This window comes from Lissotriton helveticus, chromosome 7 (genome assembly GCF_964261635.1).
Source record: "Lissotriton helveticus chromosome 7, aLisHel1.1, whole genome shotgun sequence".
Classification (NCBI taxonomy): domain Eukaryota; kingdom Metazoa; phylum Chordata; class Amphibia; order Caudata; family Salamandridae; genus Lissotriton; species Lissotriton helveticus.
In genome coordinates this window covers 1,886,696,387-1,886,768,475 of record NC_136068.1, presented here as the reverse complement: position 1 = coordinate 1,886,768,475, position 72,089 = coordinate 1,886,696,387, and positions in this window count along the sequence as shown.

Below are 72,089 nucleotides of genomic sequence, written 5' to 3'. Positions count from 1 at the left end.
GGCCCCGCCCAAAAATGGCGCTGGTATCAATCGGAACTTACGAACACCTCGTGGTGTTCCGTCGCACTAATATAAACTTGATGTTCTGAGATTTTTGTGATCCTTTGTACACTTGGCTAGAAAAGACAAGGAGAGCTCACTCGACGAACAGTATGAAAGAATCCCCATTACAAATGTTGATTACAAATATACACTGTATTATATTTTTATAACCGATGTAAACCCCATTTACGACGCACACGTACGGTATGCATATAGGAAATCTGATTACTACTATTGTGATTATGCTTCTGAATTATGAAATATATGCCCCCGAACCCCCAGCCAATTAGTAGACGTTTTAGTCTCTTACAAATGAATGAGTAAAACTTTCCGATGTTTTTACTGTTGCAAACGACCCCCCCCCACTGTACGCACTTTAGCCATTGCCACGACCGACCAAATACGACCACACCCTCCTAATCCATATGCTGAAATGAATTTGCAAAATAAAGTCTTTGAAACTATGGACGGGTATTGCATGCTTTATTTTAAAACAATATGGGATGGGTAGGAAAGTTCTTTTTCTGTGCACCCTACTCTGCTCTCTCTTTAAGGTTAAAGGAAGATGGTTGCCCAGCCCTGGAGGACGGATCGGATCGACAACACGACACTCCGTCTTAAAAGTACGCGACTGACTCATGAACTCTCGCGTAGAGGAAGACCGTGACTTCCAAGGATGGGTAAAACGAATGGTGTAAATGAGGGAATGTAAAAGGAGGGTGAAATGAAATAATGTAAATATTGTAAAGTACAACGTTCCAAAGTAGCAGGGACCCAAGAACCGAAGAACTTTAGAACGCCACGGCGTTGAAAGAGGTTTAAGGATCCCGATAGTGAGATATATCCTTTGACTAGATACCTCGCACTAGGCCCCTCTGGTTTCCTTTTTATGTTTCCCCGCACACGCCCTACATGAACACGCTACCCCCCCGACTCCGAAAACCATATCCCCGGGGACCCTGCCCCAAGGAGGAAAGACGAGTAAAAGGTAAGTAAAGGACTTATGAATCCATGTATTTGAATGCGCGCGAATGCTGTCTCCCCCACCCCCCCCTTTTTTTCCTCCCTCTGCAGGTTACATCAGAGATTACAGCCAAGGTGTGGCGAAGATCTGAGACCTTGCCATGTCTAAATACACGAAACGGACTAGCGCCGCAGGGTGGTGTCTAAGCACGCCTGCAAACTACTCACGTATCGAACAAACCCGAAAAATTAGCACAACCTGATAAAAAGTGATCACCCTTAAACCAGACCGGACGAATGAACCCACGTTACGTATGATGCGAAACTGTGAGGGAATGTGTGTGTGTGTGACTGAGGCGTTGACCCAACTGGTCAAAGGACCGAGAATGCGAGAAAGTGCGACAAAATGGTACCTCCTTTTTCTTCTTTCCTTTTCTCAAAGCACGTCCCCTCTACCCTGTCTAATGCTCAAACTGCATGATTACAAGATTCTAACGCGGACTCGTGAATACCCTTTACTGTATAATGCACTAAATAGCCTTTCTTGAATGCACTGCCGCCCTCTCTGTTGCACGTGTACTATTTAGCCTGCCGTTGCACTCTCTCTCTCTCTCTCTCTCTCTCTCTTTCTCTCTCTCTCTCTCTCTCTCTCTCCCTCTCTCTCTCTCTCCCTCTCTCCTCTCTCTCTCTCTCTCTCTCTCTCTCTCTCTCTCTCTCTCTCTCTCTCTCTCTCTCACTCTCTCTCTCTATTTTTTGCACTACCACTCTTCCGAGTGGTTAGCCCCGAAATTGGCAGATTGCCACCCCTAGCACACCACCTAATTGGCTTCAAATACCGTCAGTATTTGCACAAACATTTGTCTTTAATACAATCACCCTGAGGCCGCGTCATTACCTCTCCTTTTCCGCTAGAAGTCAATGAACCCAGGTTGGGCCGTAAGGGAAAGGACAGGTAAGACGACAGAGGTTCCCTAATCTGGCCCGAAATAAGGGAACTACATGTCAACGGCTCCTATAGTATAAAACAAGGACCTCAGAATACGCGACCCTCCCCTCCCCGAATCGTCGCAATACCCAAACCAGAAAAACGAGCACCCCTGTTACCTCCCCTGTCTATGTCCCTGGTTGTTTCCCATAAAACCCCTGTCCTTCCTAGTTAAGTAACCGGGCTGTAAAAGGTTACGTAGGACCCAGAATGATGTTTTACAAGGTTAACAGACTAGACCAAGGTAAAGAAATCGTCAAAATGAACCCCGCAGTAGTTGAAAAACAGGATGCACCGATAGAAAGGAAATGTTTAGCCATGTTCGTCTCTCAGCAAAATACCTGTGTAGTACCATGTTGACGACTCACTGTACCCTTTTGTAAATGTGAAACTCTAGAGAACGGCATATCTTTGCCAGATTTGTCTCCCGAAGGTGGGTTACCATCAGATGAACTGTCATGCCTGTAATAAATGATTATGAAGGAAAGTCATAGTAAATCCAACAGGTCCGCCACCGGTCATTCATATGCCAGTTGTGAACGTTAAATATAACGGACATTTTTCATTCTTTGCCTGGAGCTGGGAGAGAAATAGACTTTTTTGATTATCTTCATCCGCAAATTTTCTAAAAGACTGTCTTTTCAAACTTGTTTAAGGGTACTGCCGTTGGAGGAGAGAAGGACCGGATGTGGGAGCACGAGGCCCGACTGCAGACTAAGGAACACCTGCGACATTAGCCAAGGCGAGACCACGACTGAAAAGAGCTGCAGGACGAGGCACTGTTTTCGACAGCATGAAAAGAAAGGGTCGACCTGATGCCCCTGCTCGACGTCCAGTGCCTGTCGACAAGTCCCCGCTCTCTGAATTCCGTCACACGCCCGCCTATTTGAAGTCTCTCGTTCCCCTAGTTTGTTCCTAATTTGGCCTTGCTCCATCCCCCTTTTTCCTCTGACCTACCCTATGGACTGTTTTGAACGCTCTTCTTCCATCGGAACTTTCTGACAATCACCTCAAAGGACACAGGGCGAAAAGGACCTTTCCGACCAGAAACGTGAGGAAAGGGTCGTGCCCTGCAACGCAGAACTTAGAACAGAGCTGGACTTGTAGCTCCACCGCCGGTGCTCAACAGCGCCAACGAAAGACCACAAAGAACAATGAGAACTCGTAAACTTCGAACATTTGACATCCTCAATCACCGTTTTTTTTGCCTCATTTCTCTCCCAGCCGCCATTGTATTGATCCTGCTCCAAACCGAATCTGAAATATGTATTAACCTGCCAGTTCACGTTATGATATGTACTTGCTGCTCGCCGTTTTTTTGTATTTCATTCCTATGACTTTCCTGCTGAACAAATTTATCAAAGTTTATCAAATAGGTGCACCTCCTAAAAACTAGAAACCTCAAAATGTATTGTTTACAACTCTTTTTCTAGGGTTCCTACCGGTTTCTTTCTCATGCCCACCACAATAGACCCGAGTAGAAAATGAACCAGCAAGATGTCTTGAATATGTTAAAGGGAGGACTGTGGAAAATTAGTGCGTTTTGGTGAACATTATCTGCGCCATCTTGCCTCTTCCCCTGATGCCACACTTTTGTCGTGCGCGCCCGCCATTTTAAGATGTCCCGATCAGAACAAACCCTTTTGCATGCCGCTGGCCCCTGACATAGCCCTTTGCCTTCACTAAGCCTGCACGCTGACCACCCCCTGCTTGCACCTGCCTTGAGTCATAAACCCCTCTTCGGCGCTGCTCTGCCCCCCGGCCCTCATCCTGTTCCCAGCGCGACACCTCCCTGCTTTCCTTTCATGATCTCCGGCCCTTAGATGCAAACCCCCTTTTTCCCCGTGTGCCCGTTTTGTCCTCCCCGTTCCCAAGCCGACACCCAGCTCTGCCGATACCATCCTTGCCCCTCCCCGTACAATAGAAAGCTTCCCCCATCAAAGAATCCCCGGGTTGATCAAAGCCCCCCCCCACCCCATGAGATCCGATCAGACTCCCCACATTCCGTGAATCGGCGGATTATCCAGCTGCGCGATGCTCATCACCTGTTGTGACTAGGGTGGGGACTTTAACTGTAAATGTGTGTGGGAACGGGCCCAAAGGGGAGTTCCGAGAATGTCTTTTCCGCACATCAAAGCTTTAAACATGTATGTGTAATCTGCAATAAAGTCATAAATGTGGATATAAGAGGCCAGGCCTCAGAAATACAGTTAGAGCACCTCAGAACGATACCTTCTGTCCGTTTCGTTGTGTTCTCCTCCGGAGAGAATAAAAAAACCTTGTTTCCTGCTTTCCAGTCTCCAGCGCCTGCCTCTTCATTGATTTAAATAACTAGAGGGTCACAGAGGCAATACCGCCGGGCAAATATCGATTGTCCCCGACCCGATTGAACTTTTTTTTACAACATGTTATACATCCTGAGATGTCACAGCAGACACTGTGTGACAGGCTGTACATATGTTGTTGTGCAACTGAGTCCTTGGTAATGTATTGTGTGTGTAGCATCACTTAGCAATTGCCTGCAATGGTGTTCGATGCATGTGAGTTTTCAGAAGACGCGTCGTCCAGCTAGGGACCAATCCGTGTGCACGCCTATGCTATTGCCTGCAATGGTGTCCAATCGGTGTGACTTTCCAGAAGACACGATGTTCACCTAGGAACCATTCTGTGCGCATGCCTATGCTCTTGCCTGCAATGGTGTCGGATAGGTGTGAGTTTCTAGAAGACGTGTCATCTACCTAAGGACCAATCCGTGCCCATGCCTATTCCATTGCCTCCAATGGTGTCCGATAGGTGTGAGTTTCCAGAAGACGCATCGTACACTGACTGAGCGAGACGTGCGCGTGCATTGGCTATTGGATGTAATGGAGACGGAGGTGGATTGGATCGTTGCACGAATAGTGTCCTAATAAAAGTCAGTTGCCTGCCTACAACAATGTATCAACACCAATTGGGTGATGTAGTAGAATTTTTGAACGATGCAGTAGGCGTGTACGGAAAATACAATTCAATTGATTGGCCATTTTCATAACATGCAAACGTGTCTGACCTATCACATGGGTCGCCTGGGACAGATTCAGCTCTGCAGCACAGACATAAGACTGTCTGCACCAATTGCTACAGCATTACATCTCTGCTAACACTGCGCTGTCTCTGCATCCTCTGGTTCAAAGAATGGCACATACTGTGGAGAGAGCCCCAGCCTTCAGCGAAGATGAGAACAAGGCCCTGCTGGACAGCCCCCTTCCACAGTACAGTCCACTGTCTGCCTAATTGTGCATGGAGTATGACTAGTGATAGAGTGCGCGAGGTCACCCAGCCAATAATTTCGCCGTTTCCGGCTTCGGGCCCATATACTTTCAATTCACAATATACATTGACCGGGCGACTTCACGGGCTGCTACCAATTTGTGTGAATTCCCTACTGTTATTACTCAGTGTACCCGACTTACCATCCACCGACACGGGTACCTATGACCACAACGGATCAGGGAGCTAGCTGTAAAAGGAAAGGCAGCAAAATATACCAACTCAAAATGACATTCAAATACTGTTGTAAAATGACCACGGACAACTGGAAGGTTTAAAATGTTTATCTAAAGTTCGTTTTCTTCTAACATAAGATTTACAAGAATAAGGCAATCAATAACCAAGATAACGAAAAGTACATAACTATAGAGGAACAAAGTCAGGGTAATCATTTAAATGCTAATATGAGATGCAAAGGGAAATACTATGCATTTAGGGCAAAAATTCTTTAGACAATTTAAGCAAGGCCGTTCTAGACCATATCAGGAAATGACAAACCGCAATGCAAAATATGATTTCTAAAAGGTAGGGTAACATGGGAACATATTAAGAAAAATTATGCAATTGACTTTACGTTTCAATAGTTGCGGAAAGCATGGAAAATAACATATGCAAAGGTGTCTCTTTATTGAAGCAAAAGTCAGAAAATTAGAAAGGTGCGAGTTTAAAGAGTTTAGAGCGATATTTACCTAGACTGGTGTGGAAACCAAACCCTGGCCAAGGGTCAGTTAAGGACAGGAAACCCTCAAGGAAGGATACCCCTCAAAGGACAGCAGGTGCAGAATGGACACCCAGGACAGGACAGGATACCCTCGGATTAGGAATCAGGATAGGACCCTCAGGACAGGACAGCAAACCCTCAGGACAGGACCGCTCAGGACAGGACCGCACCCGCAGTTTGGAAGCAACGCCTGCGCTCCACCCTCGCTGCAGCTATCGATCAAGACCCCGATTGGGTCAGCGAACTCCCAGCAAAGTGCTCCGCCAGCACTTTAAGGTTCAGTAAAACCTTAGTCTATGGTCAAATTCGGACAGAGTGCTCCGCAGCGCTCTGTATCTTCAGTCACCTATTGAGTACGATGGGTCAGTGACAGGTCAGCTAAACCAGACAAGTCGGACAATTCCCTAGGTGAACCCAGGGTAGATATACAGTTTGGGGTTGGTGTACCAACCCCCCAATGTTGCAAAGTGTCAGAATCCCTCAATTTGGATTGGTCCTAAGATAGGATTTGGGTAACACACCAATCATAACACACTATTTGGATACCTAATTTACATCTCTGGGTACCGCCTAGCGAGATTGGGGTTCCCATGAGAAACTGCGCAGAATACAGGCAAAGAATACATTTTTGCAACATAATGGAACAATATAGTGATGCCGCGGGGCGAAGGTGCTGTTCCCAGGCTTGCTTCTGGTATCAACCTTCTTTGGCAGCCATTCAAATGCCAAGATGACTTTTGTCGAGTCTGCGCACAAGTACCCTCCAAGATGGCTTTCGGCTCAGTCAGACCCCCATTCCCCGCGGTACATGAAAAGTAAGCGAGAACAAATTAATACATAGAAATAACAGTATGAAAACACAGCATTGGTCTTGTACTTTCAACTTATCACTAAGAATTATACTTATGCAGTCTAAATGTTAGCTACATATATACGAACACGTGAGCAGTGGCACGAGCAGTACCACGTTACTGGCAAAGCTATGTATTACGCATGCGCATAAATTTCCCTCCAAACCTGCAGACACGTCAGGACACGTGAGTGTGGCTGACGCATGCGCAGTAACTAAATACAAGCAGCGGCCATATTTTAAGGACACGGGTTAAGTGCATTAGAAATACACATAGGCAAGCTTCATAGACCTTGTTTAAACACAATATAAACGTTAGTAAGACGTACAAATTATTACTTTGTTACACATAAACGAGGTTCTTGACTGAAGCACGTCGCGATGCGAAGCGTTGCTTCATCAATCCCCTCTTTGATGATATTTACTATCATCACAAAATTTAATGGAACCAGATGCCAACTTTCTTTCACACTTTATACAACTCTATCTCTTCCAGCAATCGCTCCAGCTTCTCTCTTTCAGTTTTGGTAAGGTGAGAATTCTTCACCCTTTTATAAATCTGATTATTCATTTCCTCTAATTCGAGCTCATCCACACTTCGTTTCACTCCTCTGGCATTCACTTGATGCTTTCTGGTGTGCTTACGACATTTGCAACAGACAAATATGAAAAATAGGATAAGACCTATAATTCCAATTGGCATCAGTACCTTGAACAATAAGCCTTTACCTACGCTAGCAAGCCAATGACCTACATTTGAGAGACCATCTACCAGTCTCTTCCAGGCACTATCAACCTCGAGTGGTTTGAGTTCCTTTTCCAAATTAGTAATGTTTTTCACTTATCTTTTAGGCTGCACACTTTTGTCCGGAATATAAGTGCAACAATGTTGCGCCTTCAACATCCGGCAGACTCCGCCCTCTTTCGCTAATAAGGTGTCAAGAGCAAGTCTGTTCTGCAAAACCATTGATCTGATCGCAACCATTTCGGTATTGACCAGCAGAAATCCATGAGCTGTATCAGTAGACAACACATCCACTATAGTGGACAATTTGCAAATTCTGTGAGTGTTCAGAACCACTCCCACTCCAGGTAACAGTGCACTGAAAATACTACCCATAATTTCATCTACACTTTCTCTTTTACTACGCACTAAGCCATTAGTATTTTCATTGCTTCCAGCAACTCCATTCACATGGTATATTTTCGGGAAGACAATGCCAAAATAGCAGCTTCCATACCAGTGATCCGGCAATTTGAAATAAGCCTTGTCCCCACAAATATAATAAATTCCAGGAAACACAGGCTCTGACCCATTTTTGAAACCCCAACCTCCAATTACCTTGTAATTATGTTCGCATTCACTGGAACCAATGAAACTGTTATTATAATAGCTAGTCTTCTCGCGGTGAAGACATAGCTTGCCTTTCTTTTCAAAATACAGCAACAGAGCAGGACCCGCCCCACCAGTTGAGGTGCCTTCCATGTTCTCTGCCCACCTTGGTCTTTTCTGACTTTCGTCATTTGCCTTCTTTTGTATTTTAATTCTCCTTTTCTCTGCCATGTTCAGGAACATCTTTTCCTTCTCACGCAAAGAACAAGTCAAGTTATCTCTGTGTGCGTCACCTATGTCGATATTACCTATAGTCAGAAAGTATTCGCCCATATAGCGAGTAACGTCACTTTTGGTATGTACAGGATTCAAGTTCCCACGTATAGGAAGTTCAGAAAAGATCACGTCATTGTTAGAGTAATAGTACTGTAACGGTCCTCTTTTGTAAAATAAACTAGCTAAAATGCTACAGGAGATTCCATATGTCAAGGGCAGGTGATGGTATGTCACGCCTTCAGCTACAGAGGTAGGTAGCTTCATGCAGACATAGCAATCTTCAATTTCCATAGTCTCTACATAGTGTATTAACAAGTTTGCGAAAACATTTAAGTGTGTCTTGTTCTTAACTCCGTGATAATGTAGTCCTCCTTCATCTGATGCTTCTAAGTCTTGTTTTGTTTGTCTCAGTGCTCTCTCATGTCTTGCTACACTCTGTGTTGTCAGCTCCTCACTGTCAGTATTTACAATTTCAGTAGGGACAATATTAGTATTTTTGCTCACAGCAAAGGGAATAAAAATTGTTAGTCCTATCCAAACTAATATCAGGACAACTATACTACATACACATACCTTGCAGCAAGTTTTACAACAGCTGCGACTAGGTCTACCACTCACGCTTGAATCAGACATTTTGGCTTCAGAAGAAGTTTCTCGACCCCTCTTTGTGACTTTACACGAGTATCTTACTTTGTGCAAATTCACGGTGGCTCGTCTTCTTCTTCAGCAGAGTACTCAGGGACGGGCTCTCCGTCGCTTTCGTCAGTGATATCAAGATCTTCAAAATCTTCCAACACAAGTGTCCATTCAGGTGACTTGTACTTTTTGTTTTGTCTCTTTATTCGATCACTCCTTCGGTTGGAGATACCCTCTTGTTGTTTAGCTATGCGAGCACTTCTCCTTTCTTCTGCACGTTTTTCTTCTACCGTTTTATCCTTAGCCTCAATTTCTTGACAAATCCAGGGTCAATGTGCTTTCTTTTCTTAAGTCTTTTAGTTGGCACTTGGATTTCGTTTTCTTCTCTTGCCCTCTTATTTTCATTAGTTTGTGGCAATTCTGCTTCAGTTTCTTCTTCTTCTATCTGACTAATTCCAGGGCTAGCATCTATTTCTTCTGCCTTGTCACTAATCTGGCCTTGTTCAGGACAGTTTTGTGTTTGGGTTTCAAATGTCTCTGTTTCTGTTTCCTGAACACGTTCTTCTAATCCTATCTGATCCTGTTCAAGCACTTCGATCTCTGGACTTTCTTCTGCTCGAACTATCACGCTATGTCTAGTCTGTCCCTTCCCGACATCAGGAGTCAGTGGAGGAGTATCAAACACTTGCTCTGTATCCTTCACTTGTTTTGTCCCTGTCTGCTCTTCTCCTTCCTCAGTTTTGATGTGAATCTCAAGATCCTGAGGTTCTTCGCCTGTGCCTTTCTTTTCCTCTCTAGTCCACTCTCTACCTTCCCAAAGTCTCTCACTTGTTCGAATGGGGTCTTCAGTGAGATCAATCAATGGAATCCACTCCTCTGGCCATATGCTCGGCAGCTCGTCTTCAGCTACTTCTGGCTCAGCTTCTTGGACCCCTTCAGCAGGCTGGGCTCTTGGTAGTTCGTTATCAACTATTCTTGGGCCAACGTCTGCTGATTCTGCAGCTCGACTGGTACTGGGCTGTACGTCGTCAGCTACTTCCGGTCTGGCTCCTGCAGAGTCCTCTGCTGGACGCCCTTCTGCTTCAGGCTCCTCGTCTGGTAATACCTTCTGGGTGTGGGTGGTGTGTATCCAGCGTGGAACCCCTGCATACTTTACTGCTGTGGTAGTTACCAGGATCACCTGACGTTTCTCTCCCCACCTTGGCTCCAGGCAGCTCTTCCGAGTATGCTTCTTTATCTTGACCCAGTCCCCCGGGACCAGTTTGTGGAGAGGAGTCGTTGGATTGAGGATGGCGTCTTCTCCGATCTGGCGAGAGATAGAACGCACTTGGTCACCCAATCTCTTGCAGTATTCAAGCACCAAATCATCAGTAATACTCAACAGTTTGCTTCCTGGCACCCATGCTTGTCTCATCACTCTTCCCATAATGATTTCATGGGGACTTAGGCCTGTCTTGCGGTCTGGAACACTTCTGAGTCCCATCAGGACCAAGGGCAGGGCCTTCACCCAGGTCATGCCAGATGCATCACACAGTTTTGCTAGTCTGTTTTTGATAGTTCCATTTATTTGTTCCACTATTCCAGAAGCTTCGGGACGGTATGCACAGTGAAGCTTTTGTGAAATTCCAAAGGCCTTACAGAGTTCGGCGATCACCTCATTCTGAAAATGTGAGCCTTGATCTGATTCAATAGTGACTGGAACCCCAAACCTAGGTATTAGTTCTTTCAGTAAACACTTAGCTACTGTTTTTGCGTCATTTTGGGGAGTAGGGAAAGCTTCCACCCACTTTGAAAATAAACAGACCATGACAAGGACATATCGCTTCCCTTCACAACGGGGCATGGTGATGAAATCAACCTGTATTCTCACAAAGGGACCCCCGGACCTCCCAATTTTTCCCAGTTCCACCACAGTTTTCTTGCCTGGGTTCATCTTTTGACATGATAGGCACCTCTGGCAGAGGGACTCTGCTACTTTCCTGAACTTTTTACTGTACCAAGTCTGTTGGAACACTAGAATCATGGCGTCCCTACCAATGTGTGATCCTTCATGTATCAATCTCGCCATTGTGCTAAGTAAGTGTCTAGGTAACACAGGCATACCAGTTGGGCCCAAAATGACACCATCCACACGCATTGGTCGACACCCATCTTCCTTCCACTTCTCTCTCTCTTGCCAAGGTGCCGCCTGCTGCCACTCTTTCACTTCATCCCATGTAGGCACTTCTTCAAACACTTGAAGTTGGCAGCTGGTTCCTGGCCCCCCTCGTTTTGGATTTATGATATACCGATCTCTGGCGCACCATTGGGCCACTCGATCAGCAAAATCATTTCCCAGTGATACAGTGTCAATGCCCTTCTTATGAGCAACACATTTTACCACTGCCAGTTCCTTTGGTAACTGGATTGCCTCTAGAAGGTCTTGAACAACTTTTCCATTTCGAATAGGGGTACCTGATGAAGTCAGGAACTCCCTCTGTAGCCATAATTGGCCAAAGTCATGCACAACTGCATAACAGTACTGACTGTCAGTATACACTGTTATGCGTATGTTTTTCCCAATTTTGCAAGCTTTTATCATAGCGATCAATTCGGCTACTTGTGCAGACTTTATGTTATATAAATAACCTGCTTCTTCAATTTTGTCTAAGGAGACTACCGCATAGGCAGCACTCAGGCCTCCTTGTTCATGCCTTAGACATGAACCATCCACAAATAATTCCTTGTCATGCACAGGCAATGGTGTTTCTTTAATGTCTGGGCGTGGCTTGGTGTTGAATTCTGTTAAGTCAATGCAATCATGCTCATCTTCCACCCCCCCTTCCATATCCATTGGGTCGGGGAGCAAAGTGGCGGGGTTCAGAATACTGCACCTAACAATGTTTACATTTGCAGCACCCACAAGAATCCTCTCGTATTTAGTCAGCCGACTAGGGGTGAGATACTGAGTCTTCGTCCTGGTGAGTAAAATTACCACTCCATGCGGAACATACACAGTTACAGGATGTCCCATGACAATGGACTCACTCTGCTCCAAACTTGCGCAGGTAGCAGCTACTGCTTTCAGACAACCTGGTAAACCAGCAGCCACTGGATCCAGGGTGGCAGAAAAATATGCCACAGGCCTTCTCGTTGTGCCATGATCTTGTGTCAGAACTGACAACGCGCAATTATCGCGAGTGTCACAGAATAGGGCAAATTCCTTGGAATAGTCTGGCATTCCCAATGCAGGGGCTGTACACAGACAATCTCGCAGCTTGGTGAAGGCTGTTAAGCTTTCATCATCCCATTCTACAATATCTGGTGTTCCTCTCTTGGTCATTTTTATCAAAGGCCTAGCCAGGACTGCAAATCCCAGAATCCACTGCCTGCAGTATCCTATCACTCCCAGGAACATTCTGATCTCTTTCTGAGTACGGGGTAACTGCATCTTTTGAATTATTCTCACTCTTTCTGATGTTACTTTCCTGACACCTTTCTCTATCTGGTGCCCCAGATATTTCACTGATTTTGCACAGAACTGTAATTTGTCAGGGGTCACTTTATGTCCCTTCTCGCTCAGGTGATTCAGTAGGGCAATGGTGTCAATCACGCAATCCCTATGACTTTTAGACGCCACCAAGAGGTCGTCTATGTATTGCACTAGGACAGAGTTCCCAGGTAAGACCAAAGTTTCCAAACATTTTTTCAAGATCTTGTGGTAAATAAATAATTAATTACCGGTACTATTTTTCAGGATACTCATACAAATAGATAGCTCAATAAATAAGAGTCAAGATACGAGGTAGCTAGAGTTGACAGGCTTTAATTAAGCATAAAGGACTGGAACAGGACAGCCTGTACGGGGATGGGATGGCAGCTGCCTGGGGCAGGGACAAAGGAATGGTAACTTTTAATAACAGTGCACAAGTATATATAGTTAAAACATTTACATGGCATTCAATACAATAGGCGTAGCAGTAGGCGGAGTTTGTAGCAGTCGCGAAAGATAAGGCATAAAGTGGGTGTAACAAGAGGTGTGTACAAGGCGGATACATAGACATGTGATGCAAACGTAACAGAATATGTCATAAAAGGGGCGGAAACATGGAGGGGGCTACCTAAGCAGCTGGGACCTTTAACCTAGTGGTGCGCGCAAACTGGCAATGACGTGTTACTAGGGAGAACTGGGGGGCTATGACTTCTGCGCTAGAAGAGGAGACTAAAGTCTGGAGTGTCAGAGCGACATGTACCTAAGCATATCTAGTATCTAGTGTTTAGAGAACATGTTGATAGAAACTAAAAGTTATCAGGGCAAAGGCTAACAGACACTAAGACTGGGGCATGCATTATTCTACATGTAGTGTGTGTGCGAGGAATATTCTATGAATATTAATACAGTATTTCTCTTACATGGAGACATAAAGGCTATTCCATGATGGAAACTATTGATGCGATTCAGTAGCTTAGGAATGCAGAGAAGGAGGGCTGGACTGATAACTAGAATCATAACATACTCTGGGCAGACTGAGAGGCAGAGCCAGGCCGAGCCGGGCACTGCGAGGCATGAAAGTAAGCTAAGGGTCAGGGATACAGGTGGGGGCTGTATCGCTCCTCGGAGAGGGTTCAGAAAACAGGAGCTGAATCTGAGTCCGGGCCCTTTTGAGGCCTAGAAACTGGGACAATTCAATGAATTAACGTGCACACTGTAAAACGTGGCAACGTAGCTTTACATAGGCCTGATATTCGTTGTATTCACGAAGACTGGAAACTGGCATACTAGAGATGGACACAACTATAATTGCGTCTTTAATCGATCAGAAAGGGAATACATGTATATCGATCATGCACATATGGCATAACATGGGGAACACGTAGGCACATATAACATGGCAAAATGTACTTTTCCACAATCTGATTAAAGATAGAGGGGCTCTCTGTGTACCCTTGAGGGACCCGATTCCAGACATACACGTGACCATTGAAGGCAAATGAGAAAAGAAATTTGCTATCTGGATGCAAAGGAATGGAAAAGAACGCATGACATAGGTCTATCACAGTGAACCACTCAGCATCCCAGGGAATCTGATACAGAATCACGGCTGGGTTCGGGACAATAGGGCAGCAGGGGACCACTATCTTGTTGACTTTTCGTAGGTCCTGCACTACTCTGTACTTGCCACTAGGCTTCTTAATGCCCATAATCGGTGAGTTACATGGGCTACTCGTTACTTCCTGTATGATGTTTCCTTCTAGCAATTTCTGTATTTCCAGAGTGACACCTTCTCTCACTTCTGCATTCATCCTGTAGGGTTTAGTATTGGGGTATACTGCATTGTCCTTGATTGCTATCTGTATAGGGTCCACGTTTTTCATTAACCCTACATCTTTCCCAGTAAAGTCCCATACCTCTGGCTTCACTGCTTCTTGGAGTTCTTTGGGCAAATCCTGCATGGTCATTTGTTTAATGTCTGAGTCAGGCCTAATTAACATTAATTTATAAATGCCGTCTTCATCTGGGGTCTGAATTTCAACACCCTTTGGTGTGCAAAAGATGGTACAGTTCATTTTGCACAGCAAATCACGTCCCAGTAAGTTCACTGGACTGGTGTCGCAAACGACAAATCTATGCATTTCCTTAAAGTTTCCAATTGAGATCTCCATGGGCTTGGTAACAGGAGTACTAATCAATTGATTAGATACACCCACTACTTGGATGGCTTCTCCCGAGAGGGGTAGGTTTGGAACGTCCACTGTTCTCACAGTAGAACGGGTAGCGCCAGTGTCCAACAGAAAAGTGACATCATTTCCGTCAACCTTTCCTTCAATGTATGGTCCGGACTGGTCTACCGGCAAGGAGGTGCCAAGTACGCACTCCTCGTCCTCCCCTCTCAGGCCCCGTCAGTATTGGTCATCACAAAGGAAGGTATCATTTAACAAATACTGCGAAGTTGCTGCATTTCTGTTCTCATTGCTTTCCCAGACTTCTATCTCATCACCCTCTGTCGCTTTTCCCCTTTGTACTTGCTTTGGAGCTCGGGGCACCTGAACCGTTTTTACCTGTGGTGGAGTCTTTCTTGGTCTTTCTTTCTGCGTCTGTGGAGTTAAATCAGGTGTTTTGGGGTTATCATCTGGCAAATAAGGACACTCGTTTCGCCAGTGTCCAATTTCGCCGCACTGATGACAGGGAAATTTCTTCATAGCCTCTTCCCTGCTCATTTTGGGCCGGGGCTTACCTCCTCCCCCACCCCCAGGACCTTGGTTCTGAGTGTTTTTGACCATATTACTCAACTGTTTTTCCTGCTGTTCTGCGAGCTTCACTTGAGCCCACATAACCTTCTCCTTAAGGGCCTTTTTCGTTTCTGCCATTTCGTCCTCACAGTACTTTGCGTACCGCAGGACCTCGTCTATCTTTTTGGACTGCCAACAAATTTTGTTATCCTTTATCCACTGACAAATTTCAGGCCTTAAACCGTTTACAAACCTGTAAATGAAATGCGTCATATCCTTCATCTCGATGTTATCTATACCACTGTATGTTTTAAACACCTGCAACAGCCTTTCATAATAGGAGTGCACTGTCTCGTCTCTTTCCTGCGTTGTTCTATCTATCCTGGTCCAATCAGTTTCCTTTGCTGGCACCTTATTTTTCAAATGCTGAATTACTTGATCATATTTTTTCATCACTTCAATAGACGGTTCCCCTGTGTTAGAGTCTCTCGGGTACTCCTCACTAGGCCAGGCTATGGCTATTTTACACTCGGTCCATAGATCGACCGGGACCACAATGTCGAAAAACCCATCCAGGTCTTTCCACAGGCATTTTTGCACCTTTACGAACCTTTCCACCTGCCGGTACCAGTCAACTGGTTTTTCACGTAATTTCGGGAAATCGTTAGTAAAGGACACAATATCCTGTCTGGACCATGGAACATGCACATACCTCCCACCTGGTACTTCACGCATGGGACATAACGTTTCGGGCTTGTCTACTTCTCTCAAAGGGAACTCAGGGGTCGCTTGCCTGGATCGAGCCTCATCTTTCTTTCAAGCCCACCTTGTTTTCCACCTTTCTACGTCTCCCCATTTTTGCAAAATTGCGAGCAACTCTTTAATCTGCAACTTTTTCCCTGACACATTCAAGTTCTCTACATCTTTGTCTGAGAATTCAGCTCGGTATGGTTTCTGCAAGGGCTTGGATCTTGAAATATCTACCCCCATACTAGCTGCAGTGTCTGTCACTTTTTCGTGGAGCACTCTGGTACTTCTGGTAAGGCTTTTACACATAAACAGCAACTCTTCTTCAGAGTAGGTATTTAATCTGTCTAATCCCACATTTCCTGCCATTAATTCCTCTATTTCTACTCTCAGTTTGTAGAGGTCCAAAGGTTTCGTTTGCGGAGTCTGTTTTTCTAATTCACGACTCCAATTTTCAATTTCTTCCGGAGTTACCAGAGAGACACTCCTAGTACCTGACGTTGATTCTAATTTAATTTCTTTAGCATTAAAAGGATTATGCCTCTTCTGCACTCCCTTCCCTGTCTGTTTGTTGGGCAGGTCCAAGAACGCAACTTCAGACTCACACTCACTGGACTGATCATCTATTATTATGGGTTCCTGTCTGGGTGGTGCCATGATTGGGTTCATAACTGGAGGGTTTGAATTTCCCTGATTATTCCCATATAACGTAACCACTGGTCCTATAGTTACCGGGATAGTCAAGGCCTCAGGACTGGTGTTTAACTGGGAGATTTTCTGAATTATTTCTGTTCTCTGTCTAGCTAGAGCCTCTTGCTCCCTTTCCTCCAGTATCCTTCCTAATGTTCGGTCAGGTATTATCTGTGGGGTCAGGTGAGGAGTAAAATTTGGGGCAGTAGGATGCGTTTCACTCGGTCCTCCACCATAATTTGGTTTTGGGAACAAAGTTCCTGTGCCAAATGACCTGCGCTCTTCCCCATATGGAGGCTGTAAAAAGGGCATTCCTGAACTTGATGGTTTTTCTTCGTTTTCATAAAGGGGTCTGGGGAAAAACGTTCTTTCACGGGAATATTTCTCCTCCGGGCTCACGGGTACTCTGGGATATATATTCCTCACCTCCGCGGGTCCGGGATTCTCAAAATAGGGCAGTACCTGGCCCCCTCCCCCCCTACTTAGGGATCTGTCCTCCTCCTTAATAGATGGACGCTGGGGATTTTCTCCTGCACTGGAAGGTCGGGCTCCCTCATTATAAGGGGGCGGACTTCTCGTAAAGATATCATCTAACAATTCATCGTCTGATTCCCCAAGGGACCCCCAATGTTTACACTTTTCTGTCTTTTTCTCTCCCGCTGAAGGGTTACATGCCGGCATCATGGGAAACAGACCCTCAACAATCATGCTCTGCCTCCACTGTTTCATCTTTTTATCCCTGGTCTCTTGTTTCAGCTTTGGGTACCACTTGGTCAGACCTTTGTCCATTCGGGGTTTTTCTCTTTCGAAAGCCTCAATCGCCCATTCCTCTAATGCCTCATACTGAGTTAGTCTCGGTCTGGGATGCAATTCATTCATTCGGGTTCTTAAATTAAATAAGATCCTACCATTGAAAGTACCATCTAACGGAAAAGCCAATATTCCGTCATCTTTTGTGTACTTTACCCAATTCTCCAACCACACACAGGTATTGTACCCTCGATCAAACATCATGAACGAGGCGGGAGTATTCGGTGGCGGGACAATAACGCCCTCTCTAGATTTAATCGGTTTGTCTGTTTTGAAATAATTCTTTACCCTATTTACAAGGGACATCTTTCTCTTTGTTCCGTACATAATATCGTATCTATTAGCTTTCCACTGATCCCTTTCAAACCCTTGGTTTCTTGAATCAGGTCTAGTCTCTGGACAATACAAATGCCACATACGATTTCTACGCTTAACTTTGTTTACAAAATCACCTCCAATCAGAACGCGTCTTACAATTCCGTGCGACCAATGGGGTGCACGCGTTCAAATATTTTCAGCCAATGGGTGCGCGGCCCCTTCGTGAGACAGTCCTCATGCTCCGGCGCTTCACCCCTCCTTTACAATTCCAGCCCCGCTACCCGCCCGCTGCTTCTACCAATCCCAGCGCGGCACGGAGTGACGTCAGAGACGCTTCGCGGCTGACTCCCTCCCTTCACAAGGTAACGGAAACTTTCTTTCTTTCTAAAGTGCTCAGTGCTTGGTTATTTGACAACGAATACACATTCACCACAGTGCTCAAGTGTCTAGACAGGAAAGATTTATTTTACTGCAAGTAAACTACTTCCATTTACTTTTCACACGCTGCGGGTAGATCTCTTCCGCCTACCCTTCACTCTAGCATCGGTGAACCTGTTATTCCCCTAAACTCATCCACTTCTCCGGGATATATCCGAGTCTAAGGTTTCCCAGCGGACCCCTCTGCTTTCACCCTAGCTCCGAGGAACCTGCTACTCTTCCGATGTGACCCTTACTAGGTTACGCCACTATGGGAATTTTGCCAATGAACCTCGTTACTGACATTTATTCACAAACGTATTCAGAAGAACCCTAGTTAGTGCTTCCCGGTTATCCTAACCTGCACCTAACTTTCCTCAAGCCTGCGACCTCAAGGCAATGGATTCTATTCACCACTTGCCTTTTCAATTCCCCGGGGAGTTCGGACAACAATAAACAATACGGTTTACAAACGCATGGATTAATACATATAACAATATAAGAACAAGAATAATAATGAAAAAACAATTCATGAATTTCAAAGCAGCGTATTCACAAGAGATTGATCAGATCTCTCGGAACGGCCGCTCTTATAGCAGCATTAATATACTAGCAGCTACCGACTTGAATAGACTAACTAGTCCCTGCCTAACCTTTAGCTATTCCCTAACCATCCTCTGCTAGCCAGAAAAACTGATAGAGCGCGCGAGGTCACCCAGCCAATAATTTCGCGGTTTCCGGCTTCGGGCCCATATACTTTCAATTCACAATATACATTGACCGGGCGACTTCACGGGCTGCTACCAATTTGTGTGAATTCCCTACTGTTATTACTCAGTGTACCCGACTTACCATCCACCGACACGGGTACCTATGACCACAACGGATCAGGGAGCTAGCTGTAAAAGGAAAGGCAGCAAAATATACCAACTCAAAATGACATTCAAATACTGTTGTAAAATGACCACGGACAACTGGAAGGTTTAAAATGTTTATCTAAAGTTCGTTTTCTTCTAACATAAGATTTACAAGAATAAGGCAATCAATAACCAAGATAACGAAAAGTACATAACTATAGAGGAACAAAGTCAGGGTAATCATTTAAATGCTAATATGAGATGCAAAGGGAAATACTATGCATTTAGGGCAAAAATTCTTTAGACAATTTAAGCAAGGCCGTTCTAGACCATATCAGGAAATGACAAACCGCAATGCAAAATATGATTTCTAAAAGGTAGGGTAACATGGGAACATATTAAGAAAAATTATGCAATTGACTTTACGTTTCGATAGTTGCGGAAAGCATGGAAAATAACATATGCAAAGGTGTCTCTTTATTGAAGCAAAAGTCAGAAAATTAGAAAGGTGCGAGTTTAAAGAGTTTAGAGCGATATTTACCTAGACTGGTGTGGAAACCAAACCCTGGCCAAGGGTCAGTTAAGGACAGGAAACCCTCAAGGAAGGATACCCCTCAAAGGACAGCAGGTGCAGAATGGACACCCAGGACAGGACAGGATACCCTCGGATTAGGAATCAGGATAGGACCCTCAGGACAGGACAGCAAACCCTCAGGACAGGACCGCTCAGGACAGGACCGCACCCGCAGTTTGGAAGCAACGCCTGCGCTCCACCCTCGCTGCAGCTATCGATCAAGACCCCGATTGGGTCAGCGAACTCCCAGCAAAGTGCTCCGCCAGCACTTTAAGGTTCAGTAAAACCTTAGTCTATGGTCAAATTCGGACAGAGTGCTCCGCAGTGCTCTGTATCTTCAGTCACCTATTGAGTACGATGGGTCAGTGACAGGTCAGCTAAACCAGACAAGTCGGACAATTCCCTAGGTGAACCCAGGGTAGATATACAGTTTGGGGACGGTGTACCACCCCCCAATGTTGCAAAGTGTCAGAATCCCTCAATTTGGATTGGTCCTAAGATAGGATTTGGGTAACACACCAATCATAACACACTATTTGGATACCTAATTTACATCTCTGGGTACCGCCTAGCGAGATTGGGGTTCCCATGAGAAACTGCGCAGAATACAGGCAAAGAATACATTTTTGCAACATAATGGAACAATATAGTGATGCTGCGGGGCGAAGGTGCTGTTCCCAGGCTTGCTTCTGGTATCAACCTTCTTTGGCAGCCATTCAAATGCCAAGATGACTTTTGTCGAGTCTGCGCACAAGTACCCTCCAAGATGGCTTTCGGCTCAGTCAGACCCCCATTCCCCGCGGTACATGAAAAGTAAGCGAGAACAAATTAATACATAGAAATAACAGTATGAAAACACAGCATTGGTCTTGTACTTTCAACTTATCACTAAGAATTATACTTATGCAGTCTAAATGTTAGCTACATATATACGAACACGTGAGCAGTGGCACGAGCAGTACCACGTTACTGGCAAAGCTATGTATTACGCATGCGCATAAATTTCCCTCCAAACCTGCAGACACGTCAGGACACGTGAGTGTGGCTGACGCATGCGCAGTAACTAAATACAAGCAGCGGCCATATTTTAAGGACACGGGTTAAGTGCATTAGAAATACACATAAGCAAGCTTCATAGACCTTGTTTAAACACAATATAAACGTTAGTAAGACGTACAAATTATTACTTTGTTACACATAAACGAGGTTCTTGACTGAAGCACGTCGCGATGCGAAGCGTTGCTTCATCAATAGCACCACTAGCATTGTGTTCTGCAATGCCAAGCATGCTCACTGAGTAGTTGTAACTCTCAAACTTTGTGGATACAATTACTGTGCAGGTGCAGTGATGCCAACGTGTACATTTCATTTCTTGTCTGACTGTTCATGCTCAGTGTTTAGTTTGTTGATGCAGGCTTGCACACAGGACAAATGACCATGACCATTGATGCTCTAACTGTATAGATAATATTCCCTTGTAATGAAAACTTGTCTGGTCAAATGTGTGATGTAAAAACATGTTGGATGTGTAGTAATGGCGTCTTACATTGTCACCCTTACAGGTTGATGCCCATCACAAACATGAAATCTGGAAGTCCATTGTACAGGCAGTTCGATCAGTGGGGGTCAACAAAGGCCAAACCCACAACTGTAAGAAGAGGTGGCAGGACCTCCGTGGCTGGACCAGGAGGATCACAAGGGTACAGCTGAAGCAGTCACCTCCACGCCGACGGGGCGGAGGATGGACACTGACACCCCACAGGATCTTTACAGTGGTCTTCCCTGAACTGGATGTGCAGCTGAAGGCCAGAGAGCAGCAAGGAGTGGGTAAGTTTATTCCTCTTTGGTGAAGTATGGCTATTTGCACTCCCTCAGCCTCCTGACACTCCCACAGTTTGTGTGTGTGAGACAACACTAATGTGGACACATTTGGTGAATCTCCATTCTCATCTGCTGAACAGGTGTGGGCCTTTTGGCCTCTGAGTAGTGTCACTAGCACAGTGTGTCCTTGCTGTTGACCAAGGAGAATGTTTGTGCTGGCATCTGCTACAGGTGCCTCTTACTGTGCCTCATGAGTGTGGCCATTGCTTGTGCACATAGACAGATGTCTGACATGAACATTGTGTGTGCAATACAAAGGAGTTGTAATTGCTGATGTGGGGCACCGTAAATGTCGGAGGTATTTAGAAGACACACATGCATCCTGTGACCCCAATATTGGTGGATGAATGTCATGGTTGTGACACATGCATATCCACCTTCCTACTGTTTCTGGACATCACCTGTTGCACATGGACCAGGATAGGTATGCCAACTCCGCACAGATGAGACACTCGGACCGCCCAATCCTGGCTGTCAGCCAACAATGTGAGCATTCTGACATGTGCAATGGTGCGTCTGCCACTGTGGCATAGCTTCTTTTACTTCAGAAGTCTTACAATGTTTGTAAGTGCATGCCTTATGATATGTGGATGTTGTATAAGAACATGGGGAAAACATAGGTGTGTAATTAATTGAGTGTGCCTAATGGTGGCTTGAAAATGAAAGTGCAAGCTGCTTCACTTTCTTCCCAACAGGCTGTGATGTGTCCAAATTTACTGATCTGTGCTAGCACAAACTCAAATGTCTAATTTGGATACTATGTGATCATCTGATTCTTGGAGATATGGGTAGCAGGGGTTGTACATGTGTACTTGAGAGCTACAGAGGTTGCATTGCCCACTAATGCATTGGTGTGACACACGGCACACAGTTGGTTTCGGAATGCACTGCCCCAGTCACAGGAGACAGTACAGACTCATTGGCCATGGTGTGCCACAGGGAAATCAGGATACTTCAGTATTGTCAGTTATCATGCATGCACTCCGTTGTAGCATTGACTATCATGACATGAGGCCATCCTGGTGTCTGGGATTGGAATAATATCCATAATGTTAACAGTGACATTGGCCAGGCCATTTCCAGACACATGTACAGAGTCAGTGGAGAGAGATGTGATATATGCGTAGTGACGCATTACACTCAAAATCCTTGCAGATCTGACACCTGGCCCTTTGTGGGGCATCTTTGCACATATACTTAGTGACATCATACATGCACCAGACGGATGTGTCCATCCCCAGAATGTTAACTTGCGGCATGGTTGACTGGCAGGATGACAAGTGGCTGGTTCACATATGTGTCAGTCATTTTTGCTCTGCTTACAGATGATGCCAAGGCCTGCTCTGTGATGTACTGCACTTACAGTCATGTGTCAGCTCAATACCGGTGACTAATGTGAATCTGTTTTTCTTCATTGTTTGCAGCAGCATAGAATACTACAGGAGGAGACAGCTCCATGGACCTAGAGGAGCGGCAGAGCCAGACTGTGTCTTCGACAGAGGAGCTGGAGGGACCCAGTGGCACAGAGGCCACACTAAGGAACACTCAGCTACATCAGCTGAGGACGCATCCAGTTCCAGTGATGACTCCATTGAGGAGGCGGGTGTCAGCAGACCTGAAACAACAGCTAGCATGTCTGTCCCCACCATCACCATGACCTTCTCCACCTTCCCAGCTGCTCCCATCCCTGAAGTCCGTGGAGGCTCTATGTTAGGGAGCATGTATCCTTCGGTCCAGGCACCACACCCCTGCCCCCATCTCCTCTGCTGCTCTGAGTGTGGAGTCTGTGGACATGCAGACATTGATGGTAAGTGTCCTCCATGCTCACAGCGGTCTGTTGACACAATTGGTGTCTGTCATGGAGGGCATCTCAGCAAGCATGTCTGCCCAACAGCAGACCAATCAGTCCATGGCCTCCTTACTGACAGCAGCAGTGTCCCTCCTCCAACAGTCACTCAACCCTCCCACCTCGGCCCCATCCACAATACCCACTGACCTACCAACCCAACTCACATCCACACAGGCACAGGCAAGTACATCATCAGACCCAAGCAGCACACAGTAAAGCAAGACAACGTCTAGACATGCAAGCATGCACACTCCGGGACTGGCAGTACACACACAGGGCTAGGGCACAGACACACACAGAAAAGCTTCCACAACAACTCCCCGGTCCTCTGATACATCTCCCTCCAAAACCCCTTCCCTTGCCTCACCTGCAACACCCACTTGCCAGCAACTCTACCTATGTGACCTGGGCCTCTTCCCCAGTACTCCATCGGATCCCACTCTCAAGGGGAAGAGGCGGTCACCACGAACAGCAGGGAGTTCCCCTGCCACAGAGACACCCTCCCCCAGGTGCATGGACACTGAGGCCCCCATCCACAATCCCCCAGGACAGGAGGATCAAGACCCCTCCCTATTCACGCACCACCACCACACAGTGTCTGTCCTCCAGTCCCAAGCCCATCACTAATACAGTTTCCTCACCACACCCTGAACCCGGTTCCCCCACACACAGATACACCATGCCCAAAATGCCCACTTCCCCTTTGACCCAAGACACTACATTTAACATTGACACTGCAGTGGAGACTCTGTCCACCCGTTGTGACTTGGGCACTGCTGTGGTGACAGTGCCTAGTGTCAGTCACCTCCATGTCAGTTGCCACTGAGACTCCTGCACCCACCACCCCTCACCTGCCCCATACTGCTATCCCCTGATCCTATCTCTGTGGTGCCTGGCCTGACCATATGTATGTCCCTGCAAGGGGAGATGTACCCTGGCTGTATCAGTGCAGGCAAGTAATGTGGTTCCCTCATTTCTGTTGTACACCTAATGGACAAAATTGATGGACTGGCAATGTGCCTTTATGTTCTCCTTGGTTTCACCACATCACTAATTTTGAGTTGAATAAAGCAAGTTTTTTGTGAATGTTGTTTTGCATATGATGTACATGATGTTGTTAATGTGTATCATTAGTTGAAGTTGTAATACTTGTGATGTAGCAATTGATTGTTTTTCAAATGTGTTGGACTCCATGTGGTCCATGGTATCTGAGTCCTATTACAGTATGTATCCTTGTCATCCTTTTCTGCAATTCGAGTATGCCATGATCCTTACAACTGGGCACAGGGAGGCTCTAAATTACTTGTCTGTGTCACATCTGTGGCTTGCACTGTTGCACTTATGTTGTGCTTACACTTGTGCACAAAGTAATGAAGCTTCTCTCCAAATCTTCCGGCCGAGGATAATTATGAGGCTTTTTGTCTCAGGATATCGACAATTATTGACTCCCTAGCTCCATTAAAAACATGCAAGCACAAGGGTAGAGCATCAGCTCCTTGGTTCGACGATTCTCTAAAGGTTCTTAAATTGGCCTGTAAGCAGGCTGAAAGAAAATGGAGACTGGGCTACCTTGATGCTAACAAGCAAATCTGGAATCCTGATTGCGCAAAAAAAGCTATCCCTCCCCCACAACACCTGTGCGACAATCTGGCGCTGTTCTTCAATGACAAAATTTAGACTATCATTCGAAACCTAAGCATCTCCCCCACTCTGGTCGACTTCATCGGACCTCCTGTTGGAATTTCCCCCCATTACTGAGATGGAATTTAACAGACTGGCTCAAGGGATTTCCTCGGGCTCTCCTCTCGACCCCATCTCCCCTAAAAACTGGAAGATATCCGGAGAGGAACTTTTTCCCACTCTTTGCAGGATCTGCAATCAATCCCTGAGCAGTGGCCTAGTTCCTGCCCTATGGACGCAGGCTCTCATTCGGCCACTGTTGAAGAAACCCTCTCTGAATTCTGAGTGTCTACAGAATTATCGACCAATCTCCCTGCTACCATTCCCGGCATAAATTGCCGAGCGCTGGGTGAGCTCGTGCCTCTCCAAACATCTGGAGCAGAATCATTTCCTGGACGAAATACAATTTGGCTTTCGTCCAGCCCATGGCACTGAAACAGCCCTACTTACTGCCATGGAGGACCTTCGTATGCGTGCAGACAGGGGCCAGGCAGCAGCCTTGATCCTGTTGGACCTGTCTGCCGCATTCGATACAGTCAACCATATGATTCTGCTGGAGAGACTAAGAGAGGCCGGGGTGGGTGGCACTGTCCTGCATTGGTTTCACTCCTTCCTGAGGGATAGGACGCAGGCTGTGTCCCTCCCCCCGTATCAATCGGCCTTCTCCCCGGTGACCCACGGGGTGCCTCACGGCTCGTCCATCAGCCCGATTTTATTTAACGTTTATTTTAAACCTCTGATTACGTTAATAAAATCCCACAGGCTAAGAGCAATTAACTATGCCGATGACACTCAGTTCATTCTCTCTTGGGAGGGTGAGGAATCGATTCCTTTGGAGTCGTTTCATGACTCTCTGCGAGACACGGCTTGCTGGCTACACAAGAATTCCTTACAGTTCAACGCCTCCAAAACCGAGGTTCTGTTCTGTGCCGGAGGTAGGATCCCTCGCCCGTTCCCAGCGGAGTTCTGGCCCCCTGAAACTCTGAAAAAACCACAGCCGGTCACCACTGTTCGCAATCTGGGTGTTATAATAGACAATAAGCTCACCATGGAAGTCCCAGGTTGCGAAAACAGTGCTCACCTGCACTGCCCTTATTCGCTCACTCCGCAAGATATTTCCACTCCTTCGCTTGCAGGCCCGGGCCTTAATAGTCAGGTGCACCATTCTTAGTCGCCTTGACTATTGCAATGCGCTGTTGCTCGAGGCCCCGTCTGCGCTGTTAGACAGACTCCAAAGAGTTCAAACAGCTGCTGCCAAACTGGCCCTGGGCTGGCCTAGGAGATCCTCGGCCACTGCGGCAATGGCTGAGCTTCACTGGCTCCCTATGAAACAGCGAGTTGCTTTTAAATCTCTTTGTCTTGTTTTTAAAGCTTTGCACGGAGTTGGGCCAGCTCCCCTGCAATCTATGTTTGACTGGTACATTCCAACCAGAGCCCTCCGATCTACATCAGCCTGTCTTGTTAAAGTACCAAGATTTAAAAAAGTCAGGACAGGAGGAAGATCTTTCAGGGTTACTGCATCAAAACTCTGGAACAGCCTGCCTTTGGATGTCCGTCAAATAAGTGAACTTCTCCCTTTTAGGAAACGGGTCAAAACTTGGCTGTTTCCAAAATGTTAACTGCCAATTACTCAACTGTTGTCTCCCAGTGCATCCTTCTTAAGAGTTGTCTCAGCGCCAGGATACCTGCAAGGTGATAGTTGCGCTTTATAAATGTTTTAAATAAATAAATAAATAAATACATTTCTTAGAACAGTGGGCACTTCTACACTGGGCATGCGTATTTTAGCAGCAATGGTCACCAAGTTATTTGTGGTGTCAGTGCAACTTGCCATACATGTTAATTGAATATGTGCAGATGACTTGAATACACTCCTGTACATAGCCCGATGTGACCTGAGCTCTCAGTCTTCTGTAATTGTTGACTCACTAACCACAATTTATGCAGGCACGACAGGGCCCTGCACAGACTACTTTTGCACACCTGACCTTCCACGGTAGTAGTGTCACCTCATGGCAGTGTGTCATTCCGTGAAATTGCCTGAGCCCATGGGGTATGTTCTGTGAGCATGTCGTTGGGTTCCCTTCCATTTTTCTATACAGACTGTATGCCCTACAGATGTCCCTGTCTGTGATGCTTGATGAGTTGGCCTGTGTTCATCCAAGATGGTTGCCCTGTGTTTTCTGGGTTGTAGGTGTATGGAAAACTTCTTGCCATTAGCGTGTCATCCCGCTGTGTATTTGTTGTTAGGGTCTGGGAGGTGAGCAAACATAAGTGTGACATATTTCGGATTTGTCAAGGCAGATTAGTGTTTTCAACCTCAAGTGGATTTCCCAAAGTGGCATATTTCAGTGAGTGGCTCACTTGTATGTGTGTTTGACTGCTCCCACTGCTCAGATTCAAAGCTGCACGGTTTGAAGGTTTCAATAAGTGTTCTTTTTGGGTCTCCTTGTGTTCCTCAATGTACTGGGACTGTGGCAGGGATACCAATTATTAGGATACATTTCATGTCAGACACATGTACCGCAGACTGTGCTTTGTGGCAGACATTCATGAGGGTTTTTAACCGGCCATGTGTGACTAGTAGGTGCACCTTAGATCCCCCCTACAACCCCTGGTATTGTCATGTCCAATGTCTCAGTCCATGTGGGATTTGCAGATGCACATTAGTGCCGTTCACGGTGTGCGGTGTTGGGAGTGTCCTTATGTAAGTTGTTGTGTTATGTTATGTTAGTCTGAATTTGTAGAGCGCACGTTCACCGCATGGTTTCTTGGCACTGTGTGCCGCTGGGGTACCCGTCCTGGCTTTTCCCTGTGAGATGGTCCCTGTTGGGCTTCCCCAGGATGAAGGCAAGATTTCCCCAGCAGTGAGGGAGCCGTTGTGGAGATTAAGCTAGCTATAGCCCAGAGTTGCAGCGTGGGACCCATGGTTAGAGAGGCACCGAGGCGCGATTTATCGAGCCCGCTGACATTGGATCCGTACCCTGCCGCATCGGGAATTGAACCCTGGTCCCGGGCCGACCTCTGCTTCTGGATCTGCCGCCTCTAACCGGTGAGCCACACTTCTCCACAAGTTGTGGCATGGCTATGCCCCTACCTTTATTTACCTTTCTTTAATGTTTACAATGTCCAGTTTTGTAAATGTAGTGTGATGTATCGATGGGTTGGATAAGCTAGTCCATTCTTATTTATTTACAGTAGGTTTTATGTCTATTGTAAGTATTGCTTTTTATATGTGTATTTATTTGTTTGTATTTAACAGCCCTGAAGAAGTCCTGCACTAGGACGAAACACGTCGGCTGTACTGTGTGTAGATTCAAAAACAACAGTTGATGGACAGAATGCAGAACAATGTCATACATTCACCCCAGTACAGGGATCTGGGCATAAATCCATTGTATTTTTGCACTCCACACCACCCCAGTTCAGACATGGTCATATGCAAATCAGCCTTGACCCTTTGCCTCATGGGAACAGTCCAGCCCAAACTGCCAACCCATGTCTTTCCTGGACTGGAATCAAGCATCCTAGGACCGCTTTCCGGCTATCAGCCGTCTTCAGCCAGGATAGCTTGACTCCAGTGGTGTGGAGAGCATGGGACTCACGTCTGAGCATACCCATCCCACGCGGGGTGACAAATGCAAAAACAACAGTTGATGGACAGAATGCCCAACAATGTCATACATTCACCCCAGTACAGGGATCTGGGCCTAAATCCATTGTTTTTTGCACTCCATACCACCCCAGTTCAGACATGGTCATATGCAAATCAGCCTTGACCCTGTGTCTCATGGGAACAGTCCAGCCCGAACTGCCAAACCATGTCTTTCCTGGACCGGAATCAAGCATCCTAGGACCGGTTTCTGGCTATCAGCCGTCTTCAGCCAGGATAGCTTGACTCCAGTGGTGTGGAGAGCATGGGACTCACGTCTGAGCATACCCATCCCACTCAGGGTGACGAATGCGAAAACAACAGTTAATGGACAGAATGCACAACAATGATATACATTCACCCCAGTACAGGGATCTGGGCCTAAATCCATCGTTTTTTTGCACTCCACACCACCCCTGTTCAGACATGGTCATATGCAAATCAGCCTTGACCCTGTGTCTCATGGGAACAGTCCAGACCGAACTGCCAAACCATGTCTTTCCTGGACCGGAAACAAGCATCCTAAGACCGGTTTCTGGCTATCAGCCGTCTTTAGCCAGGATAGCTTGACTCCAGTGGTGTGGAGAGCATGGGACTCACGTCTGAGCATATCCATCCCACTCAGGGTGACAAATGCAAAAACAACAGTTGAACGACAGAATGCAGAACAATGTCATACATTCACCCCAGTACAGGCATCTGGGCCTAAATCCATCGTTTTTTTGCACTCCACACCACCCCAGTTCAGACATGGTCATATGCAAATCAGCCTTCACCCTGTGCCTCATGGGAACAGTCCAGTCCAAACTGCCAAACCATGTCTTTCCTGGACCGGAATCAAGCATCCTAGGACCGGTTTCTGGTGCGCCAGTTATTGTAAATCTGCCCCTATACATTTAGCCAACGAGGGAGCACTTACTGATTAGACAGTAGAAAGTACTCCAGTTGAGTAGAGGTATTGCACAAAAAGGTGGCATCTTCGTGGACAAACATGCAGGGCAGGATTCATTCTGCCCCCTGTTAGACTCGTTTTTTGTGCCCTTCTGCCCTCTGTTAGACTCGTTTTTCCCTTGTTTTTCTGCCCTTCTGCCCTCTGTTAGACTCGTTTTTCCCTTGTTTTTCTGCCCTTCTGCCCCCTGTTAAACTTGTTTTTTGTGCCCTTCTGCCCTCTGTTAGACTCGTTTTTTGTGCCCTTCTGCCCTCTGTTATTCCCTTCTTTTTGTGCCCTTCTGCCCTTTGTTAGACTCGTTTTTTGTGCCCTTCTATCCTCTGTTAGACTCGTTTTTGTGCCTTTCTGCCCGTTAGACTTGTTTTTTGTGCCCTTCTGCCCTCTGTTAGACTCGTTTTTCCCTTGTTTTTCTGCCCTTCTGCCCTCTGTTAGACTAGTTTTTCCCTTGTTTTTCTGCCCTTCTGCCCCCCTGTTAAACTAGTTTTTTGTGCTCTTCTGCCCTCTGTTATACTCATTTTTTGTGCCCTTCTGCCCTCTGTTATTCCCTTGTTTTTGTGCCCTTCTGCCCTTTGTTAGACTGGTTTTTTGTGCCCTTCTGCCCTCTGTTAGACTCGTTTCTGTGCCTTTCTGCCCTGTTAGACTCGTTTTTTGTGCCCTTCTGCCCTCTGTTAGACTCGATTTTCCCCTTGTTTTTCAGCCTTTCTGTCCTCTGTTAGACTGTTTTTTTGTGCCCTTCTGCCCTCTGTTAGACTCGTTTTTCCCTTGTTTTTCTGCCCTTCTGCCCTTTGTTAGACTGCTTTTTGTGCCTTTCTGCCCTCTGCATCACCACATCATCACTTAGCGCTACCCCAGCATCACTCAGCATCACCACATTATCACTCAGCACCACCACCTTATCACTCAGCACCACCACAGCACCACTCAGCGCCACCACAGCATCACTCAGCACCACCACACCATCACTCAGCGCCACCACATTATCACTCAGCACCACAACAGCACTACTCAGCACCACCACAGCATCACTCAGCACCACCACATTATCACTCAGCACCACCACAGCACTACTCAGCACCACGACAGCATCAAACAGCACCACCACAGCACCAATCAGCACCACCACAGCACCACTCAGCGCCACATCAGCATCACTCAGCACCACCACAGCATCACTCAGCACCACCACATTATCACTCAGCACCACCACAGCACTACTCAGCACCACCACAGCATCACTCAGCACCACCACAGCATCACTCAGCACCACCACAGCACCACTCAGCACCACCACATTATCACTCAGGACCACCAAATTATCACTCAGCACCACCACAGCACCACTCAGCGCCACCACAACATCACTCAGCACCACCACACCATCACTCAGCACCACCACATTATCACTCAGCACCACCACAGCACTACTCAGCACCACCACATCATCACTCAGCACCACCGCAGCATCACTCAGCACCACCACAGCACCAATCAGCACCACCACAGCACCACTCAGCGCCACCACAGCATCACTCAGCACCACCACAGCATCACTCAGCACCACCACATTATCACTCAGCAACACCAAAGCACCACTCAGCATCACCACAGCACCACTCAGCACCACCACAGCACCACTCAGCGCCACCCCAGGATCAATCTGCGCAACCATTCAACAACATCTGGTTCAAATATGTTCTCTCAATGTTTCAAACTTTATTACAATGCCACAAAAAGATGTTAATATTTCCCTTCTGTTCTTGGATTTTCGTTACAATAAAATAAACTGAACATAATCTTCACAAAAGTTATTTATAAAAGTTTAAGCTATTGCCATTATGAATTAAAATCACTTTTATTTAAGTATTAATTATTTTAAAAAATTAAAAGCCATTGTAATTTGTAATATCAATACAGCTTAGTCACCTAAATACAAAACATGTTGCATTACAAATGCTATTGGTGTCACATTTGCGAAAGTTATAACTATTGGCATTGTAAATGACAAAGCCTTTAATTTAGCTATTTTCAAAACCAACACATAAATAAAAGAATGCAGAACATTGTCATACATTCACCCCAGTACAGGGATCTGGGCCTAAATCCATCATTTTTTTTAAGTATGGGCGAAATTTGCGAATTCGCGTTCCGCGAATTCGTGCAAAATCGTATGTGTTTTAACGTGTTCGCTGAGTTTTTTGTGTGTTCGCGGGGTTTTTTGCATGTTCGCGGGGCTTTTTGCGTATTCGCGGGCCGCTTGCATGGCGAAGATACCCATGCGGTCGTGTATGGGCACAGCACCCTCTGGTTCACCACTGCCACCCTCTGGTTCATCACTGCCACCCTCTGGTTCACCACTGCCACCCTCGGGTTCACCCCTGCCACCTTCTAGTTTACCCCTGCCACCCTCTGGTTCACCACTGCCACCCTCTGGTTCAGCCCTGCCACTCTCTGTTTCACCCCTGCCACCCTCTGGTTCAGCACAGTCACTCTCTGGTTCACCACTGCCACCCTCTGGTTCACGACTGCCACCCTCCGGTTCATCACAGCACCTCTGGTTCACCACTGCCACCCTCTGGTTAACCACTGTCACCCTCTGATTCAGCACTGCCACCCTCTGGTTTACCACTGCCACCCTCTGGTTCACCCCTGCCACCCTCTGGTTCACCACTGCCACCCTCTGGTTCATCACAGCACCCTCTGATTCACCCCTGCCACCCTCTAACACAGCACTGTCCCCCTCTGGTTCACCACTGCCACCCTCTGGTTCATGACTGCCACCCTCTGGTTCATCACAGCACCTCTGGTTCACCACTGCCACCCTCTGGTTAACCACTGTCACCCTCTGGTTCAGCACTGCCACCCTCTGGTTCACCACTGCCACTCTCTGGTTCACCACTGCCACCCTCTGGTTCACCCATGCCACCCTCTGGTTCATCACTGCCACCCTCTGGTTCAGCACTGCCACCCTCTGGTTCAGCACTGTCACCCTCTGGTTCACCCCTGCCACCCTCTGGTTCATCACTGTCACCCTCTGGTTCATCACTGCCACCCTCTGGTTCACCACTGCCACCCTCTACCGAGACCTTTTGTGACGCAGCGGCAGCACAAAAGATGCACCATGGTGCTGGGTATTAACAACGTGACGCATCTGAGAGATGCGTCATGTTGTAAAGCCCTGCGCCATCAGGAGATGTTCCGGCGCAGGGGAGGGCGTTACTGCGCAGGAACGCCTCCTAAAAGTGGCTGAGTGAAATCTACAAGATTTCACTCAGTCACTTTTAGGCCAATGCTGCGTCAAAACCCTGCGCCTGCTTGAAGCAGGCGCAAGGTTTGATGCAGCATTGGGGAGATAGGGCCCCCCAGAGCATTGCTGGAGCTGCGTCGCAAGCGCAATGCAGCTCCAGCAATGCGCTGCTTTTACGGCACAGATGTGTGACGCATCTGTGCTGTTTTTGCCAAATGGTGCGCTGCATTGTAAATGCGGCGCACCATGGGTGGCGGAGCTGCGGCGCACAATAACTGGTGCATCCCTGGGGATGCGCCAGTTATTGTAAATCTGCCCCTATACATTTAGCCAATGAGGGAGCACTTACTGATTAGACAGTAGAAAGTACTCATGTTGAGTAGAGGTATTGCACAAAAAGGTGGCATCTTCGTGGACAAACATGCAGGGCGGGATTCATTCTGCCCCCTGTTAGACTCGTTTTTTGTGCCCTTCTGCCCTCTGTTAGACTCGTTTTTCCCTTGTTTTTCTGCCCTTCTGCCTCCTGTTAAACTTGTTTTTGTGCCCTTCTGCCCTCTGTTAGACTCGTTTTTTGTGCCCTTCTGCCCTCTGTTATTCCCTTGTTTTTGTGCCCTTCTGCCCTTTGTTAGACTCGTTTTTTGTGCCCTTCTGCCCTCTGTTAGACTCGTTTTTGTGCCTTTCTGCCCCGTTAGACTTGTTTTTTGTGCCCTTCTGCCCTCTGTTAGACTCGTTTTTCCCTTGTTTTTCTGCCCTTCTGCCCTCTGTTAGACTAGTTTTTCCCTTGTTTTTCTGCCCTTCTGCCCCCCGTTAAACTCGTTTTTTGTGCTCTTCTGCCCTCTGTTAGACTCATTTTTTGTGCCCTTCTGCCCTCTGTTATTCCCTTGTTTTTGTGCCCTTCTGCCCTTTGTTAGACTCGTTTTTTGTGCCCTTCTGCCCTCTGTTAGACTCGTGTCTGTGCCTTTCTGCCCTGTTAGACTTGTTTTTTGTGCCCTTCTGCCCTCTGTTAGACTCGATTTTTCCCTTGTTTTTCAGCCTTTCTGTCCTCTGTTAGACTGTTTTTTTGTGCCCTTCTGCCCTCTGTTAGACTCGTTTTTCCCTTGTTTTTCTGCCCTTCTGCCCTTTGTTAGACTGCTTTTTGTGCCTTTCTGCCCTCTGCATCACCACATCATCACTCAGCGCTACCCCAGCATCACTCAGCATCACCACATTATCACTCAGCACCACCACATTATCACTCAGCACCACCACAGCACCACTCAGCGCCACCACAGCATCACTCAGCACCACCACACCATCACTCAGCGCCACCACATTATCACTCAGCACCACCACAGCACTACTCAGCACCACCACAGGATCACTCAGCACCACAACAGCATCACTCAGCACCACCACAGCACCAATCAGCACCACCACAGCACCACTCAGCGCCACATCAGCATCACTCAGCACCACCACAGCATCACTCAGCAGCACCACATTATCACTCAGCACCACCACAGCACTACTCAGCACCACCACAGCATCACTCAGCACCACCACAGCACCACTCAGCACCACCACATTATCACTCAGCACCACCACATTATCACTCAGCACCACCACAGCACCACTCAGCGCCACCACAGCATCACTCAGCGCCACCACACCATCACTCAGCACCACCACATTATCACTCAGCACCACCACAGCACTACTCAGCACCACCACAGCATCACTCAGCACCACCGCAGCATCACTCAGCACCACCACAGCATCACTCAGCACCACCACATTATCACTCAGCACCACCAAAGCACCACTCAGCATCACCACAGCACCACTCAGCACCACCACAGCACCACTCTGCGCCACCCCAACATCAATCTGCGCAACCATTCAACAACATCTGGTTCAAATATGTTCTCTCAATGTTTCAAACTTTATTACAAATGCCACAAAAAGATGTTAATATTTCCCTTCTGTTCTTGGATTTTCGTTACAATAAAATAAACTGAACATAATCTTCACAAAAGTTATTTATAAAAGTTTAAGCTATTGCCATTATGAATTAAAATCACTTTTATTTAAGTATTAATTATTTAAAAAAATTAAAAGCCATTGTAATTTGTAATATCAATACAGCTAAGTCACCTAAATACAAAACATGTTGCATTACAAATGCTATAGGTGTCACATTTGCGAAAGTTATAACTATTGGCATTGTAAATGACAAAGCCTTTAATTTAGCTATTTTCAAAACCAACACATAAATAAAATAAATTGTCATGCAAGACTTATTGCATTGCAAATGCTTGTTTTTATATCTGTCAGTGCTTCCTAGCCAGAAACCGGTCCTTGGATGCTTGATTCCGGTCCAGGAAAGACATGGCTTGGCAGTTCGGGCTGGAATGTTCCTATGAGGCACAGGGTCAAGGCTGATTTGCATATGGGCATGTCTGACCAGGGGTGGTGTGGGGTGCAAAAAAACAATGGATTTAGGCCCAGATCTCTGTACTGGGGCGAATGTATGACATTGTTCTGCATTCTGTCCATCTATTGTTGTTTTTGCATTTGTCACCCCGAGTGGGATGGGTATGCTCAGACGTGAGTCCCATGCTCTCCACACCATTGGAGTTAAGCTATCCTGTCTGATGAAGGCTGATAGCCAGAAACCGGTCCTTGTATGCTTGATTCCGGTCCAGGAAAGACATGGCTTGGCAGTTCGGGCTTGACTGTTCCCATGAGGAACAGGGTCAAGGCTGATTTGCATATGGCCATGTCTGACCTGGGGTGGTGTGGAGTGCAAAGAAACAATGGATTTAGGCCCAGATCTCTGTACTGGGGTGAATGTATGACATTGTTCTGCATTCTGTCCATCAATTGTTGTTTTTGCATTTGTCACCCCGAGTGGGATGGGTATGCTCAGACGTGAGTCCCATGCTCTCCACACCACTGGAGTCAAGCTATCCAGGCTGATGAAGGCTGATAGCCAGAAACCGGTCCTTGGATGCTTGATTCCGGTCCAGGAAAGACATGGCTTGGCAGTTCGGGCTTGACTGTTCCCATGAGGAACAGGGTCAAGGCTGATTTGCATATGGCCATGTCTGACCTGGGGTGGTGTGGAGTGCAAAGAAACAATGGATTTAGGCCCAGATCTCTGTACTGGGGTGAATGTGTGACATTGTTCTGCATTCTGTCCATCAATTGTTGTTTTTGAATTTGTCACCCTGAGTGGGATGGGTATACTCAGACGTGAGTCCCATGCTCTCCACACCACTGGAGTCAGGCTATCCAGGCTGATGAAGGCTGATAGCCAGAAACCGGACCTTGGATGCTTGATTCCCGTCCAGGAAAGACATGGCTTGGCAGTTCAGGCTGGACTGTTCCCATGAGGCACAGGGTCAAGGCTGATTTGCATATGGCCATGTCTGACCTGGGGTGGTGTGGAGTGCAAAAAAACGATGGATTTAGGCCCAGATCTCTGTACTGGGGTGAATGTATGACATTGTTCTGCATTCTGTCCATCAATTGTTGTTTTTGCATTTGTCACCCCGAGTGGGATGGGTATGCTCAGACGTGAGTCCCATGCTCTCCACACCACTGGAGTCAAGCTATCCAGGCTGATGAAGGCTGATAGCCAGAAACTGGTCCTTGGATGCTTGATTCCGGTCCAGGAAAGACATGGCTTGGCAGTTCGGGCTGGACTGTTCCCATGAGGCACAGGGTCAAGGCTGATTTGCATATGCCCATTTCTGACCTGGGGTGGTGTGTAGTGCAAAACAACGATGGATTTAGGCCCAGATCTCTGTACTGGGGCAAATGTATGACATTGTTCTGCATACTGTCCATCTATTGTTGTTTTTGCATTTGTCACCCCGAGTGGGATGGGTATGCTCAGACGTGAGTCCCATGCTCTCCACACCACTGGAGTGAAGCTATCCAGGCTGATGAAGGCTGATATCCAGAAACCGGTCCTTGGATGCTTGATTCCGGTCCAGGAAAGACATGGCTTGGCAGTTCGGGCTGGACTGTTCCCATGAGGCACAGGGTCAAGGCTGATTTGCATATGGCCATGTCTGACCTGGGGTGGTGTGGAGTGCAAAAAAACGATGGATTTAGGCCCAGATCTCTGTACTGGGGTGAATGTTTGACATTGTTCTGCATTCTGTCCATCAATTGTTGTTTTTGCATTTGTACTGTGTGAGGAGTCATAAAATTTGACTCTATATTTTATCTACTAGAAAATGGAATAAAAGAAAAAATGGAAGAACATCTTAATGGGATATGAAATGTATTTAGTGTGTATTAATTCTATTTTACATGTGTTTTGGTAATTTTTAAAGTTCATTTGTAATCTTTTATATGTTGATATTTATTTCTTAACGATAATTTTGTAGTCTATATTTTTGTGCTCAATATTTGACCATTTTGTATCTTGAATTAATGTATTCGATATTTGTGTAAACAACAAGTTGACTTCGATAATTTGAGAAACGATGTTAATGTGAGATGATATTTTGTTGTCAATATTTATTTTTAAATAAGTATAGAATGTTGATATTAGTGTTGCGATATCATGGCAGTTCGAAATGTTGTCTGTAGCTATTATGTCAGTGATACGGGTGGTTAGGTTCTCAAGGGTCTGCAAATGAGGGTGCCTCTTATTGTGGTCTTCGCGTTGGTTTTCATTGGAAGTTGAAATGTTCCACAAGAGCTGTTGGGTCGTTATTGATAATAGTGTCATTGAAGATGATGGCAATGCCTCTGATGTGTTTTTGGCTGCTGTCTCTGTGTATCATCTTATAGCCATCAGGAGTGGCGGTGGCAATGTAGGGGTCTGAGGAGCGTTGAGCTATATTTGGGTGATGAAGGCAATATCCAGGGAGAGGGTGGTGATGGTATACCAGATTTCTGTGGCCTGTTTGCAGAGGGAGCGGGTATTGATCAGGATGCATTGGAGCAGTGCTTGGCTGTTCGTGGGCTTATGAGTTAAAGTGGTGCAGATTTTAAAGACGAAAACATTTCAGAGGATTGTTTTTGTTCATGGTGCAAGGGTGCCTGCCTAGATGCTAGCCAGCACATTGTGCACCAGTGCCGCAAAATGACAGGCATATGCCATACAATGTTAAGTATGGTGTGGTAAATAAATAATTAATTACCGGTACTATTTTTGAATACATTAACAATAACAGATAGCTCAATAAATAAGAGGCAGGATCCGAGGAATCTGAGTCTAACAGGCTTTAATCAGGCATAAGGGAAGGGACAGGATCAGAACAGCCTGAAATAGAATGGCATAGAAGGCAGCTGCAACGTCTCATTAACAGTACATGGTTTATATAGTAATACATTACAATTACATTGAATACAGTAGGCGTAACAAGTGACAAACGGAAGATAAGAACACATGGGCGTGAAAAGAAGGCGTGCACAGGGCGCGTACGAAGACATGTGATGAGAACGTCACAGAAGTGTCATGAAATGGGTGGATACATGGAGGGGGCTACCTGGGCAGCTGGAACCTTTAACCTAGTGGTGCGCGCAAACGGACAATGACGTGTATCTAGGGAGAACTGCGGGCTCTGAATTCTGCACTAGAAGAGGAGACTAAAGTCTGCGGTGTCAGGACGACATGTACCTATGGCATATCTGGTATCTGGTGTTTGGAGTACATGTTGATAGAATCCAAAAGTTATCAGAGCAAAGGCTACTTGACACTAAGACTGGTGCATGCATATATTCTTCATGTATTGCGTGTGCTATGAATCTTCTATGGATATTAATTCAGTAATTCTCTTGCATGGAGACAGAAAGACTAGACTATAGCTGAAGATGTTTAAGCGGTTCGTTAGCTTAGGAATGTGAAGACGAAGAGCTGAACTGATAACTAGAGGCATAACATATTCTTGGCAGACAGGCAGGCAGAGCCAGGCCGGGCACCGCGCTGCGCGGCAGGAAGTGAGTGAAGGGTCAGGGATGCAGGTGGGGGCTGCATCGCTCCTCGGAGTGATTCAGGAGACTGGAGCTTGAATCTGGTGTCCGGGCCCTCATGAGGCCTAAAAACGGGGACAATTCAATGAATTAACCTGCACAATGTAAAAGGTTGGCAACATAGGCCTAGAAGCCTAATTCACGTTGCTTTCACGGGGACTGGATAACTGGCACACTAACGTTGGACACAACTATAATTGCGTCTTTAATCGATCATAGGGGGAACATATGCATATTAATCATGCACATATAACATAGGATGGGGAACACGTAGGCACACAAGACAAGGCAAAATTCAATTTTCCTCATTCCCTCCTTGTGCCCTACGTTTCCCTCAGGAAACATCAATATTCATGATACCATCTATCATTTCATATAGCATCATTTGCTCGTCTTGAATTGTCTTGGAACGGGACTTAGAACTAGGAATACAAGATGTAGCACACAAGCCGCAAATCGCAGGGCCACATTGTAAACAGAGACAGCAACTGAATATAATCATTACTGCTATACCCAGGAATGACAATACTTTCCATCCCCAGGCAGATATAATACTCCAGAGCCAACCGGACCATGTCCAGGTACCTGGATTCTGGTGTAACTGATGGGCTATTTTATGGAGTCTGGTTATAGCTGAATAAACAGACGGTGCGTTATTAGGAATGAAAATGCACCAAGTAGATCCGATGACTCTACAAGCTCCTCCCCTATCGGCCAGTATGACGTCAAGGACGAGACGATTTTGAAGCACGACAAATCTCATAGCAGATTGTTCCTCGGTTAAGTTACCTAGAGCGGAAGTAGTCTCATTCACTACTGCTTCAAGGGTTCTGGTTAGCCTACGTATTAGCTTACTATTCTGGACAGGACCTATGAAGAAAAAGAAACCTTTATTGAAGTCTGTATACTGTTCTAAGGCAGTTTCAGTCTGATCGACAATTGGGGACTCGACCTCCCTTCTATGTCTAACGTGTACTAGATGTGTGTTTCTATGATAATCGGATGGGGCTAGGAAAACTGGTGGCAGTAGGAAGGCGATGTAACATGTTCCATCCCAATCTAGGGGCAGACGAACATATGCGGTCTGACCACACACAAAATAGGAATGACGTGAGGCTTTGAAAATAGATTTCCCATTGTCACTATACTCGACCACAGTAGTACAATCACCATGTCCTACATGTACTGAACCATTCTTTCTGACACATAATTCACCTTTCACTGGTAGAACTGTAATAGCAGGCAAATCTGGAGTAGTCTCAGACTGAACATTCAAGACCATAAAATTCGAGGAATAATTACCTAGATCATATACTTCATTTTCTAGATCTAACCCTGTTCTATGGGAAAGTCCTTCCTTGTCTGGGAAACATGTTCTATTCAGAAGGGACATATCGTTTGAAGATGACGTTAACGTGGACCATGCTCCACAAGAACCATTGTGTGAAAACGGATAGGGAAAGAGTGGCAGAACTCCCTTCAGTGTCCGGAAAGGGGGGAGTCGACCACACACCCAACAATTAGTGGCATTGCTGGTCTGGTGTGAATAGTGTAACATTCGGATAAACGTATTATTGCGCATGGCAAGACGATAGGATAACTCGTGAGGAGGCAGGTCACTAAACGTGTGCTCTACTGTAACATTAGAGGAAAAATGTACTTGTGAAACAATAGGAGGAAAATACATGTGTAAAACATAACTTATGCCTGTAATCGTAAAACTCAGAAATAATAAAATTAAAAGAGTAACAATGCATCGACTTCGGAGAGCTTTGTGATAACGTGTTTTCTTAGAATTTCGACTAACTCTCTCACTATGTGGGTCTATCTCATACATGTCAGAAACCTGTCTAACCGTTTCACCCGAGAGGGACTTAGACAATTAAACTGGCTGACTTACTAGACCTTAATTTTTCTTTATACTCCTGCTGCGGAGTTTTCTCTAACAGGGGAAGTTTAGAGTCAGTGTCTGGGCAGTCCTTGAGAACGGGGCAGTCTTTGAAAAAAGTTTTTGGCCGAAGTCCATGAAATCGCTTCACATGACTGGAGTGAACCCATCCCTTGCGACCCTCGATCTTCACCGCGCTCCTTGTTGTTAGCAGGACAAGTCTTGGCTCCTTCCAGCGGGGCTCCAGCGGACTTGAACGATCAAAATTCCTCACGAGGACTAGGTCGCCTGGTATGACCTTGTGCGGTTTCACTTGGGTGTTGTCTGGAAAAGCAGCAGCAACCTGTGAACGACAAGAGAGTAGGGCAGACATCAAGGAAGCCAGGTAATCTGTCAGCATATTACTGTCAACATCTGTAATTGTACGTGGTCTAGGTGTACCCCACATGTTTGGGGGACGACCGAACACTACCTCAAAGGGAGACAGACCTGAACGGGAGTGAGCGACCATTCTCATATAAAAAAGGGCGACTGGCAGTGCTACCATCCAATCTACGCCTTTCTCTGCGCATACCTTGGCAATGCGGGTTTTCAGAGTCTGATTATGTCTCTCAACGAGGCCAGCTGCCTCGGGGTGTCGTACACAGTGGAACTTCCACTGGTACCCTAACAGAAGGGATACTTGTTTCATAAGTTCGGATGAGAATGGCTGGCCGTTGTCTGAATACACGACCCTCGGCAAACCATAGCGGGGAAAATACTCACGAACCAACTGCTTGGCAGTGGTCGCGGCAGTGTAATCTGGGACTGGATATGCTTCTGTCCACCTGGACAAAGCACATACAACTACGAGGACATACTTGAAACCTCGACATCGATCCATCTGAATATAATCCATCTGGAGGACTTCAAAAGGGTGGTCAGGAGGATGGAATCCACCTTGTTCCACCGGGACACCTTTACCTGGATTGAACTGACAACAGATCATGCAGGTACGCACTTTCTGCTTGGCTGCTGCTCGTAAATGCTTGTTAAACCAGAGGTTCTGAATACTGTCTAACATGGCTTTTTCTCCTAAGTGTGCTGGACTATGTGCGGTGTTAATAATGACTTGAACCATAGAGTCGGGGAGAAACCATGTGGCTTTTCCCTTCGTCAACCATCCTTGATCTGTCTGGACCCCTCCTTGTTCAGACCATTTCTTGATTTCGTCGGGGGTAGCATGTGACTGTATATCTAGTACGTCTTGTGTAGGGTCCTTAACTGTCATACAAGTCGTCTGAACTGGAACTTCTGTCTGTGTCTTGTTAACTGGAATGTCTGGAGTCTGAGCTGTAAGCTTGGCTGTTCGATCTGCCAGGTCGTTACCCTGGGAAATGATGTCAGTGACTTTCGTATGTGCCTTGCACTTCATGATAGCGATAGCTGTCGGTAAATGTATTGCTTCTAACATGGCTTGAATGAGGGGGCCATGCTGAATCTTGGTTCCATGAGAGGTCATGAAACCTCTTTCTTGCCAGAGCACTCCGAAGTCGTGTACGACTCCGAATGCATAACGTGAATCTGTGTATATATTTACTTTCAGGTTCTTGGCTCGTATGCAGGCTTGGGTCAGAGCGACGAGCTCTGCTGCTTGAGCAGACAGGGTGTCAATACGATGTGTTTCTATAACTTCAGTGTCAGTAGTCACTGCATACGCGGCTACTAGTTCTCCTGTACTTGTTCTCATACATGAACCATCCACATAAAGTGTCAGGTCGGGATCAGGTAATGCAATGTCTGTCAAGTCTTGGCTTTGTCATGGTGTTAACAACTTCCACACAGTCGTGTGTGGCAGGGCTTGAAGTAACTGAGGGTAACAGTGTAGCTGGATTTAAAATGTTGCAGCGTCTGATTTCTATATGTGGCTGAAACAGTGTCAGTTCATATCCTGTTAAACGTGCAATTGTCAAGTGCTGAGTCTGTGTTCGATTTAAAAGAACTTCCACGGAGTGTGGAACTTGTACTGTCAGGGAGTGTCCTAACACTATGGAATCACTTTGTCTGATAGCTAGAACTGTGGCTGCAACTGACTTGAGGCACGCAGGCAAAGCCTGGGCTACCGGATCTAATGTGCTAGAAAAATAAGCACAGGGTTTGTATTGTCCTGCTTGATCTTGTGTGAGAACAGATAATGCAGTACCATCACGTTCAGTGACAAAAAGTGTAAAAGGCTTACTGTAGTTCGGTGTTGCTAGAACAGGTGCTTGGCATAAGGCTTTCTTTAACTCTTTAAAAACAAGTGTATGTTCTTGGGTCCAAGGGAGGACAGTCGATGTGGCTGCCTCCTGTGTCGTTAACTGTATCAGTGGCTTGGCTAGATATGCATACTGAGGAATCCATTGTCTGCAGTAAGAAGTGAGGCCGATAAAAGCTCGTACCTCCTTCTGAGTCTTGGGCTGTGGAAGATGTGCTATTAACTGGATACGGTCAGGTGTCAACTGCCTACCCCTCTTGGACAGTAAGTGTCCAAGGTACACCACTTGCTGGACACAAAATTGCAGTTTCGAAGGGGACACCTTGTGCCCCATCTCGGCCAGAAAATACAAGACTGTAAGTGACACACGTTCGCAATCACGTTCAGAACGGGCTGTGATCAGTAGATCATCGACATACTGGAGCAGGGCAGTGTCAGTTGGCATGTGAATATTGTCTAGTTGTCTTTTAAGTGCTTGACTGTAAATGCTAGGACTTTCTGTGAAACCTTGAGGAGCTCGTGTGAATTTATAGCTTCTTCCATTTAAACAGAAACCGAAAAGAAACTGGCTGTCTGGATGAATGGGAACACTAAAGAATGCGTTCTTGAGATCAATAACAGTAAAGAACGTAGCTTCAGAATCAATGGCAGTCAATAGGGAAGAGATATCTGGAACCACTGGGTACTGGGGTATGATACATTTATTAAGTTCTCGGAGATCAATCACTAATCGATAAACTGGAGGTGCATTGGGATCAGTACGTTTCAGAATCGGAATGATAGGAGAATTACATACATTGGAGTCAGTTTCTACAACTACTCCCTGAGCAATGAGCTCGTCAATAATTTTGGATAAGGCTGCTACAGCCTCAGGTGGCAATTTGTACTGTCGGATTCGTGGTAATACTACACCTTTCTTCAGAGTGACACGATAGGGTGTAATGTGCATACAACCTACATCAGTTGGACCTTGCGCCCATAAATGCTGTGGTACGTTCAATAATCTTGGATCAAAATCTCGCAACACATAATGACCTTTAAAATCTCGTAAGAACAGTCTTACTCCTTCTGGGGAGCAGCATATGACTGCTCCTAATTCTTTCAGGGTCTTAATACCTAATACATTTTCTGGACATGATTTCATGAGTAACAAGTCTGTAGTTCGGGACAATGGACCAACTTCTAGAGAAACTGGTTTCGATATTTCATTAACAATAGGCTTTCCTGAAAATCCAAGGGAAACATTTCTAGAGCCTGAGAGCGGAGCCCCTGGAACCTCGTCATGACTGATGGTAGTCCTACTTGCCCCTGTATCAATCAGAAACTTTCTGTCTTTCCCTAATACTTGACTGTGTACATAGGGACCCTCTTGATCTACAGGAATCTCGATGAGAGGCAAGCCAACCTCCCTCTCTAGGCTGTTTCATGAATACTGCTGGTAATCTGGATACTCTGAATGTGCGTACTGGTACATCTGTTGTGTAACGTGCTGTGTGGCAGCTATAGGCTGCGGTACTGTAACTGTCTGTGGTGCATTCTGCGGTGCTTGCGTGTTCTGCGGAACATGTTCTGGTCTAGGCGGACGTGGTCTCTCTTTCGTCTTACCAGTAGCTATGTTGTGTTTCAGAACTGCACATTCATTTATATAATGACCTGGCTGTTTACAGTAATTACATGTCCCTTTAACGGGAACTGCAGAAGGACTAGCTTGATTCGTACCCCTCTTCTGACTGTCTTGTGGAACAGACTGTGCAACTAGTACTTTCATTTTGGTGTCTTTCATACGTCTCCTTTCGTGTTCTTGCTCTTCCCTGATTCTGTTCTGGTGATACTGGAGCATCTGGAGCATTTGTGACGGAGTATTTGCTTGCCAAGTACTCTCGACTTTCAGTACTCGATTCTTGACTTGTGGCAAAGAATTCTCAACTAACTTGGTAACAAAAAGGTGTGGATACGATTCACTACTTGTTTTCAGACCACTATTAATAATGTTATGTTATGTTATGTTATGTTATGTTAATTGGCTCTTCTATAGCGCAACGGCTACTCACAATGGAGTGTCCCGGCGCTTTGGCGAAGAGGACCTTTAATGGAAAGGAAACATAACTGAAAATAAAAGACAACACGATTCCTAAATAAAAAGCCATGTTTTTAATGCCTTTCTAAAAGACAACAGACTAGGGGCCTGTCTAAGAGCAATTGGAAGTTCATTCCAAGCACGTGGGGCCAGGTAATGAAACGAACGCCCCCCTTGTCTGGCTCGTTTGATGGATGGAACGCGCATTGTAGACAAGGAGGCGGAGCGAAGAGCTCTGCTCGGTTGGTACAAAGCAAGGCGCTTTCTAATATACCTAGGGCCCAAATCATGGAGGGCCTTATAGGTAAGCGTCAGGCTTTTAAACAGCACCCTTTTGGCTATAGGAAGCCAATGCAATTCCTTCAGCAGATTGGAAGCACTAGCTCGTCTAGGTAGACCATAAATGGCCCGAGCAGCTGAGTTTTGCACGACCTGAAGTCTTCTTACAAGATACTTAGGAAGACCTAAATAAAGGACATTAACATAGTCCAGGCGCGACCCTACCAATGCCTGGACAATAACCCTTCGATGATTCACAGAAACCAAAGGGAGGAATTTCCTAAGCATCCGTAGGATACCAAAGCACTTCCCTGCAAGACAGGCTATTTGAGGTCCAAAAGTCAACTCGTTGTCAACAATAATACCAAGGTTTTTAGCCTTGGTACTGGCATTGGCAGGGGGAAAAAGATCCTGAGGCCACCAGTTCTTCCAGTTTGGTTCGGAGACACACCCGAAAAAGAGCAGCTCCGATTTATCGGAGTTGCATTTCAGGCCATGCCTCCTGAACCAATCAAAGACTGCCTCTAAGCAGCCTCTGATGCGGGTCCCATCAAACACCTCGTTCTTATTCTGAGTGAACAAGAGCTGGGTGTCATCAGCATAAGACACGATCTGGGCGCCAAACAACTCCGCAACCTCTGCAAGGGGGGCCATAAAGATGTTAAAAAGCAGGGGGCTAAGAATAGACCCCTGAGGGACCCCCACTTCCAGGGCTGACATAGCTGCGGAGTGAGGTGGCGCCCAGATCGTTTGTCGACGGTTGGCTAGAAATGATTTAAGCCATTTCCACACCGTCCCCCTTAGACCACAATCCCAGAGTCGAATTAGGAGAGTGTCATGGGGAACGGTGTCGAACGCCGCCGACAAGTCTAACATAACCAACATGGCCTTTCCTCCTGAGTCTAAAACCTCCCTAATGGCAGTGGTGACTTCCAGTAATGTGGTCTCGGTGCTATAATTCGCACGAAACCCAGATTGAGTACTGTGCAATAAGTTGTTAATCTCGATAAAATCGGAGATGGATCGATGCACATGTCTTTCCGCCACCTTTGCCAAAGCAGGGAGTAGGGAAATAGGCCTATAGTTGGCATGTATGATGGGATCCAAAGTTGGTTTTTTTATTAAAGGAATAATACAGGCGCTCTTCCAGGCCTGTGGCACAATGCCGGCGGACAATGAGGAATTTAGAATGGAATTAATGGGACTATTTAGCACAGAGGCTATTTTGTTAAGACACGAGACCGGGCAAGGATCAAGGGGAGAGCCCGATTTCAAGCTTGTCAAATGATCCAGTGAAGCAGTAAGGCTTAGCTGCGGAAATTCCCAAAGAGTGGGAATAGCAAGAGAGATAGCATCAGGATCCACAGCCCGAGGCTGAATGGAATGAGTGGCAAGGTCGGCTTGAATAGTGGTTATTTTCTCAACAAAATAACGTGCAAGTTCATTCAGCCAAGATTCTGAATGACACTGCACATACGTGGCTAAGGATGGGGAAGTGAAGTCTCTAACAATTTTAAAAATTTCCTTACAGGAATTATCCGATTCATCTATCCGCCGTTCAAGAAAGGATTTTTTTTCACTCCAGATCATCCTATGATAGGATTTGGTCAGATCTTTAAATTTTTCTCTCTCACGAGGGTTATAGTCTTTCCTCCAAGTTCTTTCGGCTCTCTTGCAATTTTGACGTAATTCTCTAAGCTTAGATGAGAACCAAGGAGCAGAAGAACGTTTCATTCCAGGTTTGACAACTTTCTCAGGCACGAGATCCGCCAGTATGGCCGTGAGCCACTCCGTATAACGGGGTAGGTCAACTTCCACCTCACCGGACAAAGTGCAGGGTGAACGAGCCAAGACCTGGAGTAACGTGTCACTAGATAGCAGATGAAAAGGCTTAAACAAACGTTTGGCAGAACTAACGGGGTTCAATCTGGCAGAAGAGACACTTGAAAGACTAAAAGTGATTAAGGAATGGTCTGACCATAATACGGGTTGGGGGGCGAGTACATTAATCGAAACAGTGGAAAATACTTGGTCCAAAGTATGACCCTTATTGTGAGTAGGATCATGAATGAAAGGAGTAAGTCCTAATGTAGCCGTAACCTCCAGAAGTTTCATCGTGTCGGGGTTTACAGCCTCATCCATATGTATATTCAAATCACCCAAAAATAAACAATGTTTAGATTTGAGACATGGGACTGAAAGAGCAACCTGTAGCTCGTCCAGAAAAGAACCTAATGGACCAGGGGCACGATATACCAAAATGCCAGTACAAGCATAATGAGGAGACAAATGGAGAGTGAAACCCAGCGCCTCGGTGTTCTGGATGTTATCTACCGTAAAAGTGGTGCAGTGCAGCTTATTGTTGACAATAATTGCTACACCGCCCCCACGCCCAGATGTTCTATCTCTCCTAAAGATGGAATAATTAGGTGGGATGGCGTTGGCTAAGTCTGGGGCCGAGGTATCACTCAACCATGTCTCCGTGAGAAAAAGACAAGATATGTCGGAGTTATCAAGTAAATTCCATATATCTAAGGCATGACAGCCTAATGAACGTGTATTAAGGAGTAAACAAGTAATAGTAGTTTCCGAGGAAATATGTTTTGGTCTATTACATGAAGGGGCTCGCCAACCACAAACCTGACACCCTTTCCTTAAGGTTCGATGTCCCGGAAAAACCGAGTGGCAGCGCCCTAGCGGCGGACGGAGATCAGAAAGAGTCTCAGAAGAATAAAAATAGCACATTATAAGACTTTAAGAAACGTACAGTACCAGCTACTTAAAAAGAGCCTGCCAGCCGTCCTGCACCGTCCGCTGCCGGAACGCTGACGGGCGCAGACGGGCAGGACTCTGGCACGACTCAGGCGCAGGGAAGGCGCCACCTTGCGCGTCACCGCTGCGCGTTGAATAGGGTGGAGCTTTAAGTAGGCCGGCGGAAGTAGAGCAACCCAGGCGCCACGACCCGCACCAAGATGGCGGCGTCAGGCTTCGCAGGCTACACCAACATGGCGCTCCCTCACCACCCCAGAACCGGGCCCACCAAACGGCGGTGCAAAATAATGTTTTAAATGCAGGTGAGGGGCCAGAACAAGCGCTAAGGCAGATGGATAGTATTTGTAGTAAAATCACAAATTATACACACAAAAAATGAAACGTTATGTTACATTTAAAAAAATAAGCGCGTTAGCGCAAAATCGCGCAGCCCTTTATCACAGCGTCTACCTCCTACCCTTGCAGGCACCAATTTGCCAAGAAGGATCGTCCGAAGGTTCCGCCTTAAGTAGGCCGGCGGAAGTAGAGCAACCCAGGCGCCACGACCCGCACCAAGATGGCGGCGTCAGGCTTCGCAGGCTACACCAACATGGCGCTCCCTCACCACCCCAGAACCGGGCCCACCAAACGGCGAAACATTTCTCAAAGCTAGAATAGAAATCACTAGTGTCTTCATCTTGTTTCTGTTTACAGGCTGAGATGGCATCCCAGTCTTCCTTTTTCGTGGCTAGTAATCTTGGCAAGACTTGTATTAACAATTCGGGCAATGCTTTAGCTTTTTCCCCAAGACCGGTACCTGGAACTCGTGTGTTATCTTCAGTCTCTAATGCGGTCCAATCTATCTTTTTCTCTCCCACCTCCCATTCTTTTTCTTTAAGTTTTTCATATATGCCCGCAGGCAACAGGACCTTTAACATCTTAATAATATCTGGATACGTGTATTCTCCCATACGGAGCATGTCTTTTAATTCACGGTGGAACCCTGCTGGATCTTTATCGTGACAGGGTATTAACTTTTTCATTTCTAGAAGTTCTATTTTCGTGATGGGGGTGTAAACAAATACTCGTTTTAGATCACCCCCCTCTCCCCTAACTGGATGTACTTCTCGCAACGGATTCTGTCTGTCTATGTAGAATGATTTTCTTACTGGAGGTGGAACAGGAACAAAATGTGGATTCAGGAACGTTCTGTATTTATGGCGTTGTTCTAAAATGACATTAATTAAATCGGTACCTAGACCTTTCCATCTGTTTACGAGTAACTCGTTCAGTACATCATACAAGGGACCTTGATCAGAATGCTGATCCTCATACAGTGTGATGAGGTGCTGGATCATATACATACCCACCAGACGCTGCGCGGCTGGGGGCAGTTTCAGAAACGTTTGGGCCACGATTTCATCTGGAAACGTGGTAGAATCACTAGTCCATCGAACGGCTGATCGGGCTAGTTCTTGTTCATGTATTGTACTAAGCTCGCTATAACCTATTCGTAGTTTCAGAATTTTATCTGTAGCCTGGAATACTTATTCAAGAGAACACTGTTCTGGTGCGGGAGGAGGAAAAACTTTCTTGTAATCTGGACGTGAATGTCTGTCGGAAAATCTAGTTCTACCTACATACGCTATTCTGTCGGGATTCTCGCTGTCTACCTCTTCACTTGAAGAGTCATTCTCTTTCTCTGTTGCTCTTTTTGCTTTCTCCTTCTCGTGTATAGTTAGGATTTCCCTACGAATTTTCCTGTACATGCTTTCTATACTACCTTGTGTCTTATGTTTTCCCTCGGCTATATTGTCACTCCATCTTGTCAAGACTTTCATCTCGTCTTTGTCTTTATCTGGATAATCCTGTTCTCTTATTAAACAGTTAATCAAAAACTGTAAAATCATGCTTTGGATCTCGGCTTTTCTGTGTGCCATCGCTTCGTGAATACTTTCTGAATTCTCCCCTGTACGGATAAAATGATATATTCTGTCTAGATGTTCTTTCATGTCAGGCAGGGTGGCCAAAAAGTTGGCAACTCGTCTTAAACGTACTGAATATAATATCATGTAATCTTCACCTGGTACTGAATCATAAATGCAGTCAGTAATGTGTCGCTTGAGGTCTGCGTATGTAGTCAGTTTTGGCTTGCGCTGTAACGCTGCGTCTCTCAGCGTCAGTCGTTTTACTTGAGGCGGGGTGGTAGGAGCACCTCCCCCCGCTGCTCCTGAACTAGAATCGTCAGTTAATACTGTACGTGCTGGTAAAGTGACTGGCAAAACGGGTACATTTAATGTGGGCTGGTCCGGGGGTACTGGCACATTAACTTGGTCCCCGGGACCAGTGGCTGGAGGAACAGGAATTACATTATTTACAGGCTGCTGAGGTTGAGCAGGCTGAATACGATTTGCATATGTTGGGACTGTATCGTCCAAATAGGACGAAAGAAAAATTTCAGCTGCAGTCGGTTTGTGACGTAGCTTAGTCGGGACCAATGGTGGCGGTAAATTACAGGGTACTTCCGGGGTTGCCTTCGGCAAGCCCTCGGCAAGAAGAGGATACATACCTTTAATAAGGGCATTTCTCTGTCTGTCTGACTGTTCTGCTCTAACTCGTTCACCTTCTTCTAGAAGTTCCCTTTCTTGGGCTTTTTCTGAGGATTCCCTACTTAATTCTGCTTTTATGAGATTCTTTACGCCATAACTCTATGGCATCTTTCTGGGACAGTCTGGCTTTCTTTTTCCATAATGCTTCTTCTACTCGCATGATGCACTCGGCATCCCATGTACCTGATACGGGCCATCTATATTTCTCTTCATGATCCTTCGTGTAATCCGCCCATAAGTCTAGATATAGTATGGCATCTAAGCCATGCTTGTGATACATAAAATGTCCAGGACTGTCCCTAGGAGGGACAGGAACTGCTTCTTCGAGTAACCCTTTTCTGGTTTTTATCTGACGTAATTTCAAAAACAGAGGCATGTCTGAATTGCACTTGAACTAGACACAATACACAATAATCACAGTAATGAAATGGCAAACAAATCACTCATACCACGACATAGAAATACATTAATAACAGTTCGAACAGAATACTACCTGATACACTGAAAACATAACACTTGCATTTGCTCGAGAACGGACTTACTAGAATTACTGGATGCACCGCTAAAACAGTACAGAACATACCGGTCCCATAAAAAGACACGTCATACCGTATCCACCTAGGTGAATACTTCGGACTGGATCTGTGTACCCAAACCCATCGGACCAGGGACAAACTAATGAACCTGTCTAGATACTTCCCCCGCAACGGTACTCACCGGGAAGCAGAAACTGAAGGCCTCGGACTGGACTGGACTGCTACGACATCTGACTACGAACTTCGGACTTCGGAAACGGGTGGGCCTCCGGATACCTCGGACCTTGCTCTCTCGGCTTGGGCTCTGGTCGGGACGAACCGCATTCCTCACCGCCTCGTCTGGATGCCGGACCGCAGTCTCCGTCTCCTTCTCCTTCGTGGGCCTGAGGGAGACTTGAGCAGAAATATCTGCAGGTGCGCAATAGGGGTCCGTCACGGCTGTAGAAGGGTCAGGGGGCCTGTTCGGGCGCCATTATGTGGTAAATAAATAATTAATTACCGGTACTATTCTTGAATACATTAACAATAACAGATAGCTCAATAAATAAGAGGCAGGATCCGAGGAATCTGAGTCTAACAGGCTTTAATCAGGCATAAGGGAAGGGACAGGATCAGAACAGCCTGAAATAGAATGGCATAGAAGGCAGCTGCAACGTCTCATTAACAGTACATGGTTTATATAGTAATACATTACAATTACATTGAATACAGTAGGCGTAACAAGTGACAAACGGAAGATAAGAACACATGGGCGTGAAAAGAAGGCGTGCACAGGGCGTGTACGAAGACATGTGATGAGAACGTCACAGAAGTGTCATGAAATGGGTGGATACATGGAGGGGGCTACCTGGGCAGCTGGAACCTTTAACCTAGTGGTGCGCGCAAACGGACAATGACGTGTATCTAGGGAGAACTGCGGGCTCTGAATTCTGCACTAGAAGAGGAGACTAAAGTCTGCGGTGTCAGGACGACATGTACCTATGGCATATTTGGTATCTGGTGTTTGGAGTACATGTTGATAGAATCCAAAAGTTATCAGAGCAAAGGCTACTTGACACTAAGACTGGTGCATGCATATATTCTTCATGTATTGCGTGTGCTATGAATCTTCTATGGATATTAATTCAGTAATTCTCTTGCATGGAGACAGAAAGACTAGACTATAGCTGAAGATGTTTAAGCGGTTCGTTAGCTTAGGAATGTGAAGACGAAGAGCTGAACTGATAACTAGAGGCATAACATATTCTTGGCAGACAGGCAGGCAGAGCCAGGCCGGGCACCGCGCTGCGCGGCAGGAAGTGAGTGAAGGGTCAGGGATGCAGGTGGGGGCTGCATCGCTCCTCGGAGTGATTCAGGAGACTGGAGCTTGAATCTGGTGTCCGGGCCCTCATGAGGCCTAAAAACGGGGTCAATTCAATGAATTAACGTGCACAATGTAAAAGGTTGGCAACATAGGCCTAGAAGCCTAATTCACGTTGCTTTCACGGGGACTGGATAACTGGCACACTAACGTTGGACACAACTATAATTGCGTCTTTAATCGATCATAGGGGGAACATATGCATATTAATCATGCACATATAACATAGGATGGGGAACACGTAGGCACACATGACAAGGCAAAATTCAATTTTCCTCAATGGAACATTATTGTCCTCTTCCTTTCACGTAGTGCATCAAGGTGCCAAGTGTTTGTTAGATTGGTGCTGAGGTTCTCAAACTGAGAGAGTGGGGGTGAGTATCTGTTTTTTTTAATCTAGATTGAGGCTTGCTGGACCCTGCACTAAGTAAGCTGTGAAGAAATTACCCAAGAAACAAATGTATTTGAATCAAAAATAGAAGTAAACCAAAGACAAAAATGCAAAAACTACACAGCAACAAACTAATGGATGAATGAAAGTGCCCCCTTTAAGAACATTAGAAATGTAAGCTCAGTCATTAGGTGGTAGTGCATTTAAATCATGTTATGAGTGAAGGTGTGATGTAGGTGATACATTGCAACTAATGAGGTGCAGATGGATATTATTTATCCGAAAGGTTACACACACGCATTACTAGCAGTAATAGAGATAAGTGGCTTGAAAATCATCACAAACTATCCTCCCAATGTCTTAGGTCATAGCTGTGGTACATGAGAATCGTGGCTATAAATTTCTAGGCCTGGACAGTAAATTGCGTTTTGCTCGTGGAGTTTGGGTAAATTTGCGTTCTGGCGAGAAGGCGAAATTGCCCAAAATTCTGCGATCCATGGCTTTGCGTGATTTTTTGCTTGTTTACGCTTTCAAAATGCATGTTTGCGAGATATTTCCCCCCCCAGCACGCAAACAGCGCTCGCAAACAGGAATAAAGTATTCCAAACAGGCGGAACATTTTGCAGAGCTTTGCATAGCGCGACTACGCAAATTCAGCCCACCCCTAAAAATTTCCCCAGAAATATGGTTGCGGCAGAAAAAAAGTTATTCAGTCAAATTCTAGAAGGTCAAGATAGAAATGTCCACCTTAACAATAATTATTTTAAACTGTGAAGGCAATCTAAAATCTCAAAATTAACACACAGGGCATCTCTGTGTCAGTGGAGTTGCTAGGTTGCAATGGGCCCTCGTCCAAGCAAAGTAACTGGACCCCCTCACTTCGGTGACAGTTTAATCTGTCAGCTGATCCAACAGTTTTCGACCTCCTTCGACAGAGTCTGCATGTGCCAAATCAGAACTCCATTCTCATATACACACCAGTACTTAATTTGAGCTGGTTGTTTCCGGTGCTCAGCACCAGCATGTTATTGCCATAAACTGCACTTAGGACATATGCCACATGGTGGTACTGTTTGTGTAATTTTAAATGAGCAGAAAAACAGTTGTTAATTCGATATACATTAAAAACAACTAACACCTGCCCCCCCAAGCCATTCCTAAAGCTTTGGTGCCTGGAACAGTCTGCTTTGTCACACTTGCAGTAGTATGGTGGTGAGTAGTTGTGAGCTCGCTGCCATGAACCTTACTTTGTGGAACTCGGGAGCAACACACATAGGAAGCCACCTCTTGGACCCCTTTTTTTCCAGCATTCCCTTGTCACACTGCCTTCCAGCTCTGCCCATGCATTGGACAGACCACTTCCTAATTAACTTCAGCGTGTCTGACCCAAAGGTTTCCAGCTCTTCTAGCATGACAGCACAGCCAGGTAAAAGGAACTGGAAGAAGCTGGACATTAATCACTTCATTTCCGTCCTTGACTCTGCACCTCTGGGTGAGATACCAGACACGGACGACATGGAGATGGTAGCCACAAAGATTAACAAGTGGCTTTTAGGAGCCTTAGACACTTGCCTGCCTCTGGCTCACAAAAAATACAAAACCCACAACTCTCCGGCGCTATGGTACAATGAATCACTGAAGGCCGTAAAATCCAAGTGTAAACGTTTGGAACGCTTCTGGAGGAAAGAATATTCACTTGCAGCCGGCCTGACCTACAGAAATGAACTCAAGCTCTACCATAAAGCCTGCACTACAGCCAGAGCCAACTACGTGGCAAAGACAATTTCTGAGGCCACTAATAAATCAAAAACACTATTCAATCTTGTAAACGAGTTAGCGGGCTCAAACACCACAGCTAAACCCCTTCCATTGAATAATTTTCAATGCGAAGAATTGGCTTTGTTTTTCACAAATAAGATTGAGACCATATACCATGACATCGTCAAACAACACCAGGCACAAGCGGCGATGGACCCTGTTCTTGGCCCGAAGGAGGAGGTCATCTCCCCCTTGCCAGACCTGTCCTATGAGTCACTCACATCCTGGCCTGGGATTAATGTTCAGGATCTTCAAGACATCGTAGGGAAAGTGAAATCTGGTTCTCCAATCGACCCCCTCCCTATCTCTGTACTCAGACTCCTGGACACTCCACAACTTTCCGTCATCTGCCAGACTCTGAACCTATCCCTCTCCACGGCAAAGGTTCCATCCATGTGGAAACATGCCTTGGTTTCACCGCTGCTTAAGAAACCATCGGCAGATCCCAAAATTCTGTCCAATTTCCGTCCCATATCCCTTCTACCTGCCTTCTCCAAAGTTCTGGAGACACATGTCCACGTTCACCTCGCCAGGTACTCAGAGGAAAACGACATACTTCACCCCTCTCAATCGGGTTTCCGCCCTGGCTTCTCGACAGAGACGGCATTGCTTGGCGTGATGGACAATCTTCGCCTTCTGGTAGACAGAGGGGATTCCGCTGCGCTGATTTTACTTGACCTCAGCGCAGCGTTCAACACCATCTCCCACAACATTCTGTTAAAATCGCTCTTCGCCATGGGCATAAGGGGCAAAGCTTTGGACTGGATAGCATCTTTCCTGACACTTAGGACATTTCAGATCATTTCCAATACCTTGGCCTCAAATGTCCATCTATCCCCCTATGGATTCCCCCAGGGCTCAGTGTTGAGTCCTTTGCTTTTTAAACTATATGTAACCCCTCCCGCCCACATCGTCGAAGCAGCAGGTCTAAACATGTTTACCTATGCCGACGTTTTCTCTCTCTCCAACGGAGATCATGACTCCTCCTCTCTCCTGCAGTCTGGCCTCAGGAAAATTGCTACTTGGATGAGTAACAACATGCTCAAATTAAATGGTAGCAAAACGGAGGTATTAATACTGGGCCCAAACCAAAATCTTTGGAACCCAAGACACTGGCCCTCTGAAATGGGTTCCCTACCCACTCCGTCCAACAAAGTTCGCAATCTGGGCATTGTCATCGACAATGGCCTAACCATGGAGCCCCAAGTCACGAACCTAACATCTACCTGTTTCACCATCCTGCGGTGGCTCAGGAAAATCATCTGGATGTTACCTGACGACACACAGAAATCTGTGGTCAACGCATTAATCACCTCCCGTTTGGACTACGGAAACGTCCTCTACTTGGGGGCATCACAGGCAGTCATGAGACGCCTTCAACTTGTGCAGAATGCTGCTGCAAGACTGCTCTGCAAGTGCCACAGAGCGGAACGCATGTCCGGTCACCTTAAGGCACTCCACTGGCTACGAATGGAAAGTAGGGTCAAATTTTAGACACTGAGCCTTATGCACAGAATTAAATGGGGAAATGCCCCTAGATACTTACAAGCCCTCGTGCATAACTACATGCCTGCTCGTTGCCTGAGATCCTCTTCTCAAGGCCTTTTTTGTGTGCCCAAAGTGCGCCGAGCGAGGATGGGGGGAAGATCATCCTCCCTGCTGGACCCCAAGCTTTGGAATTCTCTCCCTCTGCATTTACGCCTGGAAGCCCGCTATATCCACTTCCGTAAAGCCATAAAAACATGGCTTTTTAATCAGTAATTGGCTCCTACCTCCCCTCTGAGTTTTATGATCTGCTCACTGGTTAAGTATCTCTCAGCGCCGGGAAACCCTTTTTGGGTAGCTGTCGCGCTTTAGAAACCCAACAAATAAATAAATAAATAAATAAGTACAGTGCCAATGTGTGGTATAACCAGCAATGGCTTCCTGACCAGGGCCACAACACTTATTTTGTTTACAAATTAACCACTGATGCACACTATTCTATTTCCACTCGTGCAATTCAAAGTCATAAGCTTAAAAAGCATTGCCAAAGCCAATAGGTTTTGCCCTTGTAAAGTGATGATGATGATGATGATAGATTATGAAGTGTGACAAATACCCTTAGGTGTCTAGGTGCTGCCCTTAGAACGTACGGATCTAGCTGGAGTAGGTCAATATTTATGATTTGAAAAGCCATATTTTTTAAATCCTATCTAAATTTTAGCACGTTAGTCTCTTTTTTAGGCAAGGTTGTCAGAGAGTTCCACAATTTAGCTGTTGCGGTGCTGAAGCTCCTGCCACCCCACCTGGCCCTACTTACTCTAGGAACAACAAGATTTCCAAGCTTGGCTGACCTGAAGGACCTTTGCTAGGATATATTGCTTAAGATAGTTTGCAAGCTGCATTGGGCCCTAATTATTCAAGGATTTGAGACAATACAGAGTGAGTTAAACTGGATCCGTTTTGCAACCAGTGCAAATGGAATAGGGCTTTGTAAGCAGAATTTAATTTGGAGATTTCAAGCAGTACTCTTGCTGCACCATTTTGAGCAATCTGCAGCTTTTAGATACTGCGTTTGGAGGCGCTGGTAAAAAGAGCATTGCAGTAATCCAACTTAGATGATATCAGTACAGATACCACAGTTTTCCTTAAATCCACAGGAATTGAGGGAAGTATCTTCCTCAAATATTTGAGGATAAAAAATCAAGCAGAGGTGATGAAGTTAATGTTCGCTTCAGGAAAACTTAGTATTGAGAAGACTCCTACATTTTTGGCTTTAGGCGCTGGTGTAGGTAAAGGATCGAGTTGAACAGGCCACCAACTATGTTCCCAATTACCTATATGGCTCATAAAGTCATGAAAACTGGTGGCTGTGGGGATGGATGAGCTGCTCACTAAGACAATTACCTCAGTATCGTCTGCATTCAAGAGCAAAGCCATATATTTTTATCAATTTGGCAATGGGGTGACCTAGAGTTTGAAAATCGTTGAACTGGGAAGATCCCTGAGGAACGCCACATGATAGCGAAAAGAAAGGTGAAGCATACGTTCCAAGTGCAACCAACTGAGACCGCTCAGACAGAAAAGGAGAAATAGCTATCATTTCCTGAGGCAAGTGCAGAATTTTTGAGGGACAGGGGTCTGAGGGAGAACCTGATTTGATTGCAATAATTATTTTGTTTGTCTGTTTGATAGTCACGGTAGTGAAAGATGAAAGGATTAGCGTTACTGATCCTGCTATAGGTTGTATCTTGTTGAGTTGTATGGAGGCCTGAGCCAAGCAGTTATCCTGGAGCACAAAGGTGTCAAAAACAGACTTGACCTTGTGCTGAAAGGATTCAACGAGGGAGTTACAGAACCCCTGACTGGCATTAGTGTCCTGCGCAGCTGGAACTTTGGGCAAAGTCTTTACCGTCGTAAACAGGGTTATAGGGAATCTATTGGCCGCACTGATTTTCTCAGTAAAATAGGAAGCCTTTTCCCTGAGGATAAGGTTCTTATACACGTGAAGGGATGGTTTATATTAAGATTTAGTAGTGCATTATCCTCAAGTATCCATTTCCTCTCCAGTTTACGGCATACTTGTTTCTGAGCTCTAAGGATGTCATTAAACCAGGCTACTGATAGTGAGCACCTCGAGCGCCCACTATTTTTAGGAGGGGCTAATTGCATCATTGCTGAATTAAGCCAAGGGTGGTAGTTAGCGGCCGCTTGATCAGGGTTGCTTGATGTAAAGTGTAGAGTTTCTAAAAGAAGGGAGTTTAGCAGTTTAGCCTCTAATTTGTTCTAAGAATGACTGACGAAAGATTCCCCCAAGTCTTTTGAGTGTCTCCTATAAAACAGTGAGATTTCAAAGAAGACTACATTATGATCAGACCATATCATAGGAGACGTTCCACCCCTAACTCCCATCCGGCCTCCCCCTTCCGTTTAGGGCTACACCCAAGACCAAGTGCACTCAGCAAGGCTCCCCTGCACTCCCATCCCCTTATGTTGCACTGCTTGCTGGGACTTCCGAATTCCGACATGCAATTTTTTTTTTTGCCTATTGTATGATTCCTGCTTCTGAAATCTGTTGTAAAGAGCTCCGATACCCCCGGGTCTGGCTAGCGCTATATAAAACTCCTTAAATAAAAATAAATAAATAAATAAAGGTTTCTACTCCATCTTAGATGAGGGTTATCAGATAAAATCCCATCTAGACTGTGCATGCACACTAAAGCATAACATGAAGGGACCCACACTCACACTGCTGCACTTTCCATATGCACTTCACGCATACTGCACTTACATAGGCATAAGGCTCTCTCTGCATTCACAAAGGCACAAATTTCAACTAATAGACTGCCTATGCCTCACTCTGCATTTACACAAGCAGAAATTTCAACCTGTAGACAACTTACTCTGCACTTACATAGGGCAATTTGAACACCACTTATTAGGAAGCAGCAAGGTTTTAACAGAGTGTGGCACAGGAGACATAAGGTGAGTATCTAGTGCATTGGTCAACTAGTGATATTCAAAGCTGTGAAATTAACCCATAGTGAAACCTGAAGGTCCATAAAAGTTATCTATTCTCCCATAAGCCACACTTGGACCAGCCAGTCTGATCTTTGTGGTTTTTGCGGGGAAGAGTCTTGGCATTAAAAAAAGTCATACTTACCTTATAAAAAACATGATGGTCCTTTTTTTTTGTGCAAGCATATGCTAAAAAGAAAGAAATAAAGAAGAAAAATAAACTAAATAAATATGCCAATTAAATGTGGAGCACACAAAATGAGTCCAACCAAAGGAAATAGCTTGTGATGGCATTCCAACTTATCATTCTTTTGTTCATCATGCCACCTCAGTTTGGACCCAGCCATATGCAACTATATCTTGACCCTGCTCCTCATGAGAATAGTCCAGCCAGAACTGCCATGGAAGGTGCTCCCTGAAACGGAACACATGCAACCCAAAACATGTTTAGACCCAGTATTGGGCTTATCAGCCAAGTACATCTTGGTTCCAGTGGCACAGTGAGTATGGAACCCATGTCTGGGCACACCCATGCCATTTATGGTGGCACATGAAACACACAAATGTGATGGGAGGATGCCTGTAAAAAGTCTAACCACTAATAATAGCTGGGGGTACCACTGTGGAAAAGTAAATTTTGCCTTGCCATATATGCCTACGTGTTCCCCATCCTATATTATATGTGCATGATCGATATGCATGTATCCCCCTATGATCGATTAAAGACGCAATTATAGTTGTGTCCAACTCTAGTATGTCAGTTTCCAGTACTCGTGAAAGCAACGAGTATTAGGCCTATGTTGCCACGTTTTACAGTGTGCACGTTAATTCATTGAATTGTCCCCGTTTCTAGGCCTCAAAAGGGCCCGGACACCAGATTCAAGCTCCAGTCTCCTGAACCCTCTCCGAGGAGCGATGCAGCCCCCACCTGCATCCCTGGCCCTTCACTTACTTCCTTTCGCGCAGCGCGGTGCCCGGCCTGGCTCTGCCTGCCTGTCTGCCAAGAGTATGTTATGCTTCTAGTTATCAGTTCAGCTTTCCTCCTTTGCATTCCTAAGCTACTGAACCGCATCAACAGTTTCAGCTATGGTCTAGTCTTTTTGTCTCCATGTAAGAGAAATACTGTATTAATATTCATAGAAGATTCCTAGCACATGCAATACATGTAAGATATATGCATGCACCAGCCTTAGTGTCAAGTAGCCTTTGCCCCGATAACTTTTGGATTCTACCAACATGTACTCCAAACACCAGATACCAGATATGCTATAGGTACATGTCGTCCTGACACCGCAGACTTTAGTCTCCTCTTCTAGCGCAGAAGTCATAGCCCCAGTTTCTCCCTGGTAACACGTCATTGCCCGTTTGCGCGCACCACTAGGTTAAAGGTCCCAGCTGCTCAGGTAGCCCCCTCCATGTTTCCGCCCCATTCATGACACTTCTGTGACGTTTCTCATCACAAGTCTCAGTGCACGCCCTGTACACGCCTTCTTTCTCCACCCATGTGTTCTTATCTTACGTTTGTCATAAGTTACGCCTACTGCATGTAAAGTAATGTAATGTTTTACTATATATATGCTGCACTGTCGATGAAATGGTGCAGCTGCCTTCCTTCCTGTTTTATTTCAGGCTGTCCGGTTCCAGTCCCTTCCTTTTTGCCTGAATAAAGCCTGTTCAACTCGGACACATCGGATCCTGCCTCTTATTTATTGAGCTATCTGTTATTGTTAATATAGTCAAAAATAGTCCCGGTATTATTTATTTATATACCACATAATGGTGCCCGAATAGGGACGAGCCCCTTCCTCACGCGCTGGCGATGCTACGCAGGCCCCCTGACCCTCTGCAGCCGTGACGGAACTCTACTGCGCACCGGCAGATATTTCTGCTTTAAGTCTCCCTCAGGCCCACGGAGACTGCGGTCCGACATCCAGACGAAGCGGTGTGGAATGCGGTTCGTCCCGTCCAGAGCCCAAGCCGAGAGAGCAAGGTCCGAAGTATCCGGAGCCCCACCTGTAACCGAAGTTTCCGAAGTTCGTAGTCCGACGTCGTAGCAGTCCAGTCCAGTCCGAGGCCTTCCAGTTTCTGCTTCCCGGTGAGTACCGTCGCGGGGGAAGTATCTAGACAGGATCATTAGTTTGTTCCTGGTCCGATGGGTTTGGGTACACAGATCCAGTCCGAAGTATTCATCTAGGTGGATACGGGTCATGACGTGTCTCTTTATGGGACCGGTATGTTCTGTGCTGTTTTAGCAGTGCATCCAGTAATTCTAGTAAGTTTCGTTCTCGAGAAATTCATGTGTTCTGTTTTCAGTGTATCAGGTAGTATTCTGTTCGAATTGTTATTTATGTATTTTTATGTCGTGGTATGAGTGCTTTGTTCGCTATTTTATTACTGTGATTATTGTGTATTGTGTTCCAAGTATATTACCGAAATGCCTCTGTTCTCGAAATTACGTCAGTTAAAGACCAGAAAAGGTTTACTCGAAGAAGCAGTTCCTGTCCCTCCTAGGGACAGTCCAGGACATTTTATGTATCACAAGCATGGCTTAGATGCCATAATATATCTAGACTTATGGGCGGACTATACTAAGGAACTAGAAGAGAAATATAGATGGCCCGTATCAGGTACATGGGATGCCGAGTGCATCATGCGAGTAGAAGAAGCATTATGGAAAAAGAAAGCCAGACAGTCCCAGAAAGATGCCATCGAGTTATGGCGCAAAGAATCTCATAAAAGAACCGAAAAAGAATTCAGAAAAACAGAATTAAGTAGGGAATCCTCAGAAAGAGCCCAAGAAAGGGAATTAATCGAAGAAGGTGAACGAATTAGAACCGAACAGTCAGACAGACAGAGAAATGCCCTTATTAAAGGTATGTATCCTCTTCTTGCCGAGGGCTTGCCAAAAGCAACCCCGGAAGCACCCTGTAATTTCCCGCCTCCATTGATCCCGACTAAGCTACGTCATAAACCGACCGCAGCTGATATTTTTCTTTCGTCCTGTTTGGACGACACAGTACCAGCCTATGCAAATCCTGTCCCGCCTGCTCCCGTTAATAATGTAATTCCTGCTCCTCCAGCCGCTGGTCCCGTGGGTCCAGTTAATGTTACAGTACCTGTTACAGCACCCCCGGCCCAGCCCACAGTACATGTACCCGCTTTGCCAGTCACTCTACCAGCACGTACAGTATTCACCGACGATTCTAGCTTAGGTGCCGCGGGGGGAGGTTCTCCTCGTACCCCGCCTCAACCCAGACGTCTGACGCTACATGAACTAGCGTTACAACGTACGCCAAAAGTGTCTACATACGCAGATATCAAGCGAGCACTTACTGAATGTCGTTATGATCCAGTTCCAGGCGATGATCACATGGTCATATATTCATTACGTTTAAGACGGGTTGCCAGCTATTTGGACACCCTGCCCGATATGGGAGAACATCTAGACAGAATATATCGTTTTATCCGTACAGGAGTGAATCCAGGAAGTATTCACGAAGCCATGGTTCAAAGAAAAGTCGAGACTCAGCTCATGATTTTAAAGTTTTTGATTAACTGTTTAATAAGAGAGCAAGATTATCCAGAAAAAGATCAAGAAGAAATGAAAGTCCTGACTAGGTGGAGTGACAATATAGCCGAGGGAAAACACAAGACACAAAGTTGTATAGAGAGTATGTACAAGAAAATTCGTAGGGAAATCATAAAGATACACGAGAAACGAGAAGCAAAACAAGTAACCGAGAAAGAATATGACTCTCCTACTGAAGAGGTAGACAACGAGAATCCCGAAAGAATAGCGTATGTAGGTAGAACTAGACTTTCCGACCGAAATTCACGCCTAGATTACAGGAAAGGTTTTCCTCCTCCAGCACCGGAACAGTGTTCTCTTGAGCAAGTATTCCAAGCTACCGATCACATTCTGAAATCACGAATAGGGTATAGCGAGCTTAGTACAATGCATGAACAAGAACTAGCCCGATCAGCAGTCCGATGGACTACTGATTCTACCACTTTTCCAGACGAAATAGTGGCCCAAATGTTTCTGAAACTGCCCCCAGCCGAGCAGCGACTGGTGGGTATGTATATGATCCAGCACCTCATTACCCTGTATGAGGATCAGCATTCTGATCCAGGTCCTCTACACGATGTATTGAACGAGTTACTCCAGTACAGATGGAAAGGTCTAGGTACCGATTTAATTAGCGTCATTCTAGAACAGCGCCACAAATACCGAACGTTTCTGAATCCACATTTTGTTCACGTCTCACCCCCAGAAAGTAAATCATTCTACATAGACAGACAGAATCCGTTACGAGAAGTACATCCAGTCAAGAAAGAGGGGGGTGGTCTAGAACAAGTATTTGTTTACACCCCTATCACGAAAATGGAACTCTTAGAAATGAAAAAGTTAATTCCCTGTCATGATAAAGATCCAGCAGGGTTTCACCGTGAATTAAAGGACATGCTCCGTATGGGAGAATACACATATCCTGATATCATTAAAATGCTAAAGGTCCTGTTGCCTGCGGGCATATATGAAAAACTCAAAGAAAAAGAATGGGAGGTGGGAGAGAAAAAGATAGATTGGACAGCTCTAGAAGCTGAAGATAATATACGAGTACCAGGTACCGGTCTTGGGGATAAAGCTAAGGAATTGCCTGAGTTATTGATACAAGTTTTGCCAAGATTACTAGCCACGAAAAAGGAAGATTGGGATGCCATTTCAGCCTGTAAACAGAAACAAGGCGAAGATACTAGCGATTTTTATTCTAGATTTGAGAAATGTTTCATTATTAATAGTGGTCTGAAAACAAGTAGTGAGTCGTACCCTCATCTTTTTGTTACTAAACTAGTCGAGAATTCAAGCCCACAAGTTAAAAATCGAGTACTGAAAGTCGAAAGTACCTGGCAAGCTAATTCTCCGTCACAGATGCTGCAGATGCTCCAGTACCACCAGAACAGAATTAGAGAGGAGCAGGAACACGAACGGAGACGTATGAAAGACACGAAAATGAAAGTATTAGTTGCACAATCTGTTCCACAAGACAGTCAGAAGAGGGGTCCGAATCAAGCCAGTCATCCTGCAGCTCCCGTTAAAGGGACCTGCAATTACTGTAAACAACCAGGTCCTTTTTATAAACGAATGTGCAGTTCTGAAACACAACATAGCTACTGGTAAAACTAAAGAAAGACCACGTCCGCCTAGACAAGAACAAGTCCCACAGACTTCCCAGCCACCGCAGAATGCACAACAGTCAGTTACAGTACCGCAGCCTATAGCTGCAACACAGCATGTTACACAGCAGATGTATCCGTATGCACAGTCAGAGTATCCAGATTATCAGCCATATTCATGAAACAGCCTAGAGAGGGAGGTAGGCTTGCCTCTCATCGAGATTCCTGTAGATCAAGAGGGTCCCTATGTACATAGTCAAGTATTGGGGAAAGACAGAAAGTTTCTGATTGATACAGGGGCAAGTAGGACTACCATCAGTCATGACGAGGTTCCAGGGGCTCCACTCTCAGGCTCTAGAAATGTTTCCCTTGGATTTTCAGGAAAGCCTATTGTTAATGAAATATCGAAACCAGTTACTCTAGAAGTTGGTCCATTGTCCCGAACTACAGATTTGTTACTCACGAAATCTTGCCCAGAAAATTTGTTAGGCATTAAAACACTGAAAGAATTAGGAGCGGTCATATGCTGCTCCCGAGAGGGGGTACGTCTGTTTCTCCGTGATTTCAAAGGTCATTATGTATTACGTGATTTTGATCCAAGATTATTGAATGTACCACAGCATTTATGGGCGCAAGGTCCAACTGATGTAGGTTGTATGCATATCACACTCCATCGTGTAACTCTAAAGCAAGGTGTTGTTTTACCACGAATCAGACAGTACAAATTGCCACCTGAGGCTGTAGCAGCCTTATCCAAAATTATTGACGAAGTTATTGTTCAAGGAGTGGTTGTAGAAACTGACTCCAATGTATGTAATTCTCCTATCATTCCAGTCCTGAAACGTACTGATCCAAATGAACCTCCAGTTTATCGATTAGTGATTGACCTTCGAGAACTTAATAAATGTATTATACCACAGTACCCAGTGGTCCCAGATATTTCTTCTCTATTGACAGCCATTGATTCTGAAGCTACGTTCTTTACAGTTATCGATCTCAAGAACGCATTTTTCAGTGTCCCCATTCATCCAGACAGCCAGTTCCTTTTCGGATTCTGTTTAAATGGAAGAAGCTATAAATTCACACGAGCACCTCAAGGTTTCACAGAGAGTCCTAGCATTTATAGTCAAGCACTGAAAAGACAACTAGACAATATTCACATGCCAACTGACACTGCCCTGCTCCAGTATGTCGATGATCTACTGATCGCGGCCCGTTCTGAACGTGACTGCGAGCGTGCGTCACTTACAGTTCTGTATTTTCTGGCCGAGATGGGGCACAAGGTGTCCCCTTCCAAATTGCAATTCTGTGTCCAGCAAGTGGTCTACTTAGGACACTTACTGTCCAAGAGGGGTAGGCAGTTGACACCTGACCGTATCCAGTTAATAGCACATCTTCCACAGCCCAAGACACAGAAAGAGGTACGAGCTTTTATCGGCCTCACTTCTTACTGCAGACAATGGATTCCTCAGTATGCATTTCTAGCCAAGCCAATGATACAGTTAACGACACAGGAGGCAGCCGTATCGACTGTCCTCCCTTGGACCCAGGAACATACACTTGTTTTTAATGAGTTAAAGAAAGCTTTATGTAATGCACCTGTTCTAGCAACACCGAACTACAGTAAGCCTTTTACACTCTTTGTTACAGAACGTGATGGTACTGCATTATCTGTTCTCACACAAGATCAAGCAGGACAATACAAGCCCTGTGCTTATTTTTCTAGCACATTAGATCCAGTGGCCCAGGCTCTGCCTGCGTGCCTCAAGTCAGTTGCAGCCACAGCTCTAGCTATCAGACAGAGTGATTCCATAGTGTTAGGACACTCCCTGACAGTACAGGTTCCACACTCCGTGGAAGTTCTTTTAAACCGAACCCAGACTCAGCACTTGACAATTGCACGTTTAACAGGTTATGAACTGACACTGTTTCAGCCACACATGGAAATCAGACGCTGCAACATTTTAAATCCAGCTACACTGTTACCGTCAGTTACTTCAAATCCTGCCACACATGACTGTGTGGAAGTTGTTAACACCATGACAAAGCCAAGACAAGACTTGACAGACATTGCATTACCTGATCCCGACCTGACACTTTATGTGGATGGTTCATGTATGAGAACAAGTACAGGAGAACTAGTAGCCGCGTATGCAGTGACTACTGAAACCGAAGTTATAGAAACCCATCGTATTGACACCCTGTCTGCTCAAGCAGCAGAGCTTGTCGCTCTGACCCAAGCCTGCATACGTGCCAAGAACCTGAAAGTAAACATATACACAGATTCACGTTATGCATTCGGAGTCGTATACGACTTTGGAGTGCTCTGGCAAGAAAGAGGTTTTATGACTGGTCATGGATCCAAGATTCAGCATGGTCTCCTCATTCAAGCTCTGTTAGATGCAATACATTTACCGACAGCTATCGCCATCATGAAGTGCAAGGCACATACGAAAGTCACTGATATAATTTCCCAAGGTAACGATCTAGCAGATCGAACGGCCAAGCTTACAGCTCAGACTCCAGACATTCCAGTTAACACGACACAGACACCTATTCCAGAACAGACTACTTGTATGACACAAGATGTCATAGACATACAGTTACATGCTACTCCCGATGAAATCAAGAAATGGTCCGAACAAGGAGGGGTCCAGACAGATCAAGGATGGTTGACGAAGGGAAAAGCCACATGGTTTCTCCCCGACTCTATGGTTCAAGTCATTATTAACACCGCACATAGTCCAGCACATCTAGGAGAAAAAGCCATGTTAGACAGTATCCAGAACCTTTGGTTCAACAAGCATTTACGAGCAGCAGCCAAGCAGAAAGTACGTACCTGTATGATATGTTGTCAGTTCAATCCAGGTAAAAGTGTCCCGGTGGAACAAGGTGGATTTCATCCTCCTGACCACCCCTTTGAAGTCCTCCAGATGGATTATATTCAGATGGAGCGATGTCGAGGTTTCAAGTATGTCCTCGTAGTTGTATGCGCTTTTTCCAGGTGGACAGAAGCATATCCAGTCCCAGATTACACAGCTGCGACCACTGCCAGGCAGTTGGTTCGTGAGTTCTTTCCCCGCTATGGATTACCTAGGGTCGTGTATTCAGATAACGGCCAGCCATTCTCATCCGAGCTCATGAAACAAGTATCCCTTCTGTTAGGGTACCAGTGGAAGTTCCATTGTGTGCGCCATCCTGAAGCAGCCGGTCTCGTAGAGAGACATAACCAGACCCTGAAAATCCGCATTGCAAAAGTGTGTGCAGAGAAAGGTGTAGATTGGATGGTAGCACTGCCAGTTGCCCTTTTTTATATGAGAATGGTCGCTCACTCCCGTTCAGGTCTATCTCCCTATGAGATAGTGTTTGGTCGTCCCCCTAACATGTGGGGTACACCTAGACCCCGTACCATTACCGATATTGACAGTAATATGCTGACAGATTACCTTGCCTCCTTGATGTCTGCACTACAATCTTGTCGTTCACAGGTTGCCGCTGCATTTCCAGACAACACCGAAGTAAAACCGCACGAGGTCGTTCCGGGTGATTATGTATTGATAAGGAACTTTGATCGTTCAAGTCCGCTGGAGCCCCGTTGGAAGGAACCCCGCCTCGTTCTTCTTACCACCCGGACTGCGGTGAAGGTGGAAAACAGAAAAGGGTGGCTACACGCGAGCCACGTCAAGAAATTCCATGGACTTAAAACTAAAACTTTTCTCAAGGACTGCCCCGTTCTCAAGGACTGCCCAGACAATGAATCTAAAATTCCCCTGTTAGAGAAAACTCCGCAGCAGGAGTATAAATCCAAGTTGAGGTCTAGTAAGTCAGCCAGTTTAATTGTCTAAGTCCCTCTCGGGTGAAACAGTTAGACAGGTTCCTGACATGTATGAGATAGACCCACACAGTGAGAGAGTTAGTCGAAACTCTAAGAGATGTATCATCGTTCTGTTCTTTTTATTGTTCCTGAGTCTTATGGTTACATGCATAAGTTATGCGTTACATTTATGTTTTCCTATTTCACATGTACATATGTTTTCTAATGTTACAGTAGAGCACACATTTAGTGATCTGCCTCCTCACGAGTTATCCTATCGTCTTGCTATGCGTAATAATACTTTTATCCGAATGTTGCATTATTCACACCAGACCAGTAATGCCACTAATTGTTGGGTGTGTGGTCGACTCCCCCCTTTCCAGACACCGAAGGGAGTTCTGCCACTCTTTCCCTATCCGTTTTCACATAATGGTTCGTGTGGAGCATGGTCCACGTTAACGTCATCCTCAACTGATATGTCCCTTTTGAATAGAACATGTTTCCCAGACAAGCAAGGTCTTTCCCATAGAACAGGGTTAGATCTAGAAAATGAAGTATATGATTTTGGTCATTATTCCTCGAATTTTATGGTTCTGAATGTTCAGTCCGATACTACTCCAGATTTGCCTGCTATTTCAGTTCTACCAGTCAAAGGCGAATTATGTGTCAGAAAGAATGGTTCCGCACATGTAGGACATAGTGATTGTACTACTATGGTCGAGTATAGTGACAGTGGGAAATCTATTTTCAAAGCCTCACGTCATTCTTATTTTGTTTGTGGTCAGACCGCATATGTTCGTCTGCCCCTTGATTGGGATGGAACATGTTACATTGCCTTCCTACTGCCACCAGTTTTTCTAGCCCCATCTGATTATCACAGAAACACACATCTAGTACACGTTAGACATAGAAGGGAGACTGAGTCCCCAATTGTCGATCAAACTGAAACTGCCCTAGAACAATATCAAGACTTCAATAAAGGTTTCTTTTTCTTTATAGGTCCTGTCCAGAATAGTAAGTTAATACGTAGGTTAACCAGAACCCTTGAAGCAGTAGTGAATGAGACTATTTCCGCTCTAGGTAACTTAACTGAAGAACAATCTGCTATGCCTTTTGTCGTGCTCCAAAATCGTCTCGTTCTTGACGTCATACTGGCCGATAGAGGAGGAGCTTGTAGAGTCATCGGATCTAGTTGCTGCATTTTCATTCCTAATAACGCGCCGTCTGTTTATTCAGCTATAACCAGACTTCATAAAATTGCCCATCAGTTACAACAGAATCCAGGCACCTGGACATGGTCCGGTTGGCTCTGGAGTATCATATCTGCCTGGGGATGGAAAGTATTGTCATTCCTAGGTATAGCAGTAATGATCATATTCAGTTGCTGCCTCTGTTTACAATGTGGCCCTGCGATTTGCGGCATGTGTGCTACCTCTTGTATTCCTAGTCCTAAATCCCGTTCCAAGACAATTCGAGACGAGCAAATGATGCTATATGAACAGATAGATGGTATCATGAATATTGATGTTTCCTGATGGAAACGTAGGGCACAAGGAGGGAATGTGGAAAAGTAAATTTTGCCTTGCCATATGTGCCTACGTGTTCCCCATCCTATATTATATGTGCATGATCGATATGCATGTATCCCCCTATGATCGATTAAAGACGCAATTATAGTTGTGTCCAACTCTAGTATGTCAGTTTCCAGTACTCGTGAAAGCAACGAGTATTAGGCCTATGTTGCCACGTTTTACAGTGTGCACGTTAATTCATTGAATTGTCCCCGTTTCTAGGCCTCAAAAGGGCCCGGACACCAGATTCAAGCTCCAGTCTCCTGAACCCTCTCCGAGGAGCGATGCAGCCCCCACCTGCATCCCTGACCGTTCACTTACTTCCTTTCGCGCAGCGCGGTGCCCGGCCTGGCTCTGCCTGCCTGTCTGCCAAGAGTATGTTATGCTTCTAGTTATCAGTTCAGCTTTCCTCCTTTGCATTCCTAAGCTACTGAACCGCATCAACAGTTTCAGCTATGGTCTAGTCTTTCTGTCTCCATGTAAGAGAAATACTGTATTAATATTCATAGAAGATTCCTAGCACACGCAATACATGTAAGATATATGCATGCACCAGCCTTAGTGTCAAGTAGCCTTTGCCCCGATAACTTTTGGATTCTACCAACATGTACTCCAAACACCAGATACCAGATATGCTATAGGTACATGTCGTCCTGACACCGCAGACTTTAGTCTTCTCTTCTAGCGCAGAAGTCATAGCCCCAGTTTCTCCCTGGTAACACGTCATTGCCCGTTTGCGCGCACCACTAGGTTAAAGGTCCCAGCTGCTCAGGTAGCCCCCTCCATGTTTCCGCCCCATTCATGACACTTCTGTGACGTTTCTCATCACATGTCTCAGTGCACGCCCTGTACACGCCTTCTTTCTCCACCCATGTGTTCTTATCTTACGTTTGTCATAAGTTACGCCTACTGCATGTAAAGTAATGTAATGTTTTACTATATATATGCTGCACTGTCGATGAAATGGTGCAGCTGCCTTCCTTCCTGTTTTATTTCAGGCTGTCCCGTTCCAGTCCCTTCCTTTTTGCCTGAATAAAGCCTGTTCAACTCGGACACATCGGATCCTGCCTCTTATTTATTGAGCTATCTGTTATTGTTAATATAGTCAAAAATAGTCCCGGTATTATTTATTTATATACCACACCACTCTAAACCATTGTTCTTTTGTTCACCATGTCACCTCAGTTTCGACCTAGCCATATGATAATCTGTTTTGATCCTGTCCTTATGGGAATAGTTCAGATTGACTTACGAAGCCAATTTCTCCCTCAATGGGAACTCAAGCAAACCATGACCAGTTTTTCCCTAGTTATCAGCTCATCAGTTGGTACAGCTTGGTTCCGGTGACAGCGAGAATGCAACCCACATGTGACCCATATCATTCCACCTTTGTTTGGAACAGCCATATGCAAATCAGTCTTAACCCTGTTCCTCATTGGAACAGTTCAACCTAAACTGCCCTAAACAAAATGTGGAGGGCATGTGTTTTAATAAAAAAACAATAAAAAGCAAGGCCTGCCTTCTTGAAACATTAAAGAATGATGGAGTATGTAGAATAATGTTGAAGATGGTGGCATGGATTTGAAGCTTCACGTAGTGATAACTGGTGCTCTGCATGAAAAGGTCCTGGTCCAGTTGCAATCCAAGCAGAGCTGCTGGTGCTCCCATTACTCAATCGAAGCAAAACCAAAGGGGATGATGGATGGAGTGTTGAACATTGCAAGCACTCACCCCAGTCAACTGATCTGTGTTTAATCCATCATCATTCTTTAGCTCACTCCGACATCCCAGTTCAGACATTGCATATGCAAATCAGTCTGGCCCTGTGCTTCATGGGAACAGTCCAGCCCGAACTGACAGGCCATGTCTTCCCTGGACCAGAAACAAGCATCCTGGGACCGGTTTTGGGTTCATAAGCCTCATCAGGCAGGCTATCTTGAATCCAGTGGCAAAGTGAGCAAAGGACCCACGTCTGGGCATACCCTGCCAATTTAGGGCAAACAAAGCAAAACCAAAGGGGATGATGGTCGGAGTGTTTAACTTTGTAAGCACTCACCCCAGTCAACTGATCTGGGTTTAATCCATCACCATTCATTAGCTCTCTCCGCCACCCCAGTT